Source organism: Anolis sagrei, chromosome 1 (genome assembly GCF_037176765.1).
Source record: "Anolis sagrei isolate rAnoSag1 chromosome 1, rAnoSag1.mat, whole genome shotgun sequence".
NCBI classification, from domain to species: Eukaryota; Metazoa; Chordata; class Lepidosauria; order Squamata; family Dactyloidae; genus Anolis; species Anolis sagrei.
Genome location: NC_090021.1, coordinates 338,727,517 through 338,799,605, shown reverse-complemented (window position 1 = coordinate 338,799,605; position 72,089 = coordinate 338,727,517). Strand labels below are relative to the sequence as shown.

General features: G+C 46.8%; 2 protein-coding genes across 2 annotated transcripts in view; both read right to left on the bottom strand.

The window, feature by feature from the left end:
• PTGER2 (prostaglandin E receptor 2) overlaps positions 1–8,801 on the bottom strand; it is a 17,466-nt gene extending 8,665 nt beyond the window's left edge. Inside the window, exon 1 of the mRNA XM_067463110.1 lies at positions 7,899–8,801. Coding sequence (XP_067319211.1) covers positions 7,899–8,801 — 903 coding nt within the window. The remainder of the gene's footprint in view (positions 1–7,898) is intronic.
• Positions 8,802–30,106: 21,305 nt separating this feature from the next.
• PTGDR (prostaglandin D2 receptor) lies at positions 30,107–64,624 on the bottom strand. Its single transcript, XM_067468614.1, has 2 exons — positions 63,749–64,624; positions 30,107–30,363 (listed from the first exon to the last, which is right to left on the bottom strand). The coding sequence occupies exons 1-2, from the start codon at positions 64,622–64,624 to the stop codon at positions 30,130–30,132; spliced, it is 1,110 nt and encodes a 369-aa protein (XP_067324715.1). The 3' UTR covers positions 30,107–30,129.
• Between the last annotated feature and the right edge of the window lie 7,465 nt (positions 64,625–72,089).

Sequence of the window (72,089 nt, the reverse complement as noted above, 5' to 3'; positions counted from 1 at the left end):
TTCTCTGCAAACCAATTTGTATTCCAAATCCCCCCAACTGAATGCCCACTTGGCCCACACACAGAAATGCATTCTTCCCCAGCCCTGCATAATCTCTCTTCCAAAATCCAGCTCATTTCTCCACCAAAGAATCCCCGCCATCAGAGAGAGGCAGAGCTCAGTCAAAACATACAGAGAAAGGATTTAGAGATATTTATGGCAGACGGTCCCAGCCCTGAAGCTGACCAAGTTGATGAATCCACTCGACTTTCTCTCTGTTGCTTTGGACAAAACATCTCAGTCTCCAGAGGGAGAAATGCTTGCTGTGGGACCCTGGGAGTTGCAGTTTTATAAGGCCTTTCTCTGCCGAAGAGAGCTGGTGCCTCACCAAATACAACTCCTATGACTCTATAGCATGCACGGGCAAACTTGGGCCCTCTACGTGTTTTGGACTCCAACTCCCACCATTCCTAACAGCCTCAGGCCCTTTCCTTTTCCCCCTTAACAACTGTGGCAGAGACACCGAGAACTGGGAAGCCCTGGCTCTTGAGCGCTCTAACTGGAGGTCAGCTGTGACCAGCAGTGCTGCAGAATTCGAAGAGGCATGAATGGAGGGTGAAAGGGAGAAATGTGCCAAGAGAATGGCACGTCAAACCATTGGAATCCAATGTCCTCACTGCGGGAAAGCATGTGAATTAAAAATAGGGATCCACCGCCACCTATGGACCCACCACCAAGACGTTACATTTGGAGGACCATCATAGAATCATAGAGTTGGAAGAGACCTCATGGGCCATCCAGTCCAACCCCCTACCAAGAAGGCGGAAAATCGCATTCAAAGCACTTCCGACATGGCCCTCCAGTCTCTGCTTAAAAGCCTCCAAAGAAGGAGCCTTTGCCACACTCCGGGGCAGAGAGTTCCACTGCTTAACGGCTCTCACAGTCAGGAAGTTCTTCCTCATGTTCAGATGGAATCTCATTTCTTGTAGTTTGAAGCCACTGTTCTGCATTCTAGTCACCAGGGAAGCAGAGAACAAGCTTGCTCCCTCCTCCCTATGACTTTCTCTCACATGTTTATACATGGCTATCATATCTCCTCTCAGCCTTCTCTTCTTCAGGCTAAACATGCCGAACTCTTTAAGCCGCTCCTCATAGGGCTTGTTCTCCAGACCCTTGATCATTTTAGTCGCCCTCCTCTGGACACATTCCAGCTTGTCAATATCTCTCTTGAATTGTGGTGCCCAGAACTGGACACAATATTCCAGGTGTGGTCTAACCAAGGCAGCATAGAGCATGGGGAGCATGACTTCCCTAGATCTAGACACTATGCTCCTATTGATGCAGGCCAAAATCCCATTGTGTTTTTTTTTGCTGCCACATCACATTGTTGGCTCATGTTTAACTTCTTGTCCACGAGGACTCCAAGATCTTTATCACACGTACTGCTCTCAAGCCAGGCATCATTGTCCCCCATTCTGTATCTTTGCATTTTGGTTTTTTCTGCCAAAGTGGAGTATCTTGCATTTGTCCCTGTTGAACTTCATTTTGTTAGTTTTGGCCTATCATATCTCTAATCTGTTCAGATCGTTTTGAATCCTGCTCCTGTCCTCTGGAGTCTTGGCCCTCCCTCCCAATTTGGTCCCATCTGCAAAGGTGATGATCATGCCTTCTAACCCTTCATCCAAGTCATTAATGAAGATCCTGAACAGGACCGGTCCCAGTAGGGAACCCTGCTGATGGCACTCCACTCGTCACTTCTTTCCAGGATGAAGAGGAAGCATTGGTGCGAATCACCCTCTGGGTTCGTCCATTTAACCAATTACAAGTTCTATTTAAAAGCCTCCAAAGGAGCCTTCACCACATTTCACCAGGGATCAAGAGGCTAAACATTCCCAGTTCCTTAAGCCGCTCCTCATAGGGCTTGTTCTCCAGACCCTGGATCATTTTAGTCGCCCTCCTCTGGACACATTCCAGCTTCTCAATATCTCTCTTCAATTGTGGTGCCCAGAATTGGACACAATATTCCAGGTGTGGTCTAATCATCTTCAGGCTACGAGAGATCGCCTAAGTAAGTAAATATAGCACTGAGCCATAGCAGTCCAACTGGCATCAAAGTGCATTTGTCCTACAATGTTGATGCATCTTACAATTCCCTGCACGTGTACGTACTATACGCATCCCTCAAACTTCTGGTTGTGATGGATGGCAACTCCCATCCTCCATTGCTAGCACCAAAAGCAGCTGTGCTCACAGGGATGGGATGATGCTGGGAAACAATATCCTACGTATCTGGTTTGGAAAGTCCAGCAATCCCTCTTTCCCTTTCAGCCACATCTTTGGATACTACAAGGAAATGGTGCGCGCTTGCCAAAAAGACTAATGCTCCGCCAGTCTTTTCCAACTATCTGTCACGAGGCTTTTTAGAAACCGGCTGTTCCTTCTCAGATCCCAACAAAACTTGATGGGAAAGCATAAATGAGCTCCATGATTGAAGATGTTTAGAGTAGCCCGGTCCCATCCATTAGCAGATCACAAGGAGATGGTCCGCAACCGTGGGAAGAGGGAAGGGCCAGATGGGAATAACTCCATTTCCACGGCTAGATTTTCCATCAAATTGTTAAGACTTTAACCACCACACTCCAAGGCTGGCAACTGGGAGTTGTAGTTTTACAAGGCTTTCAAATAGGGATGGTGCATCACCAAACTACAACTCTCAGGATCCCATAGCACCAAGCCATAGCAGTTCAAGAAGTCCTAAGTTGCATTAGGTTTGCTTTTGTTTTTCGTGGCAGGAGCGACTTGAGAAACTGCAAGTCGCTTCTGGTGTGAGAGAATTGGCCGTCTGCAAGGATATTGCCCAGATGTTTTGAACAAACTGCAACTCCCACGGCTCCATAGCATTGAGCCTTGGAGTGAACGTAGTGCCAAACTGTATTAATTGCACAATGGAGACTCTTTCTACACTGCTTTTTTTTTGTCGTGTCAGGAGCGACCTGAGAAACTGCAAGTCGCTCCTGTTGTGAGAGAATTGGCTGTCTGCAAGGATATTGCCCAGATGTTTTGAACAAACTGCAACTCCCAAGGCTCCATAGCATTGAGCCTTGGAGTGAACATAGTGCCAAACTGTATAAATTGCACAATGGAGACCCTTTCTACACTGCTTTTTTTTTGTGTGTGTGTCAGGAGCGACCTGAGAAACTGCAAGTCGCTTCTGGTGTGAGAGAATTGGCCGTCTGCAAGGACGTTGCCCAGGGGACGCCCGGATGATTTTGATGTTTTATCATCCTTGTGGGAGGCTTCTCTCATGTCCCTGCATGAGGAGCTGGAGCTGATAGAGGGAGCTCATCTGCCTCTCCCCGGATTCGAACCTGCGACCTGTCGGTCTTCAGTCCTGCCGGCACAGGGGTTTAACCCACTGCGCCACCGGCGGCTCCACTGCTATATAATCCAGATTATCAAAACAGATAGTCCACATTATCTACTTTGAACTGAGTGATATGAGTCTACACTGCCATATAATCCAGTTCAAAACAGACAATCTGGATTTTATATGGCAGTGTAGAAGGGGCCGGAGATGCACCCAATGTTGACGTAATACTCGTATATTTTCCTGTGATGTATCTGCATGTTTGAAAAGCAGGGCTAAACCATCTGACTATGGAAAGGAAGACCCGTTAGTCATGCCCTTGACTCAACACTCCCTCCTGGCTTTTAGATAACGGGGGTGTTTTAATGACACATGCTGCACATAATCCAAATTTGTCTCACTTGGGCATGCTGCCACGCGGCTTGTTTTTACAAGCGGCGGTTGTTTATATTCTGTGTGGTTGCAGTATGTCAGCAGTGTCTCATTGCGAGGCAATAAAACGCCGGGCATATCAACAGTCAGGCTGCAATCCTGCACAGTGCAAACGCTCATCCGGGAGTGAGGCGACACTGAGTTAATGCAACACTGATGTGGTGGCAAAAAAAGCCAATGGGATTTTGGCCTGCATTAATAGGAGCATAGTGTCTAGATGTAGGGAAGTAATGCTCCCCATGCTCTATTCTGCTCTGGTTAGACCACACCTGGAATATTGTGTCCAGTTCTGGGCACAATTCAAGAGAGATATTGACAAGCTGGAATGTGTCCAGAGGAGGGCAACTCAAAGGATCAAGGGTCTGGAGAACAAGCCCTATGAGGAGCGGCTTAGGGAACTGGGCATGTTTAGCCTGAAGAAGAGAAGGATGAGAGGAAATATGATAGCCATGTATAATAAATATGTGAGAGGAAGCCACAGGGAGGAGGAGGGAGCAAGCTTGTTTTCTGCTTCCTTGGAGACTAGGATACAATGGAACAATGGCTTCAAACTACAAGAGAGGAGATTCCATCTGAACATAAGGAAGAACTTCCTGACTGTGAGAGCCGTTCAGCAGTGGAACTCTCTGCCCCGGAGTGTGGTGGAGGCTCCTTCTTTGGAAGCTTTGAAACAGAGGCTGGATGGCCATCTGTCAGGGGTGATTTGAATGCAATATTCCTGCTTCTTGGCAGAATGGGGTTGGACTGGATGGCCCATGAGGTCTCTTCCAACTCTTTGATTCTATGATTCTATGTCAGCCGCTGCTTCTGCCAACCTAGCAGTTCGAAAACATGCAAGTGTGAGTAGATAAATAGGTACCGCTCCTGTGGGAAGGTAACGGCGCCCCATACAGTCATGCTGGCCACATGACCTTGGAAGTGTCTACAGACAACGCCAGCTCTTCAGCTTAGAAATGGAGATGAGCACCAACCCCCAGAGTCAGGCACGACTGGACTTAATGTCAGGGGAAAAACCTTTACCTTTTAGAATCATAGAATCCTAGAGTTGGAAGAGACCTCATGGGCCATCCAGTCCAACCCCATTCTGCCAAGAAGCAGGAATATTGCATTCAAATCACCCCTGACAGATGGCCATCCAGCCTCTGTTTAAAAGCCTCCAAAGAAGGAGCCTCCACCACACTCCGGGGCAGAGAGTTCCACTGCTGAATGGCTCTCACAGTCAGGAAGTTCTTCCTGGATGGCCATCTGTCAGGGGTGCTTTGAATTCAATATTCCTGCTTCTTGGCAGAATGAGGTTGGACTGGATGGCCCATGAGGTCTCTTCCAACGCTAGGATTCTATGATTCTACAATTGTATGATTTCCCTGTTATTGTTGCAGCTGAGCTGGAGATATATATAATGTTACTAGGAAGTGAATTGCGAACATTACATTTTTAAATAGATAGATTTTCCTGTGATGTATCTGCAAGTTTGAAAAGCAGGGCTAAACCATCTGACCATGGAAAGGAAGACCCGTTAGGAGCGACTCGAGAAACTGCAAGTCGCTTCTGGTGTGAGAGAATTGCCCGTCTGCAAGGACATTGCCCAGGGGACGATGCCCGGATGATTGGATGTTTTGATCATCCTTGTGGGAAGCTTATCTCATGTCCCCGTATGAGGAGCTGGAGCTGATAGAGGGAACTCATCCGCTTCTCTTCGGATTCGAACCTGCGACCTGTCGGTCTTCAGTTCTGCCGGCACAGGGGTTTAAGATAGATAACCCGGAGTTTCGGGGTACGATGTCATCTGTACACAGATGATGTCCAACTCTGTCACTCCTTTCCACGGACTACTAAGGAGGTTGTCCAGGTCCTGAACCGGTGCTTGGACGCTGTGATGGTCTGGATGAGGGCGAACAAATTGAAATTGAATCCAGACAAGACAGAGGTCCTCCTGGTCAGTCGCAAGGCCGAACAGGGTATAGGGTCACAGCCTGTGTTGGACGGGGCCGCACTCCCCCTGAAGATGCAGGTTCGCAGCTTGGGTGTGACCCTGGACTCATCGCTGAGCCTGGAACCCCAGATTTCAGCGGTGACCAGAGGAGCATTCGCACAGCTAAAACTAGTGCGCCAACTGCGCCCGTTCCTTGGGAAGCCTGACTTGGCCACGGTAGTCCACGCTCTGGTTACATCCCGTTTAGACTACTGCAACGCTCTCTACGTGGGGTTGCCTCTGAAGACTGCTCGGAAGCTTCAAATGGTCCAACGATTGGCAGCCAGGATGCTAACAGGAGCGGCACTCAGGGAGCATACTACTCCTCTGTTGCGCCAGCTCCACTGCCTGCCAATTTGCTACTGGGCACAATTCAAAGTGCTGGCGTTAGCCTATAAAGCCCTAAATGGTTCTGGCCCGACCTACCTGTCCGAACGCATCTCCTCCTATGAACCAGCTAGGACATTAAGATCATCTGGGGAGGCCCTGCTCTCGATCCCGCCGGCTTCACAAGCACGCCTGGCGGGGACGAGAGACAGGGCCTTCTCAGTGGTGGCTCCTCGGCTGTGGAACGCCCTTCCTGCAGATATTAGATCGACCCCCTCCTTGCTGGCATTCCGGAGGAAAGTAAAGACCTGGCTGTTTGAACAGGCATTCGACTAAGCAGTGTGATTGATTGACTGACTATCGGAACACAGAATATCGGATAACGATTTTGGATTCTGATTTCATGGACGAGACCTGATGGATTTGTTATATTGATGTAGTGATGTATTGATATTGATGTTTAATGCTTAATGATTTGAGCCCCCGGTGGCGCAGTGGTTTAAAGCACTGAGCGGCTGAGCTTGTTGATCGAAAGGTCGCAGGTTCGATTCCGGGGAGCGGCGTGAGCTTCCGCTGTCAGCCCTAGCTTCTGCCAACCTAGCAGTTCGAAAACATGCAAACGTGAGTAGATCAATAGGTACGGGAAGGTAACGGCGCTCCATGCAGTCATGCCGGCCACATGACCTTGGAGGTGTCTACGGACAACGGCGGCTCTTCGGCTTAGAAATGGAGATGTCCTGTTCAACATCTTTATTAATGACTTAGATGAAAGGCTAGAAGGCAAGATTATCAAGTTTGCAGACGACACCAAATTGGGAGGGATAGCCAATAGTCCAGAGGACAGGAGCAGGAGTCAAAACGATCCTGACAGATTAGAGAGATGGGCCAAAACTAACAAAATGAAGTTCAACAGTGACAAATGCAAGATACTCCACTTTGGCAGAAAAAACGAAATGCAAAGATACAGAATGGGGGACAATGCCTGGCTCGAGAGCAGTACGTGTGAAAAAGATCTTGGAGTCCTCGTGGACAACAAGTTAAACATGAGCCAGGAATGTGATGTGGCAGCAAAAAAAGCCAATGGGATTTTGGCCTGCATCAAGAGGAGCATAGTGTCTAGATCTAGGGAAGTCATGCTCCCCATACTCTATTCTGCTTCGGTTAGACCACATCAGGAATATTGTGTCCAATTTTGGGCAGCACAATTCAAGAGAGATATTGACAAGCTGGAATGTGTCCAGAGGAGGGCGACTAAAATGATCAAGGGTCTGGAGAACAAGCCCTATGAGGAGCGGCTTAGGGAACTGGGCATGTTTAGCCTGAAGAAGAGAAGGCTGAGAGGAGATATGATAGCCATGTATAAATATGTGAGAGGAAGCCACAGGGAGGAGGGAGCAAGCTTGTTTTCTGCTTCCCTGGAGACTAGGACGCAATGGAACAATGGCTTCAAACTACAAGAGAGGAGATTCCATCTGAACATGAGGAAGAACTTCCTGACTGTGAGAGCCGTTCAGCGTTGGAACTCTCTGCCCCGGAGTGTGGTGGAGGCTCCTTCTTTGGAAGCTTTTAAGCAGAGGCTGGATGGCCATCTGTCAGGGGTGATTTGAATGCAATATTCCTGCTTCTTGGCAGAATGGGGTTGGACTGGATGGCCCATGAGGTCTCTTCCAACTCTTTGATTCTATGATTCTATGATTCTATGAGCACCCCACCCCAGAGTCAGACACGACTGGACTTAATGTCAGGGGACTACCTTTGCCTTTACCTATCCCTAAATTGTATACAAATAAAGTAAATAAATGAATATATATATATACTCACGGCGAAGGGGAGTGAGCAGACGGCGAAGGTGAGGGTCATGATGGAGAGGAGGATGAGGTGGTCGGCCTCCTGGGCCATGGAGAGATGGGGGGGCGGCGAGGAGGAGGCCGGGGGTGTCCCGGCCAGGCGGAGCCCCCTCCCGCGCCTCCGCATGCGGACCAGGCTGACCATGAGGCTGAGGTTCCCCAGGAGGACGGCGAGGACGAGGAGGAGGAGGAGGGCGGCGTAGAGGAGGGCGAAGGCGGGGGCCCCACCGCCTCCTGGCCCCTCGGGGTCCTCCCCTTGGAAGCGCATCTGGAGGAAGCACCAGGTGCCCGGGCAGTACTGGACGAAGCGGCCGAAGCCGAGGAGGAGCGGGGCGGCGCAGAGGGCGGCGCAGAAAGCGTAGAGGGCGAGCAGGGCGGCCCAGGGCAGCCAGGCCGGAGCCCCCCCCAGCAGCCGGGCGTAGAGGTAGGGCGCGCCCAGGGCCAGGCTGCGCTCCAGGGCCATGGCGCCCAGGCAGGCCAGCGTGGCCAGCGCGAAGAAGCTCATGCCGAAGGCGAAGGCCAGGCAGAGCCGCCCTTGCCCGCCGTCCAGCGCCACCAGCGTCCGCCCCGTCGCGTAGGCCCACAGCACGGCCGGGCTCAGCAGGCAGGTGCCCAGCAGGTCCGTCAGCACCAGCGCCGAGAGTAGGGCGCGGAAGGGCGGCGTGCGGACCGAGGACGAGGAGGCCGAGGAGGAGAAGCGGCGTCGGCGCCGTCGGAGGAGCCAGGCCCGGCCCAGCAGCGCCAGCGCCCACACGTTGCCCACCAGCCCCGCCGAGAACATCACCGCCGAGATCACGGGGCTCTCGCCCGGAGGAAGCGCCCACAAAGACTCGCAGTGGCCCCTCGCAGAGAACGAGGACCCGACGGCACCCTCCATCGCCCCCCAAGGAAGAAGGAAGACGAGGAGGAGGAGGAAGAGGGCCGGCTAAAGAAGGGGGGAGCAGCACGAGGAGGAGGAGGAGGAGAGAGGACGGCGCCTCCGTCCCGCCCTCCTTCTTTCCCCCTTCCTATTCCTCCTTTCTCCCCTCCCTCCCTCCCTCTCTCCTCCCCTGCTTCCCTCTGCCTTTCCTTTTCTTGCCCCCTTCTTTCTTCTCTCCAGTTTTCCTACTTTCTCTCCCTCTTTCCCTCCTCCCCTTCTTTCTTTCTTTCTTTCTTTCTCCCTCCCTCCCTCACTCATTCACTCTTTCCTTCCTTCTCCCTCTCCTTTATTCCTCTTTACTACCCTCCCTCACTCCCACCCTCACCTTCCTTCCTTCCTTTCTTTTCTTTCTTCCCCCTTTCTATTCCTCCTTTCTTCCCTCCCTCCCTCCTCCCCTGCTTCCTTCTGCCTGTCCTCTTCTTTCCCCCTTCTTTCTTCTCTCCAGTTTTCCTACTTTCCTTCTATCTTTTCCTTCCTTCCTTCCTTCCTTCCTTCCTTCCTTCCTCCTTTCTTTTTCTTTCCCTCCCTCACTCTTTCATGCCTTCTCTCTCTCCTTTATTCCTCCTTCTCTTCCCTCCCCTGCTTCTTCCTGTCTTTCCTCTTCTTCCCACTTTCTTTCTTCTCTCCAGTTTTCCTACTTTCTCTCCCCTTTTCCCTCCTCCCTACCTCCCCTGCCTCCTTATTAGTTTCCTCCTCTTCCTTCTCTCTTCCCCCTTTCCTTCTTCTCTCTGCTCTTACTACCTTCCATCCCTCTGTCCCTCCATTCCTTCTTCCTTCACCCTTCCTGCCTTTTCACTTTCTCTTTCCCTTCCTCGCTATTTCCTTCTTTTCTTTCCTCCTTCCCATTGCCTTCTTCTTTCTATCCCCTCCTTCCTTCCCCCTTCCCTCTCTCCTCTCCTGCCTCCTTCCTTCTTTCATCCTTTTCCTTCTCTTCCCCCTTTTCTTCTGCTCTCCAATCTTCCTACTTCCCTCCCTTCTCCTCCCTCTCTTCTTCTCCTTACTTTTGCTTCTTTCTTCCCTCCAGCTTTCTGTCCTCCTTCCCTCTCCTCGCCTGCCTCCTTCTTAGTTTCCTCCTCTTCCTTCTCTCTTCCCCCTTCTTCTCTCCAATCTCTCTCCCTCCCTTCCCTCTCTTCATTTCTTTCCCTTCCTTCCTCCTCTTCCTTCTCTCTTTCCCCTTTCCTTCTTCTCTCCAATCTTCCTACTTCAAGAAGAGGCTGTCAAAGAACCATCAGACCCCATCCTCCCCAGGGAGGCAGAAGAGGCACAACCAGTTCTCTAGCCTTCTCTGCCCAAAAGGCCTGGTGCCTCACCAAACTACAGATCTCAGGATCCCATAGCCTTCAATTTGGCAGTTCAGTTCAGAGGCAGCCCTAGGTAATTTTCAATGGTAAGCAAACAGTATTTTGGCGCCCTCCTCCAACCAATCATTGATATATATTTTCTGTTCGTCGTGGGAGTTCTGTGTGCCATATTTGGTTCAATTCCATCATTGGTGGAGTTCAGAATGCTCTTTGATTGTAGGTGAACTATACATCCCAGTAACTACACTTGCCGCACTTGCTCCCTTGCCTGACCCGCTTTGAGTCCGGAGGCGTGCCTGAAGACCCCGGCGTGTGCACCAAAAGTCACCTCTTCTCCTGACTCTTCTCCTCAGCCATTGGGTCCGAGAGAGAGAGAGAGAGAGAGAGAGAGAGAGAGGTGGAGATGCCCACCTTTCCTGAAGGTAGGCGCAAAAACAAAGGAGGGAGCGGAGGTGGGAGATACCTCCAGCCGGAGGGGCTCTCTCTCTCTCTCTCTCTCCTCTCTCTCTCTTGGTCCCAATGGCTGGAGAGAAAGTCAGGAGAAGAGGTGACTTTTGGTGCGCACGCTGGGGTCTTCAGACACGCCTCAGGACCCAAAGTGGGCCAGGCATGGTGGCTCCACCCCTTGGCCCACCCGCGGATTGGGGAGAGGAGAGGAGGCGGGTGGAGCGCCAGGGGATTGGGAAAGGGAGCCGGTCATGGGGAAGGGATTGAACGTGGAGAACGATTGAGCGCTGGCTCTGCTCGCGCATCTGGTGGCCGGGTGGAGCAGGAACGAGAGGGGCTAGGCGAGGCTCAAGGGCCCGGCCCCTTTGGGAAGAGGATCGCCCGGCAGCGAGGCAAGAAAGTCAAGGCTACCCCCCCCCCCCCGACTGCTAGGGCTGTTGTGAGCCAAGGGGGCGCTCCTCAAGTGGCAGTCGAGGTGCATTTACAGAGGTGCCTCTGCGCCCCTGGCAAAAAAAAGTGTTCTGTAACCGCTTACTTCACGTAATGGATGAGCCGCCTCTGGTTCAATTGGTATCAAACAGCATTCATTCTACAGTGTAGACCAGGCATGGACAAACTTGGGCCCTCCAGGTACTTTGGCTGTTATGAATTGTGGGACTTGGCGTCCAAAACACCTGGAGGGGCCAGGTTTGCCTATGCCTGGTATAAATACACGTGTGGCTTCTGGTGAGCTTAGTCCAAAATACCTCAGAACATAGGTTGAGACCCACCACACTTCATAATTACAGCTCTTTGAAAGGAGGTTTTGAGCTTCGGATAGGACATTGAGGTGACACCTTTCCCCTCCGCACCCTTCCCGCTTTGCAGGTATCATCTGTAAAGTACACAGATGATGGGGCCAGCGATTACCTTGGCAAGATGGAGGAATGGACACCATCTGTTACAGAGGGAGCGCCGCCAGGTTAATAGCTCTCTTTTGTTTACAAGAGAGTTTATTAGGTGCTTCAGATATATTACTGAAGGTAAACTGAAGCCAAGCCCTACTTAAGTCTCAGTAGTTCTGATCCTATTAGAAGTCACCCCTCTCAAGCACTCACCTTTTTAATCACTTCCTCCAAGCATTGCAGGGAAGTTTTGACTAATGATTGCTTATCAAAGGGTCAGCTGTGAAATCCTGCTTGGGGAGTGGTAAGCTGGAAAGGGTCCAGAGGAAGAGGGCCACTCAAAGGATCAAAGGCCTGGAGACCATGAATAATCCCTCTGAGGCAGTGTTTCTCAACCTGGGGGTCGGGACCCCTGTGGGGGTCGCAAGGGGGTTTCAGAGGGGTCACCAAAGACCATCAGAAAACATAGTATTTTCTGTTGGTCATGGGGGTTCTGTGTGGAAAGTTTGGTCCAATTCTATCGGTGGGATTCAGAATGCTATTTCATTGTGGGTGAACTAGAAATCCCAACAACTACAGCTCCCAAATGGCAAAGTCTATTTTCTCCAAACTCAACCAGTGTTCACATTTGGGCATATTGAGTATTTGTGCCAAGTTTGATCCAGATCCATCATTGCTCGAGTCCACAATGTTCTCTGGATGTAGGTGAACTCCAAAAACCCAAGGTCAATGTCCACCAGACCTTCCCAGTATTTTCTCTTAGTCATGGGAATTCTGTGTGCCAAGTTTTATTCAATTCCATCATTGGTGGAGTTCAGAAGGCTCTTTGATTGTAGGTGAACTATAAATCCCAGCAACTCCAGCATTACCAAATAACAAAATCAATCACCCTAACCCCACCAGTATTCAAATTTGGGCGTATCAGGTATTTGTGCCAAATTTGGTCCAGTGACTGAAAATACATCCTGCATATCAGATATTTACATTACGATTCCTAACAGTAGCAAAACAACAGTAATGAAGTAGCAATGAAAATAACGTTATGGTTGGGGGTCACCACAACATGAGGACCTATACTAAGGGGTCGAGGCATTAGGAAGGTTGAGAACCACTGCTCTGAGGAGTGTCTTAAAGAACTGGGTCTGTTTAGCCTGCGGAAGAGAAGGTTGAGAGGAGACATGATGAGGGCCATTGTAACAGATGAGCCTTGGTTGAGGATTGTATGAGAAAGACATGACTTTTAAACACCTGTTATTATTTATTATTATTTATTGTGTCAGGAGCAAACCAAACAGTTGTATTGCATTTTTAACAAAACAAACAAACAAACAGACAAAACACAAAGTTTGCAAGCTTGGTGGTTGATTAAATGTCCTTTGACCAGTATCTGGCCTCTTGGAGTGCCTCTGGTGTTGCCGCAAGAAGGTCCTCCCTAGTGCATGTGGCAGGGCTCAGGGTGCATTGCAGCAGGTGGTCAGTGGTTGGCTCTTCTCCACACTCGCATATCATGGATTCCACTTTGTGGCCCCATCTCTGAAGGTTGGCTCTGCATCTCGTGGTGCCAGAGCGCAGTCAGTTCTGTGCCTTCCAAATCGCCCAGTTTTCTGTGTGCCCAGGAGGGAGTCTCTCATTTGAATGAGGTTCCGGGTTTGAGCCTGCCACTTTTGGATTCTCGTTTGCTGAGGCGTGCCAGCGAGTGTCTCTGTAGATCTTAGAAAACTATTTCTTGATTTAAGTCATTGACATGCTGGTTGATGGCGCAGTGAGTTAAAGCACTGAGCTGCTGAGCTTGTTGATCAAAAGGTCGCAGGTTCGATTCCGAGGAGTGGCGTGAGCTTCCGCTGTCAGCCCTAGCTTCTGCCAACCTAGCAGTTTGAAAGCATGCAAATGTGAGTAGATCAATAGGTACCACTCCGGCGGGAAGGTAATGGCGCTCCATGCAGTCATGCTGGCCACATGACCTTGGAGGTGTCTACGGACAATGCTGGCTCTTCGGCTTAGAAATGGAGATGAGCACCAACCCCCAGAGTCAGACATGACTGGACTTAATGTCAGGGGACTACCTTTACCTTTACCTTATGCTGGTTGATACCCAAACGGGGTGGGCCAGAGATGTCTCTGCCTTGGTCCTTTCACTATTGGTTGCTACTTCCCAGCGCATGTCAGGTGGTGCAATACCGGCTAAACAGTGTAGTTTCTCCAGTGGTGTAGGGCGCAGACATCCCGTGATAATGCGGCATGTCTCATTGAGAGCCACATCCACTGTTTTAGTGTGGTGGGATGTGTTCCACACTGGGCATGCATACTCAGCAGCAGAGTAGCAAAGTACAAGGGCAGATGTCTTCACTGTGTCTGGTTGTGATCCCCAGGTTGTGCCAGTCAATGGCCTAATTTTGAATTCATAACTTTCAACAAACTACAAGTTCCAAAAATGTCTATCTGTTTCTGCTAGGGAACTTATACATCTGTAAGTAACTAACTACTATAATGCCAGCCTATGATGCTCTTGATAAAAATCCAAGTTTCCCTCTTTGGTGTTCTTTTTTCAAGTGACTCAGCCAGGGATGTTTGACCAACCACATCCTTCAAGGCTGAGTAATGCTGCCCAGTGCAAGGAATGGCACTGAAGGTGGGCCGGGAAGAAATTGAATAACTTGGAAAGTTTTTGAGGGTCCCTGAGTTCACAGGAAACTTGGAAGAGGTTTTAAAATAGCACTTTCCTTGGCAGTTATCCCATGGCATTGAGTTCAAAGAATGTTCTAACCATTATAAAGTATTATAGTATAAGATGCTCAGGTGAAACTAAACAAAGCATGTTGGAAAAAGGTTGTGATTGCGTCTAAATTTGGGGATTTCCTGGTTCACTGATCAGCCGCACATTGAGCCACCAGAAATGGTGGCTACTGTTATTGGAAATGATTCATGTGTGAACTTGAACACCCTACCGGCTGTTAGGACTTATGGGAGTTGAAATCCAAAACACCTGGAGGGCCCAAGTTTGCTCATGTCTGCTCCAGAGTCATAGCCCAATGCTCAAACCATACTGGGATACTTTACTTACTTAGGCGATCCCTCGTTGGACGAGTAAGATGGTCTTCCATTATGCGTTTCCTTGTGGGTTTGTAGGTGGCTGTGGAGCCCTATTCTTGACCCACATCTTCTCCCACAGTGAGGGCATTGGTTTCCAGGTGGAAGGCGGTCCCAGTCGGGGTTGGCTTGACACGCCTTCCTCCTGGCACGTTTCTCTCTTTCGCCCTCCATTCGTGCCTCTTCAAATTCTGCAGCACTGCTGGTCACAGCTGACCTCCAGTTGGAGCGCTCAAGGGCCAGGGCTTCCCAGTTCTCAGTGTCTATGCCAGAGATTTTAAGGTTGGCTTTGAGGCTGGGATACTGGGATAACAGTGGTAATTACTGGGAAATTGTGACTTGGGTGGAAAACAGATAATTGGTCATTTCCATAAGGGAGTCTAGTGGAGTCTCCTCATCTGGTGCTTTTTGAGCAGAGGCCATCTGTTGGGAATGTTTTGATTGTGTATTCCTGAATGGCGGAATAGGGTTGGACTGGATGGCCCTTGCAGGAGAGAATGCATCTAGAACATGCCTATAAAGCTCAAGAACCCTACAACAACTTGGATCTTGGAGGTATCTTCTGGTTCTACAATTCTATGATTCCCTTGTTATTGTTGCAGCCAAGCTAGGGCATATGGGCTAAAAATGTTACTAGGAAGTGGATTGCAATGCTGAACGCTTTCATAGTCAAAATCACTGGGTTACGGTGTGTTTTTCAGGCTGTATGGCCTTGTTCCAGCAGCATTCTCTCCTGACATTTCGCCTGCATCTGTGGCTAATGGCATCTTCAGATATTCTATTGACAATGAGGCAAGTGGAGTGTATATAGACCTGGGGAATAATGTCCATGGTTGGAGAAATAACCCTAGTTTGCCCATGCCTGGATAGAAGAACCGGACCTTATCACATTAGGAAATACTCTGTTTCCATCAGAATGCAACCCGTAATTTTTTTTATGACTTAATGCATACAATATTCAGACAGGATGCATACTGATCTCAACACACCTGATTCCTATGCTTCTTATATTTAGAAAATACTGTGCTTTGACTCATCACGCCATCCTTCCAATCCATTTGAAAGTGATTATTAAAAATAATTTCACTGTAAGAATAGAAAAAATAACTTTATCTCCTTTGATGGATCAATAAGATCTGCCTTGCCTTAGACCAACGTTTCTCAGCCTCGGGGTCAGTACTCCTGGGGAGGGGTTTGCAAGAGGGTGTTAGAGGGGTTTATTTATTTATCGTGTCATCAGCAACCATACCATTGTATTACAGTTCTAACAGAGCAAAACAAACACACAGATTAAAAAGAAAAAGAAACACAGATTTTGCAAATTTGGTAGTTGGTTAAATGTCCTTTGACCAGTATCTGGCCACTTGGAGTGCCTCTGGTGTTGCCGCAAGGAGGTCCTCCATGGTGCATGTGGCAGGGCTCAGGGTGCATTGCAGCAAGTGGTCAGTGGTTTGCTCTTCTCCACACTCGCATGCCGAGGATTCCACCCTGTAGCCCCATTTCATGAGGTTGGCTCTGCATCTTGTGGTGCCAGAGCGCAGTCTGTTCAGCGCCTTCCAAGTCGCCCAGTCTTCTGTGTGCCCAGGAGGGAGTCTCTCATCTGGTATCACCCATGGATTGAGGTGCTGGGTTTGGGCCTGCCACTTTTGGATTCTCGCTTGCTGGGGTGTTCCAGCGAGTGTCTCTGTAGATCTAAGAAAACTATTTCTTGATTTAAGTCGTTGACGTGCTGGCTGATACCCAAACAGGGGATGAGCTGGAGATGTCTCTGCCTTGGTCCTTTCACTATTGGCTGCTACTTCCCGGCGGATGTCAGGTGGTGCAATACCAGCTAAGCAGTGTAATTTCTCCAGTGGTGTATGGCACAGACACCCTGTGATAATGCAGCATGTCTCATTAAGAGCCACATCTACTGTTTTAGCGTGGTGAGATGTGTTCCACACTGGGCATGCATACTCACCAGCAGAGTAGCACAGCGCAAGGGCAGATGTCTTCACTGTGTCTGGTTGTGATCCCCAGGTTGTGCCAGTCAGCTTTCGTATGATGTTGTTTCCAGCACCCACTTTTTGCTTGATGTTCAGCCAGTGCTTCTTGTAGGTCAGAGCACGGTCCAGAGTGACTCCCAGGTATTTGGGTGCGCTGCAATGCTCCAGTGGGATTCCTTCCCAGGTAATCCTCAGAGCTCGGGATGCTTCTCTGTTCTTGAGATGAAAAGCACATGTCTGTGTTTTAGATGGGTTGGGGATCAGCTGGTTTCCCCTGTAATAGGCAGTAAGGGCACCTAGAGCTTTGGAGAGCTTCTGTTCAACCATCTCAAAGCTCCCTGCTTGAGTGGTAATGGCACGATCATCAGCATAGATGAAACTCTCTGTCCCTTCTGGCAGTGGCTGGTCATTAGAGGGGTTACCAAAGACCATCAGAAAATACAGTGTTTTCTGTTGGTCGTGGGGGTTCTGTGTGGGAAATCTGACCCTATTGTATCTGTTGCTACTATGGGTTTGCAATGTACTTTTCCTATGTTTTGGAAAGGATCAGGGCTGTTTCTGTTGCAGCTGACACAATTAATTGATGGGATAATTGAGTGTATTGTTATCTCATGTATATAGTAAGCTACTGTGTGTTTGTACTTTGAGCATTGCAGTCTATGCTTTGCTTGAGGGCTTGTTCTGAGCTGAAAAACCTTTGTTTGGTGCCAGGAGCAGTTCTGCAAGCACCCAGAGATCAAGTTTATTGATGGCAAGTCAAGGTCACTCCATGGACAACTGAGTAAGAGAGATTGTGTGTTGTTTTTGTTTCAAGTCTGCATATCTCTGTTGAATGAAAAGGACTCGAAGAGACTATTTTATGTTATGTTTTTGGTGAGAGCAATTCTTCTGTTTTGTTTTGTATGCAGTGAATGCAACTTTTTCCCCCTACTTACAGCAGAAGACTCAGGTGTTTTTCTTTTGTGAACTACTTTATCACACTTAGAGTTATAAGGGCTAGAGTCAGTCTGTGGGCTACTTATGCTAACGCTGACATTATCATTGGTGGGGTTCAGAATGCTCTTTGATTGTAGGCAAACTAGTAATCCCAGCAACTACAACTCCCAAATGTCAAGATCTATTTTCCCCAAACTGAAGACATATGCCTTTGCACTTTGCTACTCTGCTGCTGAGTAGGCATGCCCAGTGTGGAACACACCTCACCATGCTAAAACAGTGGATGTGGCTCTTAATGAGACATGCCACATTATCACAGGGTGTCTGCGCCCTTCACCACTGGAGAAATTACATTGTTCATTATTGGCTGCAGCTCATCCCCTGTTTGGGTATCAGCCAGCATGTCAACAACTTAAATCAAAACATAGTTTTCTAAGATCTACAGAGACACTTGCTGGAACACCTCAGCAAGCGAGAGTCCAAAAGTGGCAGGCTCAAACCCAGAACCTCAACCAATGGCTGATACTAAATGAGAGACTCCCCCCTGGGCACACAGAAAATTGGCGACTTGGAAGGCGCTGAACAGACTGCGCTCTGGCACCACGAGATGCAGAGTCAACCTCAAGAAATGGGGCCACAAAGTGGAATCCTCGGCATACGAGTGTGGAGAAGAGCAAACCACTGACCACCTGCTGCAATGCAACCTGAGCCCTGCCACTTGCACAATGGAGGACCTTATTGCAGAAACACCAGAGGCGCTCCAAGTGGCCAGCTACTCGTCAAAGGACATTTAATCAACTACCAAGCTTGCAAATTTTGTGTTTTGTCTGTTTGCTTGTTTTGTTAGAAATGTAGAACAAATGTCTGGTTGCTCCTGACATGATAGATAGATAGATAGATAGATAGATATTAGGAAGGTTGAGAAACACTGATTTACATTAACATTCTGTTACACATACAGATACAACCGACGCACAGTGATTATCCGATCACACAAAAACACAGCAATTCAGCAATGGAAGGAACCTTAGTATTTACAAAAAACAGTGTAGAACCCTATGTTCAAATAAACAATTTCTGTGATATGGATTCGGACGGAATACTGACGGTGCAGCAAACATTATGTGATGGGACCCATCAGAAAACATTCCCAAATAGTCTCAAAAGTGGGACTATTTCCTAATGTCCCCAATGTTGGTTTGAGCATTGGACTACAACTCTGGGGACCAGGCTTCAGTAGTGGAAACTCACTGGGTGATCCATTCAAGCCATACTCATTCAGCCTTTGGTCAGACCTCACTTGGAATAATCCCATATCCGGTTCTAAAGCTGATAAAAATGGGGCAATAGAGACTTGTGGATTATGTAGATAATGACTGGAAATTTCCACATAGCAGATATCTCTAGACATGGTCCCTCCACTTCTGTAGATGTTCGAAACAACTGGCAACTGGTTTCTTCAGTATTAGTAGGGTGATGCTCCATCCATGTTGAACATTTATACAAATGACCAGCCACTACCAGAAGGGACAGAGAGCTTCATCTATGCTGATGATCATGCCATTACTTCTCAAGCAGGGAGTTTTGAGATGGTTGAACAGAAGCTCTCCGAAGCTCTAGGTGCCCTTACTGCCTATTACAGGGAAAACCAGCTGATCCCCAACCCATCTAAAATACAGACATGTGCTTTTCATCTCAAGAACAGAGAAGCATCCCGAGCTCTGAGGATTACCTGGGAAGGAAACCCACTGGAGCATTGCAGCGCACCCAAATACCTGGGAGTCACTCTGGACCGTGCTCTGACCTACAAGAAGCACTGCCTGAACATCAAGCAAAAGGTGGGTGCTAGAAACAATATCATACGAAAGCTTACTGGCACAACCTGGGGATCACAACCAGACACAGTGAAGACATCTGCCCTTGCGCTATGCTACTCTGCTGCTGAGTATGCATGCCCAGTGTGGAACACATCTCACCACACTAAAACAGTGGATGTGGCTCTTAATGAGACATGCCGCATTATTACGGGGTGTTTGCGCCCTACACCACTGGGGAAACTACACTGCTTAGCTGGTATTGCACCACCTGCCATCCGCCGGGAAGTAGCAGCCAATAGTGAAAGGACCAAGGCAGAGACATCTCCAGCTCATCCCCTGTTTGGGTATCAGCCAGCACGTCAACAACTTAAATCAAGACATAGTTTTCTAAGATCTACAGAGACACTCGCTGGAACACCCCAGCAAGCGAGAGTCCAAAAGTGGCAGGCTCAAACCCAGAACCTCAATCAATGGCTGATACCAAAGGAGAGACTCTGGGCACACAGAAGACTGGGCGACTTGGAAGCGCTGAACAGACTGCGCTCTGGCACCACGAGATGCAGAGCCAACCTCAAGAAATGGGGCCACAAAGTGGAATCCTCGGTATGCGAGTGTGGAGAAGAGCAAACCACTGACCACCTGCTGCAATGCAACCTGGGCCCTGCCACATGCACAATGGAGGACCTTCTTGCAGCAACACCAGAAGCACTCCAAGCGGCCAGATACTGGTCAAAGGACATTTAATCAACTAACAAGATTGCAAACTCTGTTTTGTCTGTTAGTTAAAAAAGTTGTTAAAAATGTAATACAATTGTCTGGTTGATACTGACACGATAAATAAATAGTAGGGTGATGGCTCTTCTCCAGACTTTACTCCAAGCATGGGCCAGCTTGAGCCCTCCAGGTGTTTTGGACTTCAACTCCCACCATTCCTAACAGCCGGTAGGCTGTCAGGAATGGTGGGAGTTGAAGTCCAAAACACCCGGAGGGCCCAAGCTGACCCATGCCTGCCTTAGTCCAAACTATACAGGAGCTATCCAAAGTGCTGAAATAATTTTGGGATGCATTTGCTTAGACAGGATTTGTAAGTGTGCAAATATACAACCATATATATAATTTTGCTGGGTAGTAGTATCTTTTTCCTTATTAATACAACACTGCCATCTATGGGGTGAATGTATTAATACTTATACAATACTTAAGATGCCATCTAGCTGCACAACTCTTCAGTTTTAAATGTGCAGTGTTTTGCAGTCAGAGCTACACATCAACTACATATAAGATCCCCATGAAAATGACTCCTGTCCAGCTTGTGGTCTATTATTTACTTATTTAATTATCGTGTCAGAAGTGAATTGCAGGTACAGTTGCAATGTATTTAAAATGGCATTATATTAAATGTCTTTTGACCAATAGCTGGCCACTTGGTGTGCCTCTGGTGTTGCTGGAAGAAGGTCTTCCATTGTGCATGTGGCAGGGCTCAGGTTGCGTTTGTAGTAGGTGGTCTGTGGTTTGCTCTTCTGCACACTCACATGTCATGGACTCCACTTTGTAGAAGTGAGAGAAGCCTCCCCACAGGATTACAACACACCTGGGCATCCCCTGGGCAACGTCTTTAGAGACAGCTGATTCTCTCACTCTAGAAGCTACCGATAGGCTGTTAGGAATTGTGGGAGTTGAAGTCCAAAACACCTGGAGGACCCAAGTTTGCTCATGCTTGCTCTGGAGCCTATTGTTTAAATCTCTGCTGAGCCATGGAAACTCACTGACTGACAAGTCACACTCTCTCGGCCTGAGAGGACAACAAAGGCAAATCCTCTCTGAACAAGTTCTGCCAAAAAACTCTTATGATAGGTTTGTCATAGGTCAGAAACAACTTGAACAAGAACAGTGCTTTCAAGAGAGATATTGACAAGCTGGAATGTGTCCAGAGGAGGGCGACTAAAATGATCAGGGGTCTGGAGAACAAGCCCTATGAGGAGTGGCTTAAAGAGCTGGGCATGTTTAGCCTGAAGAAGAGAAGGATGAGAGGAGATATGATAGCCATGTATAAGTATGTGAGCGGAAGCCACAGGGAGGAGGGAGCAAGCTTGTTTACTGCTTCCATTGAGATTAGGACAAGGAACAATGGCTTCAAACTGCAAGAGAGGAGATTCCATCTGAACATGAGGAAGAACTTCCTGACTGTGAGAGCCGTTCAGCAGTGGAACTCTCTGCCCCGGGGTGTGGTGGAGGCTCCTTCTTTGGAAGCTTTTAAACAGAGGCTGGATGGCCATCTGTCAGGGGTGATTTGAATGCAATATTCCTGCTTCTTGGCAGAATTGGGTTGGACTGGATGGCCCATGAAGTCTCTTCCAACTCTTTGATTCTATGATTCTAAGGTGGAGTCTCCTTCTCTGGAGACTTTTAAACAGAGGCTGGATGGCCATCTGTCAGGGGTGATTTGAATGCAATATTCCTGCTTCTTGGCAGAATGGGGTTGGACTGGATGGCCCAGGAGGTCTCTTCCAACTCTTTGATTCTATGATTCTAAGGTGGAGTCTCCTTCTCTGGAGACTTTTAAACAGAGGCTGGATGACCATCTGTCAGGAGTGATTTAAATGCAATATTCCTGCTTCTTGGCAGAATGGGGTTGGACTGGATGGCCCATGAAGTCTCTTCCAACTCTTTGATTCTATGATTCTAAGGTGGAGTCTCCTTCTCTGGAGACTTTTAAACAGAGGATGGATGACCATCTGTCGGGGGTGATTTGAATGCAATATTCCTGCTTCTTGGCAGAATGGGGTTGGACTGGATGGCCCATGAGGTCTCTTCCAACTCTTTGATTGATTCTAAGAGCCCTTGTAAGGTTGTTCTGAATTGTTGACTGACGTGGCAACTATCTGGACAGTGACTCATCCCAAGGAAAGCAATCACTGTTTTCTGCAAAGGAAAAATTGCATTGTTTGCAGAAAAATCCTAGCATATTGTTGGCTGACGAACCATCCGCCTTTCCTGAAGATACTCCTTCAGGATAGATACGTGTGGGTACTTTCCTTGTAATGACTTCCCGGTGGGTTATAGCAATAACGGAATATAATAGGAGAGAGTCACCTTGACCCGAAGGAGCCATAGAATGGCCCCAGTTTAGATAACCCCAAAGCCCTGGATTGTTTGAGTCAGACTCTTGGGATTGGGGAGTTTCACTTGTGTTTTGGCTCTAATTGGAAGGATTCTGCAGGATTAGCGAAAACAATGGCTCGGAACCCTGTTGTCACGTACTCATTGGGTGTTTTTATGTTTCTTCAAATAGAGTCTGACTTATAGCACCCCCTGTCCTGGGATATTCTTGGGCTTCTTTGGAATATATAGTCCATTGGAGGTTGAGACAGCAGGACTAGACCAAAGGCAGTCAAAGGAGTTCAATGACTGAATCATAACACCCTAGATGCCGATAGAATCAAGGAGTTGGAAGAGACCTCACAGGCCATCCAATCCAACCCCATTCTGCCAAAAGCAGGAAAATTGCATTCACAGAATCATAGAATCAAAGAGTTGGAAGAGACCTCATGGGCCATCCAATCCAACCCCATTCTGCCAAGAAGCAGGAAAATTGCATTCAAAACACCCCTGACAGATGGCCATCCAGCCTCTGTTTAAAAACTTCCAAAGAAGGAGCCTCCACCACACTCCAGGGCAGAGAGTTCCACTGCTGAACGGCTCTCACAGTCAGGAAGTTCTTCCTCATGTTCAGATGGAATCTCCTTTCTTGGAGTTTGAAGCCATTGTTCCGTGTCCTATATAGCATTCAAAGCACCCCTGACAGATGGCCATCCAGCCTCTGTTTAAAAGCTTCCAAAGAAGGGGCCTCTACCACAGAGAGTTCCATTGCTGAACAGCTCTCGCAGTTAGGAAGTTCTTCCTCATGTTCAGATGGAATCTCCTTTCTTGTAGTTTGAAGCCATTGTTCCATTGCGTCTTAATCTCCATGGAAGCAGAAAACAAGCTTGCTCCCTCCACCCTGTGGCTTCCTCTCACATATTTATACATGACTATCATGTCTCCTCTCATCCTTCTCTTCTTCAGGCTAAACATGCCCAGCTCCTTAAGCCGCTCCTCATAGGGCTTGTTCTCCACACCCTTGATCATTTTAGTCGCCCTCCTCTGGACACATTCTGGCTTGTCAATATCTCCCTTGAATTGTGGTGCCCAGAATTGGACACAATATTCAAGGTGTGGTCTAACCAAAGCAGAATAGGGCATGGGGAGCATGACTTCTCTAGATCTAGACACTATGCTCCTATTGATGCAGGCCAAAATCCCATTGGCTTTTTTTGCCGCCACATCACATTGTTGGCTCATGTTTAACTTGCTGTCCACGAGGACTTTCACACGTCCTGCTCTCGAGCCAGGCATCATCCCCCATTCTGTATCTTTGCATTTCGTTTTTCCTGCCTAAGTGGAGTATCTTGCATTTGTCCCTGTTGAACTTCATTTTGTTAGTTTTGGCCCATCTCTCTAATCTGGAAGCCCATGGTTCTAAATTGTTCTTTAAATTTCTCACACTGGGCATGTATACTCAGAGTAGCAAAGCGCAAGGGCAGATGTCTTCACTGTATCCTCCCTCCCGACATCTTCAACCTGTGGTTGGAAGTAGCAGGCAGTAAATGGCAAACATAACACTATGCAACAAAATTTGAAAAAAAAATCTATTCCTAGTTTAAAAGTGTTATTTCCTGTTTCATTGTGTAGTCCTTACTTTGAAAGCAGTTGTTCTGCTCCAGAAACTTCATTTTTGTGTCTGCCACAAACTAGGGTTAATTGGTTGAGATTCAATGAAACATTCACTGAAAAACTTGAGCAAAATGTGCTGCAGGATGTTCTCCTGCTATATTACACGAGCACAATTCAAAGTGCTGGTGTTGACCTATAAATCCCTAAACGACTCCGGCCCAGTTTACCTGTCCGAACGGATTCTCCCCTATGAACCGTCAAGGTTGTTAAGATCTTCTGGAGGGGACCTGCTTTCGGTCCCACCACCCTCACAATCGCGTCTGGTGGGGATGAGGGACAGGGCCTTCTCGGTGGTGGCCCCTCGACTCTGGAACTCTCTCCCATTGGAGATTAGAACTGCCCCTTCTCTCCTGACCTTTAGAAAGCTGGTGAAAACTTGGTTCTGGAATTTGGCATTTGATGAGTGAGTCAATAACTCTTGACCACACGGACAGATGGTGATGAATTGTGATTTCATTCTGACGACTTGGCCTTATGTAATTATATGATTGTATTTTAATGTGTTTTTATATTAGTGTATTATGGGATGTGATGTTTTAAACTATTGTGTATGAATCCTCTGTTGTGAACCGGCCTGAGTCCCTCGTCGGAGGTCGAGAAGACCGGTATATAAAAGTTCTAAATAAATAAATAAATAAATAAATTCTCCACAACCAAAGTTTTTGCAGTTTAATAAACCTTTTCCATGTTTATGTGATAGAACCCATTAGGAAATGACATTTATAATCCAGGAACAAAAATTGTGTTACATTGTGTAATTAATGTGCATTGGCACCTCACTCCCACCCCAAAAAAAGCACAAACCATAAAATGGGTTTAAGAATAATTTATTTTACAAACAAATGGTGTAAAATGTATAATGACGGAAAGATGCCAGATCTCACCCCATTTCACAGCCTGGTGTTTTATATTAATACAACGGAATAAGGAAAACCACAATATATGTGGTATCTATTTTTTAGAGTTGTACAGAAGACGACGGCCACATGAATGTAGTGTTTTGGGTTTGGACTGTGTCTCTGACGTTGAGTGTTTGACTCCCTGCTTAGACACAGAAGCCCACTGGGTGAACCTGGGTAAGTCACACACTCTCAGCCTTAGAGTAAGGCAACAGTGGTAACCCAATTCAAAGCAACATTGCCAAGACAATAACATGATATATTGTCGAAGGCTTTCATGGCCGGAATCACTGGGTTGTTGTAGGTTTTTTAGGGCTATATGATCATGTTCTAGAGGCATTCTCTCCTGACGTTTCGCCTGCATCTATGGCAAGCATCCTCAGAGGTAGTGAGGTCTGTTGGAACTAGGAAAAAGGGTTTATATATCTGTGGAATGACCAGGGTGGGACAAAGGACTCTTGTCTGCTGGAGCTAATTGTGAATGTTTCAACTGACCATATGCTAATCAAGGTGGTCAGTTGAAACATTCACACCTAGCTCCAGCAGACAAGAGTCCTTTGTCCCTGGTCCATTCTGCCAAGAAGCTGGAAAATCGCATTCAAAACACCTCCGACATGGCCATCCAGTCTTTGCTTAAAAGCCTCCAAAGAAGGAGCCTTTGACACACTGATGTTCAGTGTGAACCTCAAAATTTGATGTTCAGAACTGGACACAGCATTAGAATAATAGAATCCTAGAGTTGGAAGAGACCTCATGGGCCATCCAGTCCAATCCCATTCTGCCAAGAAGCCGGAAAATCTCATTCAAAGCACCTCCTACATGGCCATCCAGTCTTTGCTTAAAAGCCTCCAAAGAAGGAGCCTTTGCCACACTGTGGGGCAGAGAGTTCCACTGCTGAACAGCTCTCTGAGTCAGGAAGTTCTTCCTAATGTTCAGGTGGAATCTCCTTTCTTGTAATTTGAAGCCGTTGTTCCATTGCGTCCTAGTCTCCAGGGAAGCAGAAAACAAGCTTGCTCCCTCCTCCCTATGACTTCCTCTCATGTATTTATCATGTCTCCTCTCAGCCTTCTCTTCTTCAGGCTAAACATGCCCAGTTCTTTAAGCCGCTCCTCATAGGGCTTGTCCGCCAGACCCTTGAGTTGCCCTCCTCTGGACACATTCCAACTTGTCAATATCTCCCTTCAATTGTGGTGCCCAGAATTGGACACAATATTCCAGGTGTGGTCTAACCAAGGCAGAATAGAGCATGGGGAGCATTACTTCCTTGGATCTAGACACTATGTTCCTATTGATGCAGGCCAAAATCCCATTTGCTTTTTTTGCCTTCTCTTCTTCATGTTAAACATGCCCAGCTCTTTATGCCCCTCCTCATGGGGCTTGTTCTCCAGATCTTTTATCATTTTAGTTGCCCTCCTCTGGACACATTCCAGCTTAGAGTCAATATCTCCCTTCAGTTGTGGTGCCCAGAACTGGGCACAATATTCCAGGTGTGGTCTAACCAAGGCAGAATAGAGCACGGGTAGTATAAATTCCCTGTACCTAGACACTAGACTCCTCTTGATGCAGGCCAAAATTCCATTGGCTTTTTTTGCCACCGCATCACATTGTTGTCTCATCTGGAATACTGTGTCCAATTGTGGTGCCCACAATTGAACACAGTATTCCAGATGTGGTCTAACCAAGGCAAAATCGAGGGGTAGCATGACTTCCCTGGATCTGGACCAGATGGCCATGTTTTGGGAGTGCTTCGATTGTGTTTTTCTGCCTGGCAGAAGGAGCTAACCTTAATGACCTTAAAGAGTCTCTTCCAACACTATGATTCTATAACTCCCAATCATGTCAAGTTGAATTATGCCATAACAGAGTCTGTATGTTGCAGGTAAACATCAAAAAAACCAAGATTATGGCAACAGAATGATTGACAACTGGAAAATAGAGGGAGAAAATGTGGAGGCCGTGACAGACTTTGTATTTCTAGGTGCAAAGATGAGTGCAGATGCAGACTGTGGCCAGGAAATCAGGAGACGCTTCCTTCTTGGGAGGAGAGCAATGTCCAATCTCAATAAAATAGTAAAGAGTAGAGACATCAGACTGGCAACCAAGATCCATTGCCTAGTCAAAACCATGGTCTTCCCTGTAGTAACCTACGGATGTGAGAGCTGGACCTTAGGGAAGTCTGAGCGAAGGAAGAGAGATGCTTTTGAGCTTTGGTGTTGGAGGAAAGTTCTGAGAGTGCCTTGGACTGCGAGAAGATCCAACCAGTCCATCCTCCAGGAAATAAAGCCCGGCTGCTCATTCAAGGGAAGAATAGTAGAGACAAAGTTGAAGTCCTTTGGCCACATCACGAGGAGACAGCAAAGCCTAGAGAAGGGAATTATGCTGGGGAAAGTGGAAGGCAAAAGGAAGAGGGGCCGACCAAGGGTAAGATGGATGGATGGCATCCTTGAAGTGACTGGACTGACCTTGAAGGAGCTGGGGGTGGTGACGGCCGACAGGGAGCTCTGGCGTGAGCTGGTCCATGAGGTCACGAAGAGTCAGAGATGACTGAACGAATAAACAACAAGAGTCTGTATTCTCAGAAGTTGAGGAAGGCTCCGGAGTTTGCCCAACACTCTCGAACATCCTTGAAGGTTTGGTGCACTATTGACAGTAGAATCAGATACAACAGGCCACTGTTATTGCAGGGAGAGGGGAACGGATCAGGCTTGTCTCACTGTTGTGGCCTCATTCCTTGTCATGTGGGCATCTCTGCTGATGCCAGTAAAGGAGGGCTATGTGAAATGGATGGCAAGATTCCAGTTTGGCCAATGTGGTCTCAGTCCTGCTGGGCCCAGACCAGCTGATGTCATGGATTGGGTATGGTGTATCTGGCTGCCTTTGATGCTAGTGTGGAGCATTTCTGTTTCAGGATAGGCTTCAGTACCTTGGATGACTTCATCTGCAGGATATTGTCCTGGAAACCAACCAACAGCCACTACCAGAAAAGGTGATTTTTTTAGCAATGGCTTGGCCACCATTTCTGCTCCAGACTGGCCTCGAATTGACTGGACAGTACAGAAAAGTCTGTATTCCTGAGCCTCTCTAATCCCATTGTTTCTAAAGGCACTACAAAAAAGTATGCAAAGAAACAAATCCTTTTGGACTAAATGTGAGTCTATGGGTGAGCCCTGAGTTCTGGCACACAAGAATGAAGGAAAATAATGATTTTGCTCCATCAAAAGGTCACTTTTGGTATCTTTTTTTTGGAAAAAGTAACAGTCTTGAGACTTTCTTGCATTATATCAGAATACAGAAGTGTTTTGTATTTTGGACTTCTTCCACGAACATGGAATCCCTCTAAGGATGATGGCAGAAACAAACAACGAGCAACAATAACAATAGCAACAACAACTTTCTTACATAATCTCATTTTCAGTCCTGTAACTTTTATGTGACTGATTCAATCCATTTCCACCTCAATAATATCAGAAACTTTGGGAGACTTGGAAACATAATGTGGGTCCCTAGACGGATCCTAGTTGCAATTGAATTGCAAATCCCATCAGCCCCAACCACATCCATGGTTTTGTTTGTTTGTCGTGTCAGGAGTGACTGCAAGTCGCTTCTGGTGTGAGAGAATTGGCCGTCTGCAAGGACGTTGCCCAGAGGACGCCCGGATGATTTGATGTTTTTATCATCCTTGTGGGAGGCTTCTCTCATGTCCCCGCATGAGGAGCTGGAGCTGATAGAGGGAGCTCATCCGCCTCTCCCCGGATTCGAACCTACGACCTGTCGGTCTTCAGTCCTGCCGGCACAGGGGTTTAACACACTGTGACACTGGGGGCTCCTCTAAGGATGATGGCAGAAACAAACAACGAGCAACAATAACAATAACAACAACAACTTTCTTACATAATCTCATTTTCAGGAGCCCCCGGTGGCGCAGTGGGTTAAAGCACTGAGCTGCTGAGCTTGTTGATCGAAAGGTCGCAGGTTCGGTTCCGGGGAGCGGCGTGAGTTTCCGCTGTCAGCACTAGCTTCTGCCAACCTAGCAGTTCGAAAACATGCAAATGTGAGTAGATCAATAGGTACCACTCCGGTGGGAAGGTAACGGCGCTCCATGCAGTCATGCCGACCACATGACCTTGGAGGTGTCTATGGACAACGCCGGCTCTTCAGCTTAGAAATGGAGATGAGCACCACACCCCAGAGTCAGACATGACTGGACTTAATGTCAGGGGACAACCTTTACCTTTACCTAACTTTTGTGTGACTGATTCAATGCATTTCCACCTCGATAATATCAGAAACACTGGGAGACTTGGAAACATCATGTAGGTCCCTAGAAGAATTTGAGTTGCAATAGAACTGCAAATCCCATCAGCCCCAACCACATCCATGGTAAGGTTGGGCAATGGATGAGCATTGCATTCAACCTGATTTAAATATTTACGTGCCAACTCCTTGAAACAATGGTTGTATACAGAACATTAAAAAAAACCCCAAACAATGACCATACAAAACATAACAAAACAATAAACGATGAATTTTGCAGTGCCATTTAGCCCTCTGGTTTCACAGAAGCCATAGGTCCTGCCTCGTATTTAAAGGGTTATCAGATGTACCATGAATATTTGCTGCTCCAGTATGTTTGCATTTCACCTGTAGCAAGACAAAGGAAGGTCTCTTGCAACTGGAAAATACTTCATTAAAAAAACAAAACAAAACATTTTTGATGCTACAAGCTGCATATCACTCCACGGAGAGACAAAGGTTGCTTTAAGTGACCCGACAGTCTCTTGAAACTGGAAACAACATCACCGAAAAAGAGTCACAAACTTGCCATTGGAGATTTCTGCAGGCCAGCAAGCCTCTTAGAGGCTTAGTACCGTTGTTGCATTTATTTCTAAGTCTTGGTTAAACCAGTGTAGAAATGCTTTTGTGCAAACGGTCATGCACAGGTCAAGGAAACCCATAATCCACACAATTCCTTTGGTGAGGATGAATATGTCATTCCTCTTAGACAAATAGAGTCCCTGCATGGTAGCATGGGTGTCTTCTTCTGTGCCATTGATTGCAGCAGGCACAAGATGTTGCATGTGCACGAAAGAAGGGAGACCCTCCCCCCTGCCCGGCACATTGCTTCAAGCTCCAGTTCAATCCAAGGAGGGTGTGCTTTCACTGCAATGGACCAGATCCCTGCCGCTGCCATGATTCCTGTTGCTGAGCGCAAGGAGCTTTTTTGGAGCTCAGCTTCCAAGAGAGTCGGCGGAGCCAAGAGCGGAAGCGAGAGGTCCGGAAAATGATGAAGACCCAGGGGTCCACGATGGAGTTCACGGAGAAAAAACGCAGGGCTCTGAGGTCAGCTTTCTCATCATTATCTGGGTAGAAGGCTCCGACGTAAGCACGGATCTGTGGAAAGGGGAGAAAAGAATCAACAACGATGCAACATAGCAGACCTCTGAGGATGCTTGCCATAGATGCAGGCGAAACGTCAGGAGAAATGCCTCTAGAACATGGCTCTATAGCCCGAAAAAACCCACAAGAACCTGATGCAACATAGAATCACAGAACTGGAAGAGACTACAAGGGCCACCCAGTCCAACCCCAGTTAAAGTGCATTGCATGGCTCTATACCAGGCATGGGCAAACTTGGGCCCTCCAGGTGTTTAGGACTTCAATTCCCACAATTCCTAACAGCCTACCAGAAGGGAATCATAGAATCATAGAATCAAAGAGTTGGAAGAGACCTCATGGGCCATCCAGTCCAACCCCATTCTGCCAAGAAGCAGGAATATTGCATTCAAATCACCCCTGATAGATGGCCATCCAGCCTCTGTTTAAAAGCTTCCATAGAAGGAGCCTCCACCACACTCCGAGGCAGAGAGTTCCACTGCTGAATGGCTCCCACAGTCAGGAAGTTCTTCCTCATGTTCAGATGGAATCTCCTTTCTTGTAGTTTGAAGCCATTGTTCCTTTGTGTCCTAGTCTCCAGGGAAGCAGAAAACAAGCTTGCTCCCTCCTCCTCCCTGTGGTTTCCTCTCACATATTTATACATGGCTATCATATCTCCTCTCAGCCTTCTCTTCTTCAGGCTAAACATGCCCAGCTCCTTAAGCCGCTCCTCATAGGGCTTGTTCTCCAGACCCTTGATCATTTTAGTCGCCCTCCTCTGGACACATTCCAGCTTGTCAATATCTCTTTTGAATTGCGGTGCCCAGAATTGGACACAATATTCCAGGTAAAGTGGTCTAACCAAAGCAGAATAGAGCATGGGGAGCATGACTTCCCTAGATCTAGACACGAGGCTCCTATTGATGCAGGCCAAAATCCCATTGGCTTTTTTTGCTGCCACATCACATTGTTGGCTCATGTTTACCTTCCTGTCCACGAGGACTCCATGATCTTTTTCACATGTACTGCTCTCAAGCCAGGCATCGTCCTCCACTCTGTATCTTTGCATTTCGTTTTTTCTGCCAAAGTGGAGTCTCTTGCATTTCCCCCTGTTGAACTTCATTTTGTTAGTTTTGGCCAATCATCTCTCTAATCTGTCAAGATCGTTTTGAATCCTGCTCCTGTCCTCTGGAGTCTTAGCTCTCCCTCCCAATTTGGTGTCGTCTGCAAACTTGATGATCATGCCTTTTAACCCTTCATCTAAGTCATTAGTAAAGATGTTGAACAGGACCGGGCCCAGGATGGAACACTTCATACCCTCCAACTCTCTCAATTAAGGACAGTCCCAATTACTCCTTGATTGTCCCACTTTCCCATCTGTTTGTGCAATGTCCTAGTTTCTCTCTCTTCCTCACACCTTCCTCCTTTGACCTTGACTTACTGCAGTTGCTGCAAAATGACTTCAGACTGCATTATACAGCATTCACAATGGCACCTGATTGACAAGTCAGCTTGCAAAACCTTCAGTTAAATATAGATGGACAAAAACACCCAACCACTTTTCTAAGAGACCTTAAGTATGTTTAAGACACCAGTGAAGTTCTATCCTAAGGCCCCATCTACACTGCCATATAAAATCCAAAGCAGATAATATGGATTTTATATGGCAGCACAGATGGGGCCTATGACATCAATGCAATGGGTGATTTCTAATTTGTTGCAATTCAACAGGAAACAAGTTGGCACTTCATATACTCTCAGAGGTATTTTTATCGCTAAATCTCTGGAATGTACTTGTTGGATTTTTGAAAAAAGTGAATAGTCTGTGTGAGCCCCTAAAATGGCTAAAATGCTGCAACAAATAATGATAGAACCACAAAGATAAAACATATTGGTCTACACTTCTGGCACATGTATGTGTGTGTGGTGTGTTTGTATAGGAAAAGTGCCCTCTTGTGGGAAAACACTGTTAGACACTGTATTGTCGAAGGCTTTCATGGCCGGAATCACTGGGTTGTTGTAGTTTTTTTTGGGCTATATGTTCTAGAGGTATTCTCTCCTGACATTTTGCCTGCATCTATGGCAAGCATCCTCACTACCTCTGAGGATGCTTGCCATAGATGCAGGTGAAACGTCAACTCAGATTCCCCCAACAGTCACCAAAAGTACAGACCCCAGGATTCAAGAGCATTTAGCCAGGACAGTGCAAGTGCCACTTTGGCAGAAAAAATGAAATGCAAAGATACAGAATGGGTGACAATGCCTGGCTCGAGAGCAGTACGTGTGGAAAAGATCTTGGAGTCCTCGTGGACAACAAGTTAAACATGAGCCAACAATGTGATGTGGCGGCAAAAAAAGCCAATGGGATTTTGGCCTGCATCAATAGGAGCCTAGTGTCTAGATCTAAGGAAGTCATGCTACCCCTCTATTCTGCTTTGGTTAGACCACATCTGGAATATTGTGTCCAATTCTGGGCACCACAATTCAAGAGAGATATTGACAAGCTGGAATGTGTCCAGAGGAGGGCGACTAAAATGATCAAGGGTCTGGAGAACAAGCCCTATGAGGAGCGGCTTGGGGAACTGGGCATGTTTAGCCTGAAGAAGAGAAGGCTGAGAAGAGATATGATAGCCATGTATAAATATGTGAGAGGAAGCCACAGGGAGGAGGGAGCAAGCTTGTTTTTGGCTTCCTTGGAGACTAGGACGCGGAACAATGGCTTCAAACTACAGAGAGGAGATTCCATCTGAACATTAGGAAGAACTTCCTGACTGTGAGAGCCGTTCAGCAGTGGAACTCTCTGCCCCGGAGTGTGGTGGAGGCGCCTTCTTTGGAAGCTTTTAAGCAGAGGCTGGATGGCCATCTGTCAGGGGTGATTTGAATGCAATATTCCTGCTTCTTGGCAGAATGGGGTTGGACTGGATGGCCCAGGAGGTCTCTTCCAACTCTTTGATTCTATGATTGATTCTATGATTGATTGATTAAGTTGAATCAAGCTGCATTTATTATATAGCATAGGTCAGGCACAGGCAAACCCATGCTTAAGCGGCTGAGGGGGGAAAGGAAGGGGCCCGAGCCTGCCAGGAACTGCGGGAGCTGAAGTCAAAACACCTGGAAAGCCGAAGACTATATAACTTTCCAGCTTCGTGAGGTTGTGATTCGAATTGCAGCCACTGGGGGAGCTGTTGCTTCACCATCATTTGTGACACCGATGGAGTACTTCCTCATTCTTTTGCACACTGCTGGAGAGTTTTATGGCATTGTAAATTAGTTAAATTGGCCTCCTCACATAAGCAGTACTTAAATTTCCTACTTCACGGATGCAACGGTCTTTCGTGTTGCAAAGATCGACAGCAAGCTAGACAAATGGTTGGGAGCTTACTCCGACCCAGGCTGGCTTCGAACTCATGACCTTTCGGTCAGTAGTGATTTTAATGCAGCTGAATGCCAACCACATCCCGGTCCACAAGAAGTGGCAGAAGGAATTTTAGAACCCCTGGTAATTATATTTGAAAATTCTTAGAAATTAGTTCCAGCAGAATACTGGAAGAAGGCAAATGTTGCCCCCATCTTCAAAAGGGGGGAAAAGATTAAGGAATGTTGTAGATCAGGCATGGACCTGGAGGGCCTAAGTTTGCCCAGGCCAATTGTGGGTGCAGCTATTCTTGATGTTTGAACCTTTGACAAGGGTTCCCATGATACACTTGCAAATAAGCTAGTAAAATGTGGGGCAGACAATGCTATGTCGTGGTGGAATGGGAACAGATTAGCAGTCTGAGCCCAAAGGATGTTCAATGTATTGTTGAAGGCTTTCATGGCCGGAATCACTGGGTTGTTGTAGGTTTTTTCGGGCTATATGGCCATGGTCTAGAGCAGCATTTCTCAACCTGGGGGTCGGGACCCCCTGCGTGGGTCGTGAGGGGGTATCAGAGGGGTCGCCAAAGACCACCAGGAAAAAACAGCATTTTCTGTTGGTCATGGGGGTTCTCTGTGGGAAGTTTGGCCCAATTCTGTCGATGGTGGGGTTCAGAACGCTCTTTGATTGTAGGTGAACTATAAATCCCAGCAATGACAACTCCCAAATTTCAAGGTCTATTTTCCCCCAACTCCACCAGGGTTCACATATTGAGATCTTCCGGGGAGGCCCTGCTCTCGATCCCACCTGCCTCACAGGCACGGCTGGCGGGGACGAGAGATAGGGCCTTCTCGGTGGTGGCCCCTCGGCTGTGGAATGCCCTTCCCACAGATATTAGACTAGCTCCATCATTATTGGTATTCCGTAAAAAAGTGAAGACCTGGTTGTTTGAGCAGGCGTTCGAATAGTTAGTGCAATGAGTGTAATGAACATAGGAATGGAACAATGGATGATGGACCTGGATTATGTTTTCAGTGATGAGACGCCAGTGAATGGCTATTGTTAATTATATAGGATTGTTTAGGTGTTATGATGTTACTGTTTTTTTTTTACCGTGTACTGTATTTTGCTGTTTGTTGTTAACCACTGTGAGTTGCCTACGGGCTGAGAACAGTGGTATACAAATAAAGTAAATAAATAAATAATAAATAAATATTTGTGCCAAGTTTGGTCCAGATCCATCATTGATTGAGTCTACAGTGCTCTCTGGGTGTAGGTGAACTACAATTCCAAAACTCAAGGTAAACGCCCACCAAACCCTTCCAGTATTTTCTGTTGGTCATGGGAGTTCTGTGTGCCAAGTTTGGTTCAATGCCATCTTTGGTGGAATTCAGAATGCTCCTTGATTCTAGGTAAACTATAAATCCCAGCAACTACAACTCCCAAACGACAAATCAACCCCCCACCCCACCCAATTTCAGTGTTTCGGGTATTTGTGCCAAATTTGGTCCAGTGAATAAAATACATCCTGCATATGTGATATTTACATTATGATTCATAACAGTAGCAAAACCACAGTTCTGAAGTAGCAACAAAAGTAATTTTATGGTTGGGGGTCAACACAACTTGAGTAACTGTATTAAGGAGTTGCTGCATTAGGAAGGCTGAGAACCACTGTTCTAGAGGCAGTCTCTCCTGACGTTTCGCCTGCATCTATGGCAAGCATCCTCAGAGGTAGTCATCTCAGAGCATCCTCAGAGGTAATAATACTTAAACTTCTGCATCCTCAGAGGTATTCTGAGGATGCTTGCCCTAGATGCAGGCGAAACATCAGGAGAGAATGCCTCTAGACCATGGCCATATAGCCCGAAAAAACCTACAACAACCTGGTCATCCTATGCTTTATTTATTTATTTATTTCAAAAGGAGTGATATTTTTTTGTAAAAAAAAAAATTAAAAGGAGTATGCATGGCTCCTTTCCAGATGTAAGGAAACCATTACGCCACGGCACAATAATGCATTGCCTTAATTCAATAGAAAAGCTATGCATCGTATACTGTCCTGGGAGATAAAGTGGAATCACAGAGCTCTAATTGGATAATTGCAAAAGGGCCACATAGCCTTTGCCTCTCGAACGTGTTTTATTTGAGCCGGACACGACAACATGAGTCACGTCGTTCGCGTATTGCCATCAGATGGGATGATAGGAAGGGGCTGCGGGTTATCAAATGGGGGACAAGAAAGGCAATAAAGCAAGAGTAATACAATCTCGGCCTCCCTTTGTAGCGTCTGGTCCATTAATAGCATGGCTTGATAACATCTTGATAACTGACAGAGGCAGGACACAGGCGACGTGACTTTTAAATGTAATCATTTCACAGGATTGAACTGCACAGCCGTAGGGATGTCTTCCCACTAAGATTCAGGACAACGGTAATTGCACTCCACCATCTTTGTCCTAAATGCAAACACAGCGTGACTAATTCTGTACCAATTCAAGTGGGCTTCCTGTCTTTGCAATTCCAGCAAAAGAAACGAAACATTGGAGAAACTGTGTGCGCCATCCAAGAATGTGTTAGTGCACGGCCAGCAGTTGCCCTTCTTAAACAATGGTCAACTTTGCTCTAGGGAGGAAAAAGTACAACCGAGGGAACTCACATGTGCGCAAATGAAACATGCTGATATAGCTGCTGTCAACTGCTGTGGTTTTAAAGATATATTTATTATTTATTTATTTCACAGTTTTCTATACCGAGCTTCTCAACCTCTTTGAGGGACTCAGCCCGGTTTCCAGCCATAAAAAACATATACACTCATTAAAATATCATATATCACAATTACAAAAACAACTTTAAAAAACACTATATATAAAACTACAGTGGTCAGTCGTCCTATTAAGATGGATCTACCTCAACTTCCATCCAGGGTCCTATGGTGTTGTCTCATTCGTCGAAGGCCTGACTCCACAGCCACGTCTTCATCCATTTCCTAAATGTTAGGATGGATGGGGCGGTTCTGGCCTCCAGAGGGAGAGAGTTCCAGAGTCGCGGGGCCACCACCGAGAAGGCCCTGTCCCTCGTCCCCACCAGGCGCGCTTGCGAGGCCAGTGGGACCGAGAGCAGGGCCCCTCCAGATGATCTTAATAATCTTGATGGTTCGTAGGAGAGAATACGTTCGGAGAGGTAAACAGGGCCGGAGTTGTTTAGGGCTTTATAGGTTAACACCAGCACTTTGAATTGTGCTCGGAAGCTAATTGGCAGCCAGTGGAGCTGGTGTAACAGCTCCCTGGACCCAGGCCCCATTAGAAATCTGGCTGCCGCGCGTTGGACTTGCGGCAGCTTCCGAGCAGTCTTCAAAGGCAACCCCATGTAGAGAGCGTTGCAGTAGTCTAAGCGAGATGTAACCAAAGCGTGTACTACCGTGGCCAAGTCAGCCCTCCCAAGGTACGGACGCAGCTGGCGCACAAGTTTTAATTGTGCGAAAGCTCCCCTGACCACCGCTGAGACCTGGGGTTCCAGGCTCAGCGATGAATCCAGGAGAACTCCCAGACTGCGTACCTGCGTCTTCAGGGGGAGTGTGACCCCGTCCAGCACAGGCTGTAACCCCATACCCTGTTCGGTCTTACGACTGACCAGGAGTACCTCTGTCTTGTCTGGATTTAGTTTCAATCTGTTGTCCCTCATCCAGTCCGAGACAGCGGCCAAGCACCGGTTCCTTAAATTGCAGCAGGGCATTGGACAGAATGGCTCTTTTCCAAGTCTCTATGATTTACGCCCTTAAATAGACCATTTATACTTCATACTAAATTCCGAAGTGGATTCACCACTCCAGTGGCATGAAAGGCACTGGTCATCATGCTGGAGAGTAGATTCAGGGAATGGCCAACAAAATCTCCCTCTGAACTGTCAAGGGATTTTGGTCATGAAGTGATTTATAGTTTCCCAATCACAACCTCCCCGAACTGCTGCAAGCTGGATAGGATGTGTCCCAGAAGCAAGTAAAACTACAAGACAGAGCCCGTTCACAGTAAAGGTTGTCCCCAGACATTAAGTCCAGTCACATCTCCCTCTGGGGTGTGGTGCTCATCTCCATTTCTAAGCCAAAGAGCCAGCGTTGTCCATAGACACCTCCAAGGTCATGTGGCTGGCATGACTGCATGGAGCACTGTTACCTTCCCGCTGGAGCGGTACCTATTGATCTACTCACATTTGCATGTTTTTGAACTGCTAGGTTGACAGGAGCTAGGGCTGACAGAGGAAGCTCACGCCACTCCCTGGAATCGAACCTGTGACCTTTCGGTCAACAAGCTCAGCACTCAGCGCTTTAACCCACATACACATACTGTTTAGTAAATTCACAGTTTCAGGTTTTCATCCAAAATATCCCGAGGCTTTAATCTTCACCATTACAATATATACAGAAAACATAGATCCATTTTCCTTGTACTTGCAAACAATCAGAGTCATCAAATAGCCACATACAACACAGGCAGCTACTCACACTGAGTCATACAGGAGAGAGGAAGACGGATTCTTTCATCCTTCTTGTATAGCCACTTGCTAATAGGTCATCAGGAAGGGACACTGGCCGATGCAACCCCTTTGCAATAGCCCTCACATGGTTATGACTTAGCCATTACAACAATCTCTTAGGTATAGCATCATTACATTTCCAGTCATACCCAGATGCTATCAATAGACCACTTGTTCATCAAACAGTATTTTATTACATGATTAGAAATGTTGTGTAATTTTCATCTTACAAGCAGGGAGCTTTGAGATGGTAGAACAGAAGCTCTCCGAAGCTCTAGCTGCCTTTACTGCCTATTACAGGGAAAACCAGCTGATCCCTAATCCATCTAAAACACAGAATGTGCCTTTCACCTTAAGAACAGACAAGCATCCCGAGCTCTGAGGATCACCTGGGAAGAAATCCCACTGGAGCATTGCAGCGCACCCAAATACCTGGGAGTTACCCTGGACCGTTCTCTGACCTACAAGAAACACTGCCTGAACATCAAGCAAAAAGTGGGCGCTAGAAACAATATCATACGAAAGCTTACTGGCACAACCTGGGGATCACAACCAGAAACAGTGAAGACATCTGCCCTTGCGCTATGCTACTCTGCTGCTGAGTACGCATGCCCAGTGTGGAACACATCTCACCATGCTAAAACAATGGATGTGGCTCTTAATGAGACATGCCTCATTATCACGGGGTGTTTGCGCCCTACACCACTGGAGAAATTACACTGCTTAGCCGGTATTGCACCACCTGACATCCACCGGGAAGTAGCAGCCAATAGTGAAAGGACCAAGGCAGAGACATCTCCAGCTCATCCCTTCTTTGGGTATCAGCCAGCACGTCAATGATTTAAATCAAGAAATAGTTTTCTAAGATCTACAGAGACGCTCGCTGGAACACCCCAGCAAGCAAGACTCCAAAAGTGGCAGGCTCAAACCCAGAACCTCAATCCATGGCTGATACCAGATGAGAGACTCCCCCCTGGGCACACAGAAGACTGGGCGACTTGGAAGGCGCTGAACAGACTGCGCTCTGGCACCACGAGATGCAGAGCCAACCTCAAGAAATGGGGCCACAAAGTGGAATCCACGACATGTGAGTGCGGAGAAGAGCAAACCACTGACCACCTGCTGCAATGCAACCTGAGCCCTGCCACATGCACAATGGAGGACCTTCTTGCAGCAACACCGGAAACACTCCAAGTGGCCAGATACTGGTCAAAGGGCATTTAAGCAACTACCAAGCTTGCAAACTTTGTGTTTTGTTTGTCTGTCTGTTTGTTAAAAAACGCAACACAACTGTTTGATCTGCTCCTGACACGATAAATAAATAAACTCCAACAAGTCCTACTCTCAGCCTCCACTTCTTGCTGTTCTCGTGAGAGCATCTGGAGGCCACTCTGCTTATGCCTTGTTTCAGCCTCCGTCTTATTATTTATTTCATATTTATTTCGGTTGCTTCTACCCCGCCCTTCTCACCCCGGGGGGGGGGGGGGGGACTCAGGGCGGCTTACAAAAGCAAGGCACAATTCAATGCCCACATTACATAACAGCAAAAGACAATACATCAGTTAACAAAACAGCAATTTTAGCAATAACAACAATTAACAGAAAACAATAATAATTATAGGCAAAAACAACCATAAAACCAGTAAAAGCAATAAAAGCAATAAAATTAATATAAACCTCATTGATGGTCAGTGTTTCACAGTCTCATAATTTAAATTCCAATTTCCAATTTCAGTCATAGAATCATAGACTCATAGAATCAAAGAGTTGGAAGAGACCTCATGGGCCATCCAGTCCAACCCCATTCTGCCAAGAAGCAGGAATATTGCATTCAAATCACTCCTGACAGATGGCCATCCAGCCTCTGCTTAAAAGCTTCCAAAGAAGGAGCCTCCACCACACTCCGGGGCAGAGAGTTCCACTGCTGAACGGCTCTCACAGTCAGGAAGTTCTTCCTCATGTTCAGGTGGAATCTCCTCTCTTGTAGTTTGAAGCCATTGCTCCATTGCGTCCTATTCAAGAGAGTTATTGAAGCAGAAAACAAGCTTGCTCCCTCCTCCCTGTGGCTTCCTCTCACATATTTATACATGGCTATCATATCTCCTCCCAGCCTTCTCTTCTTCAGGCTAAACATGCCCAGTTCCCTAAGCCGCTCCTCATAGGGCTTGTTCTCCAGACCCTTGATCATTTTAGTCGCTCTCCTCTGGACACATTCCAGCTTGTCAATATCTCTCTTGAATTGTGGTGCCCAGAATTGGACACAATATTCCAGATGTGGTCTAACCAAAGCAGAATAGAGGGGTAGCATTACTTCCTTAGATCTAGACACTATGCTCCTATTGATGCAGACCAAAATCCCATTGGCTTCTTTTGCCGCCACATCACATTGTTGGCTCATGTTTAACTTGTTGTCCACGAGGACTCCAAGATCTTTTTCACACGTCCTGCTCTCGAGCCAGGCGTCCCCCATTCTGTATCTTTGCATTTCATTTTTTCTGCCAAAGTGGAGTATCTTGCATTTGTCACTGTTGAACTTCATTTTGTTAGTTTTGGCCCATCTCTCTAATCTGTCAAGATCGTTTTGAATCCTGCTCCTGTCCTCTGGACTATTGGCTCTCCCTCCCAATTTGGTGTCGTCTGCAAACTTGATGATCCTGCCTTCTATCCCTTCATCTAAGTCATTAATAAAGATGTTGAACAGGACCGGGCCCAGGACGGAACCCTGCGGCACTCCGCTCGTCACTTCTTTCCAAGATGAAGAGGAAGCATTAGTGAGCACTCTCTGTGTTCGTCCACTTAACCAGTTACAGATCCACCTCACCGTAGTTTTGCCTAGCCCACATTGGACTATCCATCTGGTATTTAATTGTCAGGTTGCCCAAAGGCCTGGCCCCACAACCATGTCTTTACCTTCCTCCTGAAGGCAAGGAGGGATGTTGATGCCCTAATTTCCCCCGGGAGTAAGTTCCACAGTTGAGGGGCCACCACTGAGAAGGCCCTGCTCCTCGTCCCCACCAGCCTCACTTGTGATAGCGGTGGGGTCGAGAGCAGGGCCTCCCCAGATGACCTCAAATTCCAGGGTGGGACGTAGAGGGAGAAACGTTTGGACAGATACACTGGACTGGAACCATAAAGGGTTTTGTAGGTCAAAACCAGCACCTTGAATTGTGCTCGGAATTGAACCGGCAGCCAGTGGAGCTGACACAGCGGGGGGGGGGGGGGGGGTGTTATGCTCCCTGTATGTCGCTCCGGTAAGCAATCTGGCTGCCGCTTGCTGGACCAGTTGAAGTTTCCAAACAGTCTTCAAGGGCAACCCCACATAGAGTGCGTTGCAGTAGTCTATACGGGATGTAACAACGGGATGTATCGGTTACCACCGATATTTGGAAGCCATATAGATGAGGCAGACCATGAAGACGCCACCTTTCCTGGACCTGAGCATCAGATTCAAGCCTATTTCTGCGTCTGGGTGTTTCTGTTGCAGAAGAAGTGTGCAGCTGGTTGCAATAATACTGAAACTTGCGCATGCTAAAAAATCCATGGCCTTTGTTGTGATCCAAACAGGCCTACAAAAGGTAAAGAAGCCCATCCTTTCCAGGATGTGGAGAGGACAGCTTATCTCTTAATCTGACCCCTTCCCAAGCACGACGGCATGTGAGCTCTGCTGTAAACATCTCTCTCTCTTTTTGTGGTCTTGTATCAGATTTATAAATCAAAGCAGTTTTTAATAAGACATGAAGTCAGATGGGGAAGTTTGTTTTAAAGCTCTTAAAATTTTGCTAAAAACCAGACTCGTCTCTGGGACATTCCTCTCCTTTTTAAGGCGAGGATCAAAGCCCGCGGTTGGCTCCATCTTCCATATGACATCCTTTCAAATACTTAAACATGGCTGTCACATCTCCCTCTTCACCCTTTTCTCCAAGTGGAACAGGCCCAGCTCCCTAAGCTCGTCCTTATCGGGATTCATGGTTTTCAGACCTTGAACCATTTTGGGTTGTTGTGGGTTTTTTCGGGCTATATGGCCATGTTCTAAAGGCATTTTCTCCTGACGTTTCGCCTGCATCTATGGCAAGCATCCTCAGAGGTAGTGAGGTCTGTTGGAACTAGGAAAAAGGGTTTATATATCTGTGGAATGACCAGGGTGGGACAAAGGACTCCTGTCTGCTGGAGCTAGGTGTGAATGTTTCAACTGACCACCTTGATTAGCCTGGCAGGGCCTGGAGCAATCTTTTGTTGAGAGGTGATTAGATGAACCATTTTGCTTGCCCTTCTCTTGTACATATTCTTCTTGAATTGTGGGGCTCAGAATTGATCACAGGAACTCGCAAACACAGACAAGGAACTGCTGCATCTCCATATCAATATCAGCCAGAAGATGAATTCCCAGGACTGGGACAAAATAGACAATCTCACTTACAGGAAAATGGAGAAAAACATGGTTGTCCACACCAACAGACAAAAACAAAAATTCTACAAACGACAAAAGCAACAGCCGAAACCAGAACTGGATACATCACGGACCATCATCAACCTGACAGACAGACAACTCTCTGAAGACCAAGTATCCATACTAGCGAAAGGAGGAAACTTTGCTGTAACCGCCACCAGGATCCCAGTAGAAAACATCATTGCCAATGTCGAATCAGCAATTTACCGCCTCCCAGAGGAGGAAGCAGAAGAAGTACGAGCGGAAGCAGCAAGGATCCTGAAAAAGGCAAAACTCCCCTCCAGTAACATTACTAGGAAGGAAAGAGAAGCCATTAGAGACCTAAATTCAGATCCTGATATCCTCATTCTGCCAGCAGACAAGGGGAATGCCACAGTCATCATGCATACAGAGCAATACAAGGAGAAGATCAAAAAACTCCTGGACCCTACTATATACAGAAAACTTAAGCAAGACCCAACTTCCAAAATAACCAGAAAAGCCAACACTCTAATTAAAAACTCCTCAGTCAACTTCGACATACGACAGCAGCTATGTAAATCGGAAGCCCTTCCACCCAGGCTTTATGGACTCCCCAAAATCCATAAGGACTCCACCCCACTCAGACCAATCGTGAGTGCCATTGGGTCCCCCACATATGACTTAGCCAAATTTCTTGCTGCACAGTTACAAAGCCACATTGGGCTCACAACACACTACATCAAGGACTCAGCCCACTTCATAGAAAAAATCAGCAATCTCAAGCTAAATACAAATGACATACTGATCAGCTTCGATGTGGTGTCTCTATTTACCATGGTCCCAGTTGCAGACACCATGGCACTCATCAACCAGAGGTTCCCAGAAGACATCACGGCGCTGTTTCACCATTGCCTCACCACCAGCTATTTTCAGTGGGACAATGAATTCTACGAACAGAAAGATGGAGTAGCTATGGGGAGCCCTCTCAGCCCAGTCATAGCTAACTTCTACATGGAACAATTTGAAAAACAAGCTCTTGAAACAGCAACCAAAAAACCCACTATATGGTTCAGATATGTGGATGACACTTTCACCATTTGGAGCCATGGAGAAGAAGAACTCAACAGGTTCCTGGAACATCTTAACAGCATCCACCCTAACATCCAGTTCACTATGGAAAAAGAAAAGGAAGGAAGATTGCCTTTTCTAGATGTCCTAGTCATCCGTAAACCAGATCAACAATTGGGTCACACCGTTTACAGAAAACCCACACACACAGATAGATATCTACATAAAAACTCCAACCATCACCCAAGTCAAAAAAGAAGCACCATTAAAGCCTTGGCAGACCGTGCAAAAAGAATCTGTGAACCCCACCTCCTCCAAGATGAACTGAACCACCTCAACTGGGCTCTCCAGGCCAATGGAGACTCCACCTCAGACATCAGAAGAGCTGAAAGACCAAGAACAAGCCACAAGAGTAAAGATGAAGATCCACCCAGAGGAAAAGTGTTCCTGCCATACATCAAGGGAACCACTGACCGCAGAGGGAAGCTGATGAGGAAACACAACATACAAACTATCTACAGACCCACCAAGAAAATCCAATAAATGCTATGTTCAGCAAAGGACAAGAGGGATCCTCTCACCTCTGCAGGAGTCTACCGTATACCATGCAGCTGTGGACAAGTCTACATAGGGACCACCAAACGCAGCGCCCAAACAAGAATCCAGGAACATGAAAGGCACTGCAGACTACTCCAACCAGAGAAGTCAGACATAGCAGAGCACCTGATGAACCAACCTGGACACAGCATTTTATTTGAGAACACAAAAATGCTGGACCACTCTCACAACCACCATGTCAGACTACACAGAGAAGCCATTGAAATCCACAAACATGTGGACAATTTCAACAGAAAGGAAGAAACCATGAAAATGAACAAAATCTGGCTACCAGTATTAAAAAATTCTAAAATTAAAACAGCAGAGAGAAAAACAGGCAGGGACATCTAAGCACCTTTCATTAAGAGTTTGCTCCAGGCACAGTCAGCCCATTGTATGCTAATCAAGGTGGTCAGTTGAAAAGATTCACACCTAGCCCAACTTACAAAAGCCTTTTGTCTCACCCTGGTCAGTCCACAGATATATAAACCCCTTTTTTCCCAGCTCCAGCAGACCTCTGAGGAAGCCTGCCATAGATGCAGGCAAAACGTCAGGAGAAATGCCTCTAGAACATGGCCATATAGCCCGAAAAAACCCACAAGAACTGAGATCACAGGTTTATTATTCCAGGTGAGGTCTGACCAAAGCAGAATAGCGTGGGACTAGGACTTCCCTTGAGCCAGACCCTATATTCCTGTAGATGATGAAGTCTAGCACCATATTGGCTTTTTGAGCTACTGCATCACATTGAGCTTGTGGTCTACTCAGATTCAGATCTTAGTAGCCAATGGGATTTTGGCCTGCATCAAGAGGAGAAGAGTGCCTAGATCCAGGGAAATCATGCTCCCCATGCTCTATTCTGCCTTGGTCAGACCACACCTGGAATCACATTGTGCCTAATTTTGGGCACCACAATTGAAGGGAGATGTTTACACAAAACAACCATCCTTCTATTCAATATGATGTGCTCCAACAACACAAAACAACCATCCTTCTATTCAATATGATGTGCTCCAACAACACAAAACAACCATCCTTCTATTCAATATGATGTGCTCCAACAACACAAAACAACCATCCTTCTATTCAATATGATGTGCTCCAACAACACAAAACAACCATCCTTCTATTCAATATGATGTGCTCCAACAACACAAAACAACCATCCTTCTATTCAATATGATGTGCTCCAACAACACAAAACAACCATCCTTCTATTCAATGTGATGTGCTCCAACAACACAAAACAACCATCCTTCTATTCAATGTGATGTGCTCCAACAACACAAAACAACCATCCTTTTATTCAATGTATGTGTTTTCTTCTACCCTGGACATTCCACAGATATATAAACCTCATTTTCCTAGTTTCCAAGAGACCTCAGCCTTAGCAAACTACAACTCCCAGGATTCCAAAGCATGGAATCCATGGTAGTTAAAACTGGTGTCAAACTGCACTCATTCTATCACAGGCATAGGCAAACTTCAGTCTTCCAAGTGTTCTGGACTACAACTCCCACAATTCCTAACAGCCTACCGGCTGTTAGGAATTATGGGAGTTGTAGTCCAAAACACCTGGAGGGCCAAACTTTGCCCATGCCTGTTCTATAATGTAGATGCACCCTTTTATCTACTGAGTTATCATTTGTTACATGGGATCAGCCCATTCATTCAACCTATGAGGGTTGAATGAATAGTATTGCCTCCACCTTCATTACTTGGGTTTGCATGGGAATATTTTAATTAATCAAATGCAGAAATAATCCTTAGAATGTACTCTTTAACTATCACTATTCACTTTTCCACATAATCACAATTGGATACATTTCTGCCAACGATGAACAAGTTTTCTGAATCCATCACAGAAGAAGTCGGCATTCTGTTTCTGCAACCAGTGTCAGCATCCTGGGTACCCATTGTGCACAGATCTTCCAATAGCCAAGCAAAGCAATAATGTGACCCACACGTTCTTGTGAAATGTTGATTATGCTTGAAATTTCTTTCTAAGCAATACGACGATCGTCCTGAATCAATCTCCTCTGATTGTAAGTTTTTATGGTTGTAAACCGGGCTGAGTCCCTCTAAGAGGTGAGAAGCTCGGTATAGAAAACTTTGAAATAAATAAATAATAAATAAATAAATCTGTCAACCTTTTGCTTGTGAAACTTGGTGGTTGCTGTCACAGGACGACCAATTCTTTGTTTGTCATGCAAGTCAGATGTTCCCACAACTTCTTTAAACGTACTCGCCCAATTATACACAGTACTCACATCAACACAATCATTGTAAACAGCTTGCATTCTCTGATGAATCTCCTTTAGGGTGACACCTGGAATATCGTGTCCAGTTCTGGGCACCACAATTCAAGAGAGATATTGACAAGCTGGAATGTGTCCAGAGGAGGGTGACTAAAATGATCCAGGGTCTGGAGAACAAGCCCTATGAGGAGCGGCTTAAGGAGCTGGGCATGTTTAGCCTGAAGAAGAGAAGGCTGAGAAGGGATATGATAGCCATGTATAAATATGTGAGAGGAAGCCACAGGGAGGAGGGAGCGAGCTTTTTTACTGCTTCCCTGGAGACTAGGATGCGAAACAATGGCTTCAGACTACAAGAAAGGAGATTCCATCTGAACATGAGGAAGAACTTCCTGACTGTGAGAGCCATTCAGCAATGGAACTCTCTGCCTCGGAGTGTGCTGGAGGCTCCTTCTTATTTCATTTATGTTATTATTGTTTACAGTATTTATATTTGCCCTTCTCACTCCACAGGGGACTCAGGGCGAATTGCAATGCACATATACATGGCAAACATAGAATGCCATAGACACACAACATATATAAGATACACACAGAGGCTATTTAACATTCCAGCTTTTTCATGAGGGTATTCAGGCCACCAGGGGAGCTGTCGCTTCACCGTCCATTTGTGACACTGATGAAGTACTTCCTCATTCTTTGCTTGCTTGCTGGAGATTTTTATGGTGTAGTAAATTAGCCTCCCCGCATAAGTGGTACTTAATATCCTACTTGACAGATGCAACTGTCTTTCGGGCTGCAGTCGATAGCAAGCTATACAAATTGGTCGGAAGCTCACTCCGACCTGGGCTGGCTTCGAACTCATGACCTTTTGGTCAGTAGTTAACTCTCTGCCCCGGAGTGTGGTGGAAGCTCCTTCTTTGGAAGCTTTTAAACAGAGGCTGGATGGCCATCTGTCAGGGGTGATTTGAATGCAATATTCCTGCTTCTTGGCAGAATGGGGTTGGACTGGATGGCCCATGAGGTCTCTTCCAACTCTTTGATTCTATGATTCTATGATTCTTCTGTCAAGAACTCAATGATTGCAAGTTGCTCAAGTCGCATTGACTGACCGTCTGCGCAGGGTTCCATACTTCGCACTTTAACAGCACAACCGTTCGATGCTAAGTCTTCCTGCTAAAATAGAACTGTAGAGGAGAGTCTACTGAACAAGCCAGTACTTGCTACATGCCAGTACTGCCATCTGTAGAGGAGTTACAAAGGTGGAGGCATTACTTTTCACTCAACCCTCGTATATTTCTTGCTTTGATCTTTTGAAAAGATGTCTTGGCCATTTAGAATTAAAAAAGGGAAAAGGCTGGCTAGAATTGTGAGACATTCCTGCTTCTGTTTGCTGCGAATGTGCAAGTAACCACCGCAAGCCCTGAAATAATGCACCATCCCTCACTCGCCATGTCACCCAATCGGATAATTACCCAACGGTGAATCCATTAGCAGCTATGGATTGCTAGAAAACTGGCAAAGAGCATAAAAAAGCAATAATTCTGGGACTTGCCATTCAGGGGCCTGGCAAGCATGCCGTTCGTTTCTCGGGTCAGATAAGAAAGGAAGAACACCGGCAAAGGAAACAAACACATTGCCGTCAATCATTGCTTCCTGCTGTTGAAACTCCAGAAAACGATTGTTTTCCTATACCTCCTGGTACAAACAGAAAACTATACCTGTTGGTACAAACTTTTCAAAAAAAAATATAATGAACGGAGATAATTCAGGTTTGGACAGCGATCCAGCATAGTTTTTGCTACGGATGAACAACAAAGCTCAGAAACTGTGCCTTTCAGAGAAGTGACTGCAAAGGCCAGAATCCCCAGCCTGGTTGAGGAAAATGGAACTTGTAGTCAGAAAATGGGACTCTCCTAAGCACTTTATGCACGAGTAGTAGTTGAAAGTTTTGTAAACAATGGTTTTTTTTCCCTTTCTCCTGGTTGGAGATAGAAGTGCTGTTGGGTGTGCGTCTACACTGTTGAATTAAGACAAGAGTTCTGTCTCCCACTCTGGACATTCCACAGATATACGAGGGTTGAATGAAAAGTAATGCCTCCATCCTCATAACTTCTTAACAGATGGCAGTACTGGCATGTGGCAAGTACTGGCTTGTTCAGTAGACTCTCTTCTACAGTTCCATTTTAGCAGGAAGCCTTAGCATTGAACGGTTGTGTTGTTAAAGTGCAAAGTATGGAACCCTGCACAGACGGTCGGTCAATGTGACTTAAGTAACATTATTTATTTATTTATTTATTTATTTATTTATTTATTTACAGTTCTTATATTCCGCCCTTCTCACCCCGCAGGGGACTCAGGGCAGATTACAGTAAACACATATATGGCAAACATTCAATGCCAGTTTGACAAACAACATTTAACAGACAAAGGCTATTTAACTTTTTTTTTTCTGGCCGCCGGGGGAGCTGCTGCTTTTCATCGTCCATCAACGACACCGATGAAGTTCTTCCGCATTCCACATTCCCCGGAGTCTTCTTTCTTTATGGCCTCATAAATTAGTTAAATTTAGCCTCCCACACAAAGTGGTACCTTATTTTCCTACTTGACAGATGCAACTGTCTTTCGGGTTGCAAAGGTCGACAACGGGCTACACAATGGCTGGACACCCACTCCAGCCCGGGCTGGCTTCGAACTCATGACCTTTTGGTCAGAGTGATCTTAATGCAGCTGACACTCAGCCAGCTGCGCCACAATCCCGGTGCCGCAGAATTCAATGACATGCAGTCATTGAATTCTTGACAGCAGAAGGTGTCACCCCAAAGGAGATTCATCAGAGAACGCAAGCAGTTTAGGGTGATTGTGTTGATGTGAGTACTCTGCGTTGTTGGGCGAGTAAGTTTAAAGATGTTGAGGTGGGAACATCTGACTTGCATGACAAAGAGAGTTGGACGTCCTGTGACAGCAACCACTGAGTTTCACAAGCAAAAGGTTGACAGAATGATTTAGGACAATCGTTGTATCACTCAGAGAGAAATTCCAACCATAACCGGCATTTCACAAGAAGGTGTGGGTCACATTATCGCTTTGCTTGGCTATTGGAAAATCTGTGCACGATGGGTACCCAGGATGCTGATGCCTGAAATGAAAGCACACAGACTTGAAACTTCAGAGACTGGATCTCACCATCATATGACATCCTCCATACAGTCCAGATTTAGCACCGCCTGACTTCCATCTGTTCCCGATAATGAAAGAAGATCTGCGGGGACATCATTATGCTTCTGATAAAGACGTTCAGAGAACTGTGAGATTGGGTTGTTGTAGGTTTTTTGGCCTGTATGGTAATGTTCTAGAAGCATTATCTCCTGACGTTTCACCTGCATCTATGGCAAGCATCCTCAGAGGTAGTGAGGATGCTTGCCGTAGATGCAGGCGAAACGTCAGGAGAGAATGCCTCTAGAATATGGTCATATAGCCCCCCCCCCCAAAAAAAAACCCCTACAACAACTCAGTGATTCTGGCCACAAAAGCCTTCGACAATACATTGAACTGTGAGATGCTGGTTGTGGAAACAGGGTGTCGACTTTTTCCGCGACGACTTCAGAAAACTTGTTCATCGTTGGCAGAAATGTATCCAATTGTCTGGTGATTATGTGGAAAAGTGAATAGTGATAGTTAAAGACCACATTCTAAGGATCATTTCTGCATTTGGTTTATTAAAATATTCCCATCCAAATCCAAGTAACAAAGGTGGAGGCATTACTTTTCATTCAACCCTCGTATAAACTCCACTTGCTTAGTTGTTGTAGGTTTTTTTGGGCTATATGGCCATGGTCTAGAGGCATTTTCTCCTGACGTTTTGCCTGCATCTATGGCAAGCATCCTGAGAGGTAGTGAGGTCTGTTGGAACCTCTGAGGATGCTTGCCATAGATGCAGGCGAAACGTCAGGAGAAAATGCCTCTAGACCATGGCCATATAGCCCGAAAAAACCTACAACAACCCAGTGATTGTAGCCATGAAAGCCTTCGACAATACATTCCACTTGCTTCGTTTCCAACAGACCCCTTGACCTCTGAGGATGCCTGCCATAGATGGGGGAAAACATCAGGAGAGAATGCTGCTGGAACATGGCCAGACAGCCTGGAAAACACACAGCAACCCAGTGATTCTGGCCATGAAAACCTTCGACAACACAAGGAACCAAACTGTTAGGAAAAGAGTAGAAGTCTGTGTCATTTACGTGGCCGATTGAGGCGTAGGATAAAAATAAATGTTCCTTTTGTGAAATCATCCTCATTCAGATCTCTGCTTCCCGGGAAGAGCTGGCAGTGATCTGATGACTTGGTTTCTTTCATATAATCATAGAATCATAGAATCAAAGAGTTGGAAGAGACCTCATGGGCCATCCAGTCCAACCTCATTCTGCCAAGAAACTGGAATATTGCATTCAAATCACCCCTGACAGATGGCCATCCAGCCTCTGCTTAAAAGCTTCCAAAGAAGGAGCCTCCACCACACTCCGGGGCAGAGAGTTCCACTGCTGAATGGCTCTCACAGTCAGGAAGTTGTTCCTCATGTTCAGATGGAATCTCCTTTCTTGTAGTTTGAAGCCATTGTTCCGCGTCCTAGTCTCCAAGGAAGCAGAAAACAAGCTTGCTCCCTCCTCCCTGTGGCTTCCTCTCACATATTTATACATGGCTATCATATCTCCTCTCAGCCTTCTCTTCTTCAGGCTAAACATGCCCAGTTCCCTAAGCCGCTCCTCATAGGGCTTGTTCTCCAGACTCTTGATCATTTGAGTCGCCCTCCTCTGGACACATTCCAGCTTGTCAATATCTCTCTTGAATTGTGGTGCCCAGAATTGGACACAATATTCCAGATGTGGTCTAACCAAAGCAGAATAGAGGGGTAGCATTACTTCCTTAGATCTAGACACTATGCTCCTATTGATGCAGGCCAAAATCCCATTGGCTTTTTTTGCCGCCACATCACATTGTTGGCTCATGTTTAACTTGTTGTCCACGAGGACTCCAAGATCTTTTTCTCACGTACTGCTCTCGAGCCAGGCATCGTCCCCCATTCTGTATCTTTGCATTTCATTTTTTCTGCCAAAGTGGAGTATCTTGAATTTGTCACTGTTGAACTTCATTTTGTTAGTTTTGGCCCATCTCTCTAATCTGTCAAGATCGTTTTGAATCCTGCGCCTGTCCTCTGGAGTCTTGGCTATCCCTCCCAATTTGGTGTCGTCTGCAAATTGGGAGGGATAGCCAATAGTCCAGAGGACAGGAGCAGAATCTTTCTTTCTTTCTTTCTTTCTTTCTTTCTTTCTTTCTTTCTTTCTTTCTTTCTTTCTAAATCAGTCTACTTTATAGTTCCAGTATCTGTTTCCTTCCAGGTCTGGTGATTCCGGCCAGAACACGCTGTGTGAGTTCTTGACATGGAAACGGGATTAGGGCTCAAATCCTGATGAGGCTGGGGGGCTTCAACAAGAGATAAATGGAATTTGTGGTAGAGGAGTGAGCAGGACCTCCTTGTTCTCTCCTGGACAATCTCTGGACTTTTTCAACTTGTGCTTTTTTGGAACAAGGATATCAAATGATGCTGATTCTGGGCACCGCAAGTGAAGGGAGATGTTGACTCTAAGCTGGAATGTGTCCAGAGAAGGGTGACTCAAAGGATCAAGGGTCTGGAGAACAAGCCCTATGAGGAGCGGTGTTGCAACCCAGAGCAGGAAACTGGACCCTCAGACAACCATCCACCACACGACTTCAGGAAAACAATCCTTTTTTTATTGATGAAAGATGAATACAAAATAGAGGAAAAATGCAAAGGTAAAAAGTCACAGTAAAAATCAGCAATAAGAAATGTCCATAAACAAGATCATAAAACCCACAGCAAACCTGCCAAATCCTGGAACCTGTTAGCAATCCACTAACCGTACTTGGAACAACTAGAAAACCTCAGAGGAATCAGGAGACCTACAAAAGCTTTCACATGAATCTGGAACGATGCCTGGTCTGAAGCATTCAGGCCAGGCATACTTAAGGCTCAGAAATCTATTGCGAGACACGCCTGACATTTTTGTTTGCATTTCTCTCAATCTGGCTGACCTACGTAAACTTTGTGCTTCTCCCCGGCTCTGCCAAATCTGCCCCCGCCTATCCTCATTAGGCAGACCAGGTGTCAGATTCTCTGGAGAACTAAGGCTGGGAGGAAAAGGGAGTGAAACTTCTCCGCTCGGCTCGGAATGCATGTTCTCATGGGAATTTTTACTTAAAATCATAGAATCATAGAATCAAAGAGTTGGAAGAGACCTCATGGGCCATCCAGTCCAACCCCCTGCCAAGAAGCAGGAATATTGCATTCAAATCACCCCTGACAGATGGCCATCCAGCCTCTGCTTAAAAGCCTCCAAAGAAGGAGCCTCCACCACACTCCAGGGCAGAGAGTTCCACTGCTGAACGGCTCTCACAGTCAGGAAGTTCTTCCTCATGTTCAGATGGAATCAACTCTCTTGTAGTTTGAAGCCATTGTTCCGCGTCCTAGTCACCAGGGAAGCAGAAAACAAGCTTGTTCCCTCCTCCCCCCTGTGGCTTCCTCTCACATATTTATACATGGCTATCATATCCCCTCTCAGCCTTCTCTTCTTCAGGCTAAACATGCCCAGCTCCTTAAGCCGCTCCTCATAGGGCTTGTTCTCCAGACCCTGGATCATTTTAGTCGCTCTCCTCTGGACACATTCCAGCTTGTCAATATCTCTCTTGAATTGTGGTGCCCAGAACTGGACACAATATTCCAGATGTGGTCTAACCAAAACAGAATAGAGGGGTAGCATTACTTCCCTAGATCTAGACACTATGCTCCTCTTGATGCAGGCCAAAATCCCATTGGCTTTTTTTGCCGCCACATCACATTGTTGGCTCATGTTTAACTTGTTGTCCACGAGGACAAGTGTTGTTCACTTTCCAAGGCTGTAGGATCTTGACTACTCAAACCATCATCATCTAAATTGGCCTCAGAATTCACATTGACATCTACATTGGCATCAAGGAATACAATCAGAGAATCAGGTTCAGGTTCACGCACAGGCTGAACCCCAACAAGCAGCTTAAAGCCTGGAGTCACATTGGCTTTTTAATCTGCTGCGTTGCACTGCTGACTTATGTTCGGCTTGTAGTCTACTGTTGTTATGTGCTTTCAAGTCAATTCTGATTTACAGTATCAGAGTATTTCCTTGGCAAGATTTCGTCAGAGGAAGTTTTCCATTGGCCCCCTTTGAGACTGAGAGAGTGTGATGTTCCCAAAGTGGTTTTCTATGGCTGAACAGTGATGCAGGGCCTGTCATATGTGGTTGCTCTTTCTTTCCTTCCTTCCTTCTTGGGCACTGTGCAATGGATAGTTGTGGTTGTGCAAGCAGAGTCCCACAACCGTAACCAAGACATGGTCCGATGGTTGCTGTGTGCCTTCAAATCGTTTCTGATTTATGACAACCCTACAGTGAACATATCACTCTTGAGTTGAGACGGCTAAAGATGTAGAATTTCAACTCTTGTGCATTCATAGTATTGAGCAATGGCAGTCAAAGTGGGGTCAAACTGCACTAATTCTACAGTGTAGATGCACTGACAGTCATCCAGGACATCGATAGGGATACCAAGGTGCTTGTTTATAAAGCTATTGTCCTCCCAACCCCAAAGTAAAAATCGACACCGAAATACAACACCGCCTGAGCTCTATGAGTGCAGCATTTTTCCAAATGAAGCAGAGAGTGTTTGTGGACTGGGACATCCTTAGGGATACCAAGTTTCTTGTTCATAAAGCTATTGCCCTCCCAACCCTGCTGTATGCCTGCAAAACGTGGACTGTCTATAGACGTCACATGCAACTCCTGAAATGATTCCATCAGTGCTGCATCCGGAAAATCCTGCACATCTCTTGGGAAGAGAAGCAGACAAATGTCAGCATGCTGGAAGAAGCAAAGACCACCAGCATTTAAGTGATGGTCCTCTTGACACATTTCTCCCTTTCGCCCTCCATTCGTGCCTCTTCAAATTCTTCAGCACTGCTGGTCACGGCTGACATCCAGTTAGAGCACTCAAGGGCCAGGGCTTTCCAGTTCTCTGTGTCTATGCCACAGTTTTAAAGGTTGCTTTATGCCCATCTTTAAATGCCCACGGCGCTTGTTTATAAAGCTATTGTCTTTCCAACCCTGCTACACACCTGGAAACGTGGACTGTCTACAGACATCACTCTCAACTCAATTCCATCAGCGTTGCCTCCAAAAAATCCTGCAAATCTCTTGGGAAGATAGGCGGACAAATGTCAGGGTGCTGGAAGAAGCAAAGATCACCAGCATTGAAGCGATGCTCCTACACAATCAACTCCGCTGGACTGGCCACGTTGTCCAAATGCCCAAAGATCACCGTCTCCCAAAGCACTTACTCTACTCCAAACTCAAGAACAGGAAACGTAACGTTGCTGGACAGGAAAGGAGATTTAAAGATGGGCTCAAAGCCAACCTTAAGAACTCTGGCATAGAAACTGGGAAGCCCTGGCCCTTGAGTGCTCCAACTGGAGGTCAGCTGTGACCAGCAGTGCTGCAGAATTTGGAGAGACATGAATGCAGGGCGAAAGAGAGGAACATTGCAAGAGGAAAGCATGTCAAGCCAACCCCAACCAGGACCTCCTTCCACCTGGAAACTGATGTTCTTAATGCGGGAGAAGATGCAGATCAAGAATAGGGCTCCACAGTCACCTACTGTTGAGACTTAGAGCACAGATAATGTCTTTCACAGCAATTGAAATCAGATTCAGCCTCACTCCTCCTTCTCCTGCAACCAGTAGTAGATACGGTGCCAGGACGCGGAGTCTCAACAACTATGGACCCACTGCCAGGATACTACACTTGGAGGACTATCATCCTCGGAGTACGAGGGATCGCCTAAGTAAGTAAGTACTGACAGATCAACAATGGCTTGCGGTAAGGGCAGTCTAGTGCTATGCAACCGACGTGTAACGATGCAAGTACAGAGTTGCGCTATTGAAGAACAATCTAGGCTCTCGATCATCTTGTTTGCACACACATGCACCCCAACCACTGAATGACAGGGTTTTTTCTCTCTCTTTCTTTCAGGTGTAAACTTGGAATGAATACACTTCTATTTTTGGAACCGAATCCAAAGGAATCCAGGAGAAACGCCAAGACCGCATAAATTGTTTCCTTCCCCTTGGTTCCGACTCATAACAGCGGATCTTGGAACTGGACGACCGGAAAGAACAACGACGTGCAATTACTTTGATTTAGTATCTGGCCAAGAGGGAAAATTATTTGGGAATTCTGGCATTGATCATCTCCTTTTGACTCAAGGGTTTTCCCCTCGGCTGACTTGGAGACAATGGGTTCCGAGTAAAGAGCAGGGTCTCGATCCTTGAACTTTGATCCTTTTCTTACCAGTCAATGGGAGTTCTAGTCATCGTGGTTGTCAATAAAATAACCCATTTTAAAGAAACATGTAGAGTTTTCTAATAAGTACTCAGACTGGATTGAAACTGCATTATGTGGTAGTGCAGATCAAGCCTCAAACTACGGGACTGACGGAGCTCAGCACCATCACTCCGAGTTTCTAAGTACAGGTTGAGTATCCCTTCTCCAAAATGCTTGCTACCAACACTGTTTTGAGTTTCAGATTTTGTGATATCTATATTTATGAGGATTGAATGAAATGTAATGCTTCAATGTTCGTAACTCCTCTTAGCTTTTTCTTATCTTACTTACTTACTTAGGCGATCCCTCGTTGGACGAGTAAGATGGTCTTCCATTATGGATTTCCTTGTGGGTCCGTATGTGGCTGTGGAGCCCTATTCTTGATCTGCATCTTCCGCAGTGAGGGCATTGGTTTCCAGGTGGAAGGCGGTCTCAGATGGGGTTGGCTTGACACGCCTTCCTCTTGGCACGTTTCTCTCTTTCACCCTCCATTCGTGCCTCTTCAAATTCTTCAGCACTGCTGGTCACAGCTGACCTCCAGCTGGAGCGCTCAAGGGCCAGGGCCTCCCACTTCTCAGTGTCTATGCCAGAGTTTTTAAGGTTGATTTTGAGCTCATCTTTAAATCTCTTTTCCTGCCCACCAACATTCCATTTTCCGTTCTTGAGTTCGGAGTAGAGCAACTGCTTTGGGAGTTGGTGGTCAGGCATCCAGACAACGTGGCCGGTCTAGTAAAGTTGATGGCGGAGGAGCATCGCTTCAATGCTGGTGGTCTTTGCTTCTTCCAGCACACTGACGTTTGTCCGCTTGTCTTCCCAAGAGATTTGATGGAATCGTTCCAGGAGTTGCATGTGACGTCTGTAGACAGTCCACGTTTTGCAGGCATATTGCAGGGTTGGGAGGACAATAGCTTTATAGACAAGCACCTTGGTCTCCCTACGGATGTCCCAGTCCTCAATCACTCTCTGCCACTCATGTACATGCCACTCATGTACATGGAGCCCACGGTGGTGCAATGGGTTAAACCCTTGAGCTGTCAGGACTGCTGACCGAAAGGTCAGTGGCTCGAATCTGGGAAGTGGGGTGAGCTCCCATCTGTCAGCTCCAGCTTCCCATGTGGGGACATGAGAGAAGCCTCCCATAGGATGGTAAAATATCCAGGGGTCCCCTGGGCAACCCCCTTGCAGATGGACAATTCTCTCACACAAGATTTTCGTTCTCCCGGCCCACTGGTGGTCTGCGGCCCACAGTTAAGAACCACTGATCTAGAGGTCATGTAGTCTAACCCCCTAGAATAGCATCCCTGAGAGGCAGGTTAGTATGTTAAATCCAGGGCACCATGAAGTAGGCCACCAAACCAGCAACATGTGGAGGAGAGGTTGCCTTTGGGATTACGAGGTGGGGTTCAGTGTTGTAGAAGAGGTCTCTAGAGGTCATCTAGTCTAACCCCCTAGAATAGCATCCCTGAGAGGCAGATTGGTGTGTTAAATCCAGGGCATCATGAAGTAGGCCACCAAACCAGCAACATGTGGAGGAGAGGTTGCCTTTGGGGTGCACAGAGATTACTTTTGATGAGGTAGGGTTCAGTGTTGGAGAAGACATCTCTAGAGGTCATCTAGTCTGACCCACTCCTAGACATGGACTTCAACCACATCCCTGAGAGATAAGTCACCATCACCACCATCTCCCCAAGAAGGCATCTTATGGATTCCATAAGGATTCCAGCGGAAATATAAGGGGAACCCAAGTGGAGACATTGCTATCCGGGTGCACAGACTCATCTATGATGCTGAATCTATTGGTGAGGGATGGCTCAAACCACTAAAAGGGAAAAAAATGGCTTGGTTGTAGGTTTTTCAGGTTGTATGGTCATGTTCTAGAAGCATTCTCTCCTGACGTTTCACCTGCATCTGTGGCAAGCATCCCCAGAGGTTGTGAGGTTTGGCTACCAATATTGAAAAACAGTGACTAGTGAACACCACCCAGACATGAGATATCTCCAGGCAGTAGGCAATCAAGGGCTAGTGAAAACCACCCAGACAAAGGATGTCTCCAGGCAACAAACAATACAAAGGGAACAATGGCCAGGCTACTTCCATGCGGATGCCCTACTCACATGCTAATGGATGGATCCCACTTGACACATAGAAATCCAGAATGCTAATTGCACCCTTTACACTTGCAGACAATGATTCGTGTTGTCGAAGGCTTTCATGGCCAGAATCACTGGGTTGCTGTGAGTTTTCTGGACTGTATGGTCATGTTCCAGAAGCATTCCCTCCTAACAACTACCATGTCAGACACAGAGAAGCCATTGAGATCCACCAGAAGCATGTGGACAATTTCAACAGAAAAGAGGAAACCATGAAAACGAAGAAAATCTGGTTGCCAATATTTTAAAACTCTCAAATCAGGACAGTAAATAAAGAGCAACACTCAAAAAAATGGGAATTCCAGACAAGAATATGTCAGGGCCAGTTAATACCTCTGGAGCCCCAGGTGGCACAGTGGGTTAAAACCGCTGAGCTGCTGAACTTGCTGACCGAAAGGTCACCGGTTCAAATCTGGGGAGTGGGGTGAGCTCTTGCTGTTAGCCCCAGCTTCAGCCAACCTAGCAGTTCAAAAACACGTGAGTAGATCAATACGTACCGCTTTGGCGAACTTCGAGGTGTCTATGGACAACATCAGCTCTTCGTTTAGAAATGGAGATGAGCACCACACCCCAGAGTTGGACACAACTGTACTTAATGCTTTTACCTTTACCTAACACCTCCCAGCAAAGGATTAACACCAGGCAGGAAGCAGCCAGGCTTTGAAGCTGCAAGGCCATTTAATGCTAATCAAGGTGGCTAATTGCAACATTCACTGTCTCTTTGGTTTAGAAATGGAGATTAGCACCACTGGATACAACTGGACTTAACGCCAAGTGAAACCTTTACCTTTACCTAACACCTCCCAACAAAGGATTCCCTCAGCCAGGAAGCAGCCATACTTTGAAGCTGCAAGGCCATTCAATGCTAATCAAGGTGGCCAATTGCAACATTCACCAGCTCTTTGGTTTAGAAATGGAGATTAGCACTACTCTCCAGAGTTGGACACAACTGGACTTAATGCCAAGGAAAACCTTTACCTTTACCTAATACCTCCCAGCAAAGGATTAACCCCAGGCAGGAAGCAGCCAGGTTTTGAAGCTGCAAGGCCATTCAATGTTAATCAAGGTGGCCAATTGCAACATTCACCGGCTCTTTGGTTTAGAAATGGAGATTAGCACCACTCCCCAGAGTTGGACACAACTGGACTTAATGCCAAGTGAAACCTTTACCTAACACCTCCCAGCAAAGGATTCCCTCAGCCAGGAATCAGCCAGGCTTTGAAACTGCAAGGCCATTCAATGCTAACCAAGGTGGTCAATTGCAACATTCACTGGCTCTTTGGTTTAGAAATGGAGATTAGCACCACTCCCCAGAGTTGGATACAACTGGACTTAACGCCAAGTGAAACCTTTACCTTTACCTAACACCTCCTAACAAAGGATTCCCTCAGGCAGGAAGCAGCCATGCTTTGAGGCTGCACGGCCATTTAATGCTAATCAAGGTGGCCAATTGAAACATTCACCGGCTCTTTGGTTTAGAAATGGAGATTAGCACCACTCCCCAGAGTTGGATACAACTGGACTTAACGCCAAGTGAAACCTTTACCTTTACCTAACACCTCCCAACAAAGGATTCCCTCAGGCAGGAAGCAGCCATACTTTGAAGCTGCAAGGCCATTCAATGCTAATCAAGGTGGCCAATTGCAACATTCCCACCAGCTCTTTGGTTTAGAAATGGAGATTAGCACCACTCCCCAGAGTCGGACACAACTAGACTTAATATCAAGGGAAACCTTTACCTTTAACATCTCCCAGCAAAGGATTAACCCCAGGCAGGAAGCAGCCAGGCTTTGAAGCTGCAAGGCCATTCAATGCTAATCAAGGTGGCTAATTGCAACATTCACTGGCTCTTTGGTTTAGAAATGGAGATTAGCACCACTCCCCAGAGTTGGATACAACTGGACTTAACGCCAAGTGAAACCTTTACCTTTACCTAACACCTCCTAAAAAGGATTCCCTCAGGCAGGAAGCAGCCATGCTTTGAGGCTGCAAGGCCATTCAATGCTAATCAAGGTATCAAATTGCAACATTCACCGGTTCTTTGCTTTAGAAATGGAGATTAGCACCACTCCCCAGAGTTGGATACAACTGGACTTAACAACAAGTGAAACCTTTACCTTTACCTAACACCTCCTAACAAAGGATTCCCTCAGGCAGGAAGCAGCCATGCTTTGAGGCTGCAGGGCCATTCAATGATAATCAAGGTGGCCAATTGCAACATTCACTGGCTCTTTGGTTTAGAAATGGAGATTAGCACCACTCCCCAGAGTTGGACACAACTGGACTTAAAGCCAAGGGAAACGTTTACCTTTACCTAACACCTCCCAACAAAGGATTCCCTCAGGCAGGAAGCAGCCATGCTTTGAGGCTGCAAGGCCATTCAATGCTAATCAAGGTGGCCAATTGCAACATTCACCAGCTCTTTGGTTTAGAAATGGAGATTAGCACCACTGGATACAACTGGACTTAACACCAAGTGAAACCTTTACCTAACACCTCCCAGCAAAGGATTAACCCCAGGCAGGAAGCAGCCAGGCTTTGAAACTGCAAGGCCATTCAATGCTAATCAAGGTGGCCAATTGCAACATTCCCACTTGCCTCAAACAGACAAGAGTTCTTTCTCCCACCCTGGACATTCCAGATATAAAATCCCCACTTGGTATATATACTCCACTTGCTTGACTACTATCAGATCATCTGAAAATGCCAGCCACAGATGCAGGTGAAATGGCCATACAACTCAGAAACTACACAACACCCTGTTTACCCGTGAAAGCCTTCGACAACACATTACATGTTGTTGTTATTTGTATCCTGCTTTATTTCTCTATAAAAGAGACTCAAAGTGACTCAAATGTCCGGCTTGCAAATGCACTTAATGTTTCCCTCATCCCAATGGAGCAAGAAGTACATCGGAAGCAGTGTTATGCACACAATTGCGCTTCATTCGTAATGGCACCATTATCTATCATTGCATTTCCTCCAGAATGGATTCAGAGTGGGACGGAGCAGTCCTTCGAGTGGATCTGTACTACAGGTGTAATAAAAATGTGGCAATTCAGACTGATACACAAGAGAATAGATTTGGAGGATCTTTCAGGATGGGAAGGGGTAGATTGCACAGTTTGGGATTCATGGTCATAGCATGCGCATGGTGTTGCCCCTGTGGGAGGCAGAGACAGAAGGACATGTGTGGGGATGGATAGTGGATGTGTTTATAGAGGAATAGTGGAGTGTTTATGTTTTGGGGCACATAACAATTTGGAGATGCAGGTAGGAAAGACTAGAGACACACCGAGCTGCAAAGGAAGCTTATGGATTTCTGCTGCCCTGGAGACTACTAGGACTCAATGGAGCCATGGGTTGAAATTACAGGAAAGGAGATTTGAATTGAACATTAGGAAAGTATGTATTGCCAATGGCTTTCGTGGCCAGAATCATTGAATCATAGAATCATAGAGTTGGAAGAGACCTTGTGGGCCATCCAGTCCAACCCCTTTCTGCCAAGAAGCAGGAAAATTGCATTCAAAGCACTCCCGACAGATGGCCATCCAGCTTCTGCTTAAAAGCCTCCAAAAAGGAGCCTTCACCACACTCCGGGGCAGAGAGTTCTACTGCTGAACCACTCTCATCGTCAAGAAGTTCTTCTTCATGTTCAAGTGGAATCTCCTTTCCTGTAGTTTGAATCACTCCCGACAGATGGTCATCCAGCTTCTGCTTAAAAGCTTCCAAAGAAGGAGCCTCTACCACACTCCGGGGCGGAGAGTTCCACTGCTAACTGCTCTCGCCATCAGGAAGCTATTCCTCATGTTCAGGTTGAATCTCCTTTCCTGTAGTTTGAAGCACCCCGACAGATGGTCATCCAGCTTCTGCTTAAAAGCTTCCAAAGAAGGAGCCTCCACCACACTCCAGGGCAGAGAGTTCCACTGCTGAACTGCTCTCACTGTCAAGAAGTTCTTCCTCATGTTCAGATGGAATCTCCTTTCCTGTAGCTTGAAGCACCCCCGACAGATGACCATCCAGCCTCTGCTTAAAAGCTTCCAAAGAAGGAGCCTCTACCACACTCCGGGGCAGAGAGTTCCACTGCTAACTGCTCTCACCATCAGGAAGTTCTTCCTCATGTTCAGGTGGAATCTCCTTTCCTGTAGTTTGAAGCACCCCCGACAGATGGCCATCCAGTCTCTGTTTAAAAGCTTCCAAAGAAGGAGCCTCCACCACACTCTGGGGCAGAGAGTTCCACTGCTGAACGGCTCTCACAGTCAGGAAGTTCTTCCTCATGTTCAGATAGAAGATAGATAGATAGATAGATAGATAGATAGATACTCCAACCAGAGAAATCAGCCATAGCAGAGCACCTGATGAACCAACCTGGACACAGCATTTTATTTGAGAACACAAAAATGCTGGACCACTCTCACAACCACCATGTCAGACTACACAGAGAAACCATTGAAATCCACAAGAAGCATGTGGACAATTACAACAGAAAGGAGGAAACCATGAAAATGAACAAAATCTGGCTACCAGTATTAAAAAATTCTAAAATTGCAACAGCAAAACAGCAGAGAGAAAAACAGGCAGGGACATCTAATCACCTTTCAAGAAGAGTTTGCTCCAGGCAGTCAGCCCATTGTATGCTAATCAAGGTGGTCAGTTGAAAGATCCACACCCAGCCCAACTTACAAAAGCCCTTTGTCTCACCCTGGCCATTCCACAGATATATAAACCCCTTTTTTCCTAGTTCCAGCAGACCTCATTACCTCTGAGGATGCTTGCCATAGATGCAGGCGAAACATCAGGAGAGAATGCCTCCAGAACATTTATTTATTTATTATTTATTTGGGGTTACCCCGCCCTTCTCACCCCGAAGGGGACCCAGGGCGGCTTACACAGTAAAGGCAACAATTAGATGCCAACATCACAACAATCATCACAACTTACAGTAAAATTTCACAGTTACTAACAGTTTCATGCATTATTCCAGTAAAAATCAATAAAATCAATAAAATCAATACAAACCTAAATTCCTCCCTTACATTGTCAGTGTTTGCTGTCTCATAGATCCGCTTTTAATACCATTTTGTCCATCCTGCTGGTCTTTAATTGCCTGGTTGCCCAAAGGCCTGGTCCCACAACCAAGTTTTCACCCTCCTCCTGAAGGAAAGGAGGGATGGTGATGCTCTGATTTCCCCGGGGAGTGAGTTCCACAGGTGAGGGGCCACCACTGAGAAGGCCCTGCTCCTCGTCCCCACCAGCCTCACTTGTGAGAGTGGTGGGGTCGAGAGCAGGGCCTCCCCAGATAATCTCAAGCTCCGAGGTGGGACGTAGCGGGAGATACGTTCGGACAGATACACTGGACATGGCCATATAGCCCGAAAAAACCCACAAGAACTGAGTGATTCCAGCCATGAAAGCCTTCAACAATAGATAGATAGATAGGTAGATAGATAGATAGATAGATAGATAGATAGATGGCACCGCTCCCTCCTCCCCCCCCCTCCTCCTCCTCCGCTTCTTCCTCCCCCCCCCCCCCCCCCAGATAGACTTACGATGACGGGGCTGGAGCAGACGGTGAAGAGGGCGGTCATGAGGGCGAGGAGGGCGATCTGGGCGAGCTCCTCGGTGGCGCCCCTGCCGGGGAAGGGCCCCTTCCTCCTCCTCCCCCTCTTGGCCCAGGGGTGCCGGGGGGGCTGCCGGAGGGCCATGCGGTAGAGGCAGTGCATGGTGCCCAGGTTGGTGGCGGCCACGGCCAGGACCAGGGCGCCCAGGAGGCTGGCGTAGAGGGCGGCGAACTCCCGCCCCCTCCCCCGCAGGCTCATGAAGCACCAGGTGCCCGGGCAGTACTGCACCGTCCGCCCGAAGCCGAGGAGCGGGAGGGCGCAGAGGGTGGCGCAGAGGGCGCCCACGAGTCCGGCCAGGAGCGCGCCCCGACGCCGGCTGGTGTGCCTCTCGTAGAAGTAGGGCTGCGCCAGGGAGAGGTAGCACTCCAGAGCCATGCCCAGCAGGAGGGCGGTGGGCGCCAGCCCGAAGAAGGCCATGAGGAAGGCGAAGGGCGCGCACAAGCCCCCTCCTCCCGATCCCCCTCCTCGTTCTCCTCCCCCTCCGAGGGCGCTGAGGCTGCGGTTCTTGGCGTAGGCGGCGAGCACCATGGGGCTGAGCAGGCACTTGCCCAGCAGGTCGGTGGCCACCAAGGCGCAGGCCAGCAGGTAGAAGGCGGAGGCGCGGGGCCGCTCCGGCGGGAGGGCGCACTGCTGAGGGCGGAGGCGGGAGGCGCAGCGGTGCCGCCACAGGAGCGCCAAAGCCAGCCCGTTGCCCGCCAGGCCCAGGCCGAACAGCAGCGAGCTCGGCACCGCAGACTCCCCCGCCTCCAGCCCCGACGCCTCCGAGCACCGGTACACCTCCGGCCGCGAAGAAGGAGACGCCATCCCGACCGCCCCGCAGAACAGCCTTCTGCGCCTCGAAGGGACGGACGCACCAGCCAGGGAAGCAGGCACGGAGAGGAGGAGGAGGAGGAGGAGGGAGGCAAAGGGGTGGGGCTGCAAGGGGAGGCACTCCCACGGCATGGGGAAGACAGGCAGGAGGAGGAGTAGTGGGGAGGGGGGGGGGAAGAGGGGATAAAGACACGCCTTTCACACATTGACGGGACTTCTCTACTCGTTGGATTTCTAGCCAAAAGAGCATCGCAAGTGGCTTGCTTTCACTCTATCTGGGGTGTATGTGTAGGTATATACATACATTACACACATTACTCTAGGTATGCATTTTCCTTGTGGCTCATCGCTCTTTCCTTCCTTCCTTTCTTCCCCTCATACAGCTCCTTCTCTCTTTCCTTCCTTCCTTTCTTCCCCTCATACACCTCCTTCTCTCTTTCCTTCCTTCCTTCCCCTCATACACCTCCTTCTCTCTTTCTTTCCTTCCTTCCCCTCATACACCTCCTTCTCTCTTTCCTTCCTTCCTTCCCCTCATACACCTCCTTCTCTCTTTCTTTCCTTCCTTCCTTCCCCTCATATACCTCCTTCTCTCTTTCTTTCCTTCCTTCCCCTCATACACCTCCTTTTCTCTTTCTTTCCTTCCTTCCCCTCATACACCTCCTTCTCTCTTTCCTTCCTTCCTTCCCCTCATACACCTCCTTCTCTCCTTCCTTCCTTCCTTCCCCTCATACACCTCCTTCTCTCTTTCCTTCCTTCCTTCCCCTCATACACCTCCTTCTCTCTTTCCTTCCTTCCTTCCTCTCATACCCCTCCTTCTCTCTTTCCTTCCTTCCTTCCCCTCATACACCTCCTTCTCTCTTTCCTTCCTTCCTTCCCCTCATACACCTCCTTCTCTCCTTCCTTCCTTCCTTCCCCTCATACACCTCCTTCTCTCTTTCCTTCCTTCCTTCCTTCCTTCCTTCCTTCCTTCCCCTCATACACCTCCTTCTCTCTTTCCTTCCTTCCTTCCTTCCCCTCATACACCTCCTTCTCTCTTTCCTTCCTTCCTTCCCCTCATACACCTCCTTCTCTCCTTCCTTCCTTCCTTCCTTCCCCTCATACACCTCCTTCTCTCTTTCCTTCCTTCCTTCCTTCCTTCCTTCCTTCCCCTCATACACCTCCTTCTCTCTTTCCTTCCTTCCTTCCTTCCTTCCTTCCTTCCTTCCTTCCTTCCCCTCATACACCTCCTTCTCTCCTTCCTTCCTTCCTTCCTTCCTTCCCCTCATACACCTCCTTCTCTCTTTCCTTCCTTCCTTCCCCTCATACACCTCCTTCTCTATTTCTTTCCTTCCTTCCTTCCCCTCATACACCTCCTTCTCTCTTTCCTTCCTTCCTTCCCCTCATACACCTCCTTCTCTTTCTTTCCTTCCTTCCCCTCATACACCTCCTTCTCTCTTTCCTTCCTTCCTTCCTTCCTTCCCCTCATACACCTCCTTCTCTCTTTCCTTCCCCTCATACACCTCCTTCTCTCTTTCCTTCCTTCCTTCCCCTCATACACCTCCTTCTCTCTTTTCTTCCTTCCTTCCCTTCCTTCCCCTCATACAGCTTCTACCCTATTCACCCTGTCTCTTTCCTTCCTTCCTTCCCCTCTTTTCCCTCTTTACTTCCTTCCTTTCCACATCTTTTCCTTTTCTTCGCAGCTCCTTCCTTCCTTCCCCTCTTTTCTTCCTTTCCTTCCTTTCTCTTCCTCTCATACACTCCCTTCTCTCCTTCCTTCCTTCCTTCCTTCCTTCCCCTCATACAACTTCCACCCTCTTCTCCCTGTCTCACTCAAAATTGATTTTGTCATTTGGGAGTTGTAGTTGCTGGGATTTATAGTTCACCTACAATCAAAGAGCATTCCGAACTCCACCAATGATGGGATTGAACCAAACATGGCACACAGGACTCCCACAACCAACAGAAAATTTTGGAAGGGTTTGGTGTGCATTGACCTTGAGTTTGGGAGTTGTAGTTCACCTACATCCAGAGAGCAGTGTGGACTCTAACAATGATGGATCTGCACCAAATTTGGCATGAATATTCCATATGCCCAAATATGAACACAGATGGAGTTTGGGGGAAATAGACCTTGACATTTGGGAGTTGTAGTTGCTGGGATTTATAGTTCACCTACAATCAAAGAGCATGCTGAACCCCACCAACAACAGAACTGGGGCAAACTTCCCACACAGAACCCTTATACTTAAGGCCATCCAGTCCAACTCCCTTCTCCAGGGCAAGAAAACGTAATCAAAGCCTTCCTAACAAAGAGCCATCCAGCCATAGATTAGATAGATAGATATGATTCACACATGCACAGATATAGTATCATAGATTTGAAAGGGACCCCGAAAGAAGGACAATGATACGTTGCATGTTCCAGAGTAGGCAAACCAGACAATTTCCACATCGACACTGACAAAGAAACAGCAAGAAATATTGTTTACCCACAATCATAAAGAAATTACATATATTAGAAACCAACACTTTCTCATTACTTTATTTTCCAGATCACCAGACTGGGCCACAGCAACACCTGGCAGGGGACCGCTAGTTACAAATAAATTGATTTTCTTCCTATAGGCTTTCTTCTCCATACAAGACCTGATAAATGTGATGGCATAGGCAGTCCTCAATTTGGCATTCATCAAATCTTAGATTTGGAAGAGACCCCCAAGGGACATCTAGTCCAATTCTGTTCTGTCAGGAAGGAAAATACAAACCAAGGCCTCCCAACAGATGGCCATCCATCTCAAAAGCTCTAGAGAAGGAGACCCCACCGGCCTCAGAGGCAGCATCTTCAATGGTTGAACCATACACAAATACACACTGGAAAGTCAATGGAAGAATGTATCAGGCCACTTGCAGCGTGCTGGAAGGAATAATCCTTTCTTTCATCCTCTGCCCCGCAGCAAGGCTGTCTTCTCTTCTTGCTGTCAAGCCAGAACATAATATTTATCTTCTCCCAGTCAATAGCTTTTGTTGTGTTTAGTAGATCCAAGAGCCGAGATGGGAAACAGAGATAAGGGATCTGGGAGGGGTGGCAGTACACACTTTTCATGCACATACAAAAGCTCAAACAAAAAGTAGGATTCTATAACTTTCTCCTGGAAAGTGCAGGAAAATCTGAGCACGCTTATGGTGCATTTGCATTGTAGGATTCATGCACTATAATGCTACGACTCAGTACTATGAAATTCTGGGAGTTGTTGTTTCCACCCACAATTTAAGGCAAGCCAAAGGACAGCAGACAAGAAATCAAACGAAGACTGGGAATGCATCTGGCTGTAAGGAATTGTGGGAGTTGGAGTCCAAAACATCTGGAGGGTCAAAGTTGGCCAATGCTTGGTCTATACCAGTGGTTCTCAACCTGGGGTCCCCAGATGTTTTTGGCCTACAACTCCCAGAAATCCTAACAGCTGATAAACTGGCTGGGATTTCTGGGAGTTGTAGGCCAAAAACATCTGGGGACACCAGGTTGAGAACCACTGGTCTATACTGTAGGATGAACGGAGTTGTGATGTCTGGGTGCTAGGGAATCGTGGGATTTATAGTTTGGGGAGGCAATAGCACTCTGGCAGAGAAAGACCTTGTGAAACCACAACTCCTGGGATTCCAAAGTCTTGATCACTGGAAGTTAAAGGGGGTCAAACTGCATTCATTCCTACAAACTGCAGCATAGAATCACATTGGCTTTTTAAGCTACTACATCACACTGTTGACTCGTTTTCAACATGTAGTCTACCAAGACTCCCACTCAGGGCAGTAGAGTCACTAGGGTTGGTATCACTCAGGGCAGTAACTCTGTTATAGAATTTCAGCTCTGCTAAAATCACAGGTTCGGAAGCCCAGCATTTCCAGCTGATTTGGAAGGCCAGGACACAGATGGGTTCGAAGGCAAAAGCGGAGGTTTTTATTCTTCCATCTAGAAAGGATGTCAGTGAAGTCAGCACTCCCTAAGATTGACATTCCACTAACTGTGAACACATGAGTTTATAGTACAGTTGACAGAAAGATGAAGCAGTACGGAACAGTTTTCAATTGTTTCCTATTGTTCCTGGAGGGTGCTGGCTAGGATCTGCAGCCCCATTGGACGAGGCATGAGTCAGCTCCTGCCTGTGCCAATCAAAGGCGAGATGGAGAATTCCATACTTCTTACAGCTTATCTGTTTGAATGCATCTCCTCCTATGAACCACCTCGGAGATTAAGATTGTAGGGGGGAGGGGCGCTTTTGGTCCCGTCTCTTTCATAGGCATGACTGGTGGGGACGAGAGACAGGGCCTTCTCAGTGGTGGCCTCTTGACTGTGGAACCCCTCCCCAGCGATATTAGTTCAGTCCCCTCCCCGCTGGCCTTCAGAAAGAGAGTGGAAACTTGGCTTTGGGATCAAGCCTTCAGAGAAGTGTGATAAAAGGATATGGAATATGTGCAATGACTATTGGAATGGTCCCTGTTCTGGAACAGCTGTTCCAGGAGCTCCAATTTTATTTGCTTTGAATTAAATGTTGGTTTGCAATCCCAGGCTTGGGATTTTGCAGCAGGGTGGCTTCCTGTTATAGTTTGCAATCATAGGGCAAGCCACCTATCTATTATAGTTAGGATCCTTGGTCCTGCCCCTCTCTGGGTTTTTTGGAGGGAAGGGGCCATTTTTCATTTAGTCTCAGCAAAGGAAGTCTATGCAGAGGATGTATACAGACGTCCTCCTGTGCAAAGGCTTCATCCCTTAAGACTTTCTGGGGGAGAACAGTCTTGAGAGCCTCTAAAGATTCCCAAAGGTTCCAGGGAAACAGCCTTACAGCCCTGAGGAATTCCAGAGGAAATAACAGCTCTAACCATCAAAGCAGCTAAGTGATTACAAGCCTTTTGATAGGTTTGCTCGGCATTGAGACGCAGTTCAGCCCGGTAGTGAATTCACATCAATAAGGTTTAAGTTCACAGCAGCCTGGGAGGAGCTAGAAAGGGGAATTTTCCTTTAAACAAGGTTTTTGAAGATAGTGCCTGTTCCCTGTGAACAAGATTGCAAGAGCCAAGAGTCTGTTAAGAAAGTTTTACAATTCCTGTTTGTTCATCAATAAAAGACTGTTATATTTAAGCTCAAGCCTCATAAAGACTGTTTAATAAGGGAAATTTCTCTAAAGGCTTCTTTTCGGGCCCCCTGGCTTCCCGCTGGATCCAAGCCATACATCCTCTCTTAAAGGCACTTCATTTCAGGTCCAGCGGCAACAGAACAGTCCCGGATTACGATTGTGGATGGTGTGGTTTTAATCATGGATGTAATGCTTTAAACTGTTTAATGTGTATTAAGTTTAATCTTAATGTCAATGTTTATTTTAATTGTAAGTTGTTTAAGGCATGGAATAGTTGCCTATGTGTAAGACGCATTGAGTTCACTTCGGGGTTGAGAAAGTCAAGGTATAATAGGGCAAATAAATAAATAAATACATTTAATAAGCTGTCACTCGTGGATTGGAAATCTTGTGTCTTTTGTGTTTCCCAGAAACTGGGTGCATCTGGGTGGACTGTGGTGTGATGGGTGGATGATGGGTCCTGATGGTCCAATGCCAGCTGAACAAAGAAGGTGCCGTCCGATGGACAAACACGAGTTTAAGGCACAGTTAAATACAATGGAGCGTTCATAGAAAGGTCTGGATAAGGGTCATAGATGAGGTGATGTTCCCAAGGTGAGCCTAGATCATGTCATACCAGATAGATAAAGGAAACCCCAAAGGCTCTGACTCAAATTCATTGTATGTCCTTCTCTCCCAAAAGATCTTGGAGTCCTCGTGGACAACAAGTTAAACATGAGCCAACAATGTGGTGTGGCAGCAAAAAAAGCCAATGGGATTTTGGCCTGCATCAATAGGAGCATAGTGTCTAGATCCAGGGAAGTCATGCTTCCCATGCTCTATTCTGCCTTGATTAGACCACACCTGGAATATTGTGTCCAATTCTGGGCACCACAATTCAAGAGAGATATTGACAAGCTGGAATGTGTCCAGAGGAGGGCGACTAAAATGATCAAGGGTCTGGAGAACAAGCCCTATGAGGAGCGGCTTAGGGAACTGGGCATGTTTAGCCTGAAGAAGAGAAGGCTGAGAGGAGACATGATAGCCATGTATAAATATGTGAAAGGAAGCTACAGGGAGGAGGGAGCAAGCTTGTTTTCTGCTTCCATGGAGACTAGGACAAGGAACAATGGCTTCAAACGACAAGAGAGGAGATTCCATCTGAACACGAGGAAGAACTTCTTGACTATGAGAGCCGTTCAGCAGTGGAACTCTCTGCCCCGGAGTGTGGTGGAGGCTCCTTCTTTGGAAGCTTTTAAGCAGAGGCTGGATGGCCATTTGTCAGGAGTGATTTGAATGCAATATTCCTGCTTCTTGGCAGAATGGGGTTGGACTGGATGGCCCAGGAGGTCTCTTCCAACTCTTTGATTCTATGATTCTATGATTCTAAATAAATAAATATATTTAATAAACTTTCACTTGTGGATTGGAAATCTTGTGTCTCTTGTAAGTATTTCCCAGAAACTGGGCGCATCTGGGTGGACTGTGGTTTGATGGGTGGCTGATGGGTCCTGATGGTCCAATGCCAGCTGAACAAAGAAGATGCCGACCGATGGACAAACAGAGTTTAAGGCACAGTTAAGTACAATGGAAGGTTCATAGAAAGGTCTGGATAGGGGTCATAGATGGAAGGATGTTCCCAAGGCAAGCCTAGATCATGTCATACCCAAAGGCTCTGACTCAAATTCTTTGCATGTCCCTCTCCCATTCTTCCCAATTCATTGTGTGGGGAATATGGTGGTTTTTTAAGGGTGAGACAAGGGGGAAGCGAGTTCACTTTCTGGGGAATTTCCAAGGAATTTCATAGAAAAGAAATGACCACAGGGCTGGCTATAATTTCCACTGGAGCTATGTCCCGGAGTTCATATCTATCTATATAAATAAAAATGTAATGTATGTTTGTGGGATTAACAAAACTCAAAAACTACTGGACGAATTGGCACCAAGTTTGGACACAAGACACCTAACAACCCAATGCATGTCCTTCACTCAAAAAATTTGATTTCATCATTTGGGAGTTGTAGTTGCTGGGATTTATAGTCCACCTACAATCAAAGAGCATTCTGAACCCCACCAATGATGGAATTGAACCAAACTTGGTACACAGAACTCCCATGACCAACAGAAAATACTGGAAGGGTTTGGTGGGCATTGACCTTGAGTTTGGGAGTTGTAGTTCACCTATATTTGAACTACATTCGGAACCTACATTCTGAACTCCGCCAACAATGGAATTGAACCAAATTTGCCACACAGAACTCCCATGACCAACAGAAAATACTGTAAGGGTCTGATGGGTATTGACCTTGAGTTTGGGAGTTGTAGATCATCTAGATCCAGAGATCGCTGTGGACTCAAAACAATGATGGATC

Bases quoted from the DNA above. Each gene is read 5' to 3' on its own strand.
- PTGDR (XM_067468614.1), bottom strand. From the start codon at position 64,624: ATGGCGTCTCCTTCTTCGCGGCCGGAGGTGTACCGGTGCTCGGAGGCG. The intron at 30,364-63,748 runs GTAAGTCTATCT...CCCTTTCCACAG, and splicing joins TCTGCTCCAGCCCCGTCATC to ATCCGTGCTTACGTCGGAGC.